This window comes from Lycium barbarum, chromosome 1 (assembly GCF_019175385.1).
Source record: "Lycium barbarum isolate Lr01 chromosome 1, ASM1917538v2, whole genome shotgun sequence".
Classification (NCBI taxonomy): Eukaryota; Viridiplantae; Streptophyta; class Magnoliopsida; order Solanales; family Solanaceae; genus Lycium; species Lycium barbarum.
The window spans coordinates 102857780-102929868 of record NC_083337.1 but is presented as its reverse complement, the minus strand read 5'-3'; the positions used below and the strand labels follow the sequence as shown (position 1 = coordinate 102929868).

The window sequence follows — 72089 nt, the reverse complement described above, 5'->3', positions numbered from 1 at the left end:
TACTAAAAAAGCCTTTTAAAGGCTTTTAACAATGCATAATAGACATCATTTCTTTCTTATTGGCTTGATGGAACCTTTCCAACAAGCTTATAAGATGGAATCATATATAAGGAGGCTTGGGCTTGAAACTGTTATTGCTAATGTGTCTGGCAAGATTTGGGCTTTTGTGGATGAAGAGTATGAAACTACAATACTTATTATTGACAATGTGCAACAGCTTACTTTGAAGCTATTTAACTGGGATCTTGATATAGAGTTGGTGGTTACTTTAGTTTATGCTAAATGTGACAGAACTGAGAGAATAGAACTGTGGGATTCCTTGTCTTATTTGGCCTCAGATATAACAACACCTTGGCTTTTTGGAGGTGATTTTAATGTTATTGTTGATGAGGAAGAGAAATATGGTGAGTTGCCTGTATCAATAGCTGAGGTTGAAGACTTTAGACATTGTATTCAGATATGCAATTTGACAGATTTGGGGTACAAAGGAAGTATTTATACATGGTGGAATGGGAGAGGTGGGGATGATTGTGTGTTCAAAAGACTTGACAGGTGTCTAGGTTTTTTTGAATGGCAAGAGTTGTATCCAGGACTAGAGGTGAGTCATTTGATAAAAAATGGATCGGATCATTCTCACATGTTGCTTGCTTTCAAAAAAGAAGTGCAACAGTACAAGAAGTCATTTAAGTTTCTGAATTTCTGGACCAAACATGAATCTTTCATGGATGTGGTTAAGGAAAATTGGAACACAGAAGTTGAAGGCATTTCTTTCTGGAGATTCAATCTGAAAATGAAGAATATGAGGAAAATGTTGTCAACTTGGAGTAGATCCACTTATAGAGGCTTTTTTCAGAAAGTAACAAACATGGAGGAGGTTATCAGGGCTCAAGAGGCTATGTTTGAAGAAAATCCTTCATTTGTGAACAAAGAAAAACTCAATAAAGTTAATACCGAATATACACCAGTATTAGCTATTGAGGAAGAATATTGGAAGCAAAAGGCTGGGATGTCTTGGTTCCAAGATGGGACAAGAACTCCAAATTCTTTCATGCTCAAGTCAATGGTAGAAGGAAGTTCTTGCAACTTAGAAGAATTCAAAGCAGTGGTGGTGTATAGTTGGAGATTGATCAGGAAATTGCTGAAGAGGCAGTTAGATTCTACCTGGATCAATTTCATGAAACTGCTATTCCTACTGAGTTTGATATACTTCAGCATGTTGATCCTAGCATAAATGCAAAACAAGACCAGATGCTGGTGGCTATGCCTATCATACAAGAGGTGAAAGATGTTGTTTTTGGCCTAAATCCTACAAGTGCTGGTGGACCTGATGGATATACAGGTTTGTTTTCAAACTTATTGGGAGGTGGTTGGAAATGATATTTTCAGGATGGTACTTTCTTTCTTTCAAGGCAAAGAACTTCCAAGGTATGTGACTCATACCAACCTTGTTCTATTGCCAAAGAAAAAGGATGTACAAACTTTTAGTGACATGAGGCCAATCAACCTTAGTAATTTCATCAACAAGGTATTCTCAAGGGTGATTCATAACAAACTGGCAACTTTATTACCTGACTTGATCTCTCCAAACCAAGCAGGATTTATAAAGGGGAGGAGTATAGTTGAGAATATATTGTTGACATAAGAGATTATTACAGACATGAGGCTAAGAACAAAAAGAAGTAATAAACAGTTTGTTCCTAATGTAGTCATGAAGTTGGATATGACTAAAGCTTATGATAAGCTGTCATGGGGATTCTTGACTAGTGTTCTGAGGAAAATAGGATTTGGAGAGAATTTCATTGTCCATATATGGGAGTTAGTAGCTAATAACTGGTATTCAGTGTTGATCAATGGTCAACCACATGGTTTTTTTCACTCCACTAGAGGTGTTAAACAAGGTGATCCACTGTTACCTACCTTGTTTATAATAGTTGCAGAAGTTCTTTCAAGAGCACTGAATTCATTGCATCAAAATCAAGGATTCTGTGGATTTGGTATGCCAAAATGGAGTCCAAGAATCAATCATTTATGTTATGCTGATGATACCATTATTTTTGCATCAGCTTGTGAGATATCTTTGAAAATGATCATGGAGGTACTTGCAGACTATGAAAAGGCTTCAGGTCAGCTGATTAATAAGGCAAAAAGTGCAGTGTACTTGCATGATAGAGTTGATGAGATTGAGTTTCAGAGGGTTGAAAGGATAACAAGTATTGGAAGGCAGGCCTTTCCTATAATATATATAGGTTGTCCTATTTATTACAGCAGGGCCAAGATGGCATTCTACTCAGCATTGATCACAAGAATAAGAGGCAAGTTGCAAGGTTGGAAAGGGAAGTTACTTTCATTTGGTGTTAGAGCAGTATTGTTTAAGCATGTTCGGCAAACTATGCCCATGCATTTGTTGTCTGCAATATATACTCCATCCTTTGTGGTTAAAAAACTACACAAGATTTTTGCTTAGTTCTTTTGGAGCAACTCTAATGGAGAATGGAGAAGACATTGGACTAGATGGCACACAGTATGCTTACCTCAATAGGAAAATGGTCTTGGATTCAGATCTTTGAATGACATGTCCTTGGCTTTATTTGCCAAGCTCTGGTGGAACTTCAGGACCAAGCCTTCCTTATGGAATGCATTTATGGGAAATAAGTACCTCAAGAAGAATAACTCAATTCTGGTTCCTTGGAAACAAGGATCATTGGTTTAGAGGAAAATGTTGGAGGCTAGAGATCATATTGATCATCATATATGGTGGCAGTTGAGGATGGGATCTTCTTTGTTTTGGTTTGACAATTGTATTGGTGTTGGTCCCTTATATTTCATAACTCCTCCTGACTTTAATTGCAATGAGGGTATTCAGAATGTAAGTGATGTTGTAACACAAGGAAGATGGAATGAAGTTGCTTTGAGAAATAATTTGCCTGCAGAACTGGCAGATTTCATCATCAATGAGATCAAACCTCCTGCAAGAGAAGGTGAAATAGATAAACCATGGTGGATGCTTGAGCCTAGTGGGGAATTCACAGTGAAGTCAGGATGGGATCTGGCTAGAAGTAGGGGTGAAAAGCTGGAGGTGTACAACAAGATTTGGGTTAAAGGACTTCCATTCAAAACAACATTCACTATGTGGAGAGTTTGACATTTTAAAGTACCTTTGGATAATGTAGTGAAGAGTTGGGGTTGTAATCTTCCATCAAAATGTTTATGGTGTCCTGCTGAGCCTAAAGAGGAGACTGTTCCACATATCTTCTTAAGGTGTGAGGTTGCACAAAGAACTTGGGCTTACTTTTCTTCTTATGCAGGACTGAATATTGCAGGAATGCACTTACATCAAGTCATCATGACCTGGTGGACTGCTGATGTTATGCCAAGAGTGAAGCAACTATTTTATGCAGTACCTTCTATCATTATATGGCAGCTATGGAAGAAACGAAATGGAGATATGCACACCAATAAGGTATCAAATGCAAGGGTATTATATCAAGCCTCCACTAACATACATCAGCTAGTGAAGATTAGGAAACCTGGCATCAAGAATGTACCACATAAGTGGCCTGATACTCTTAAAATCTTGGAGCAATTTAAGCCAAAACTCCAAGTGACTCAAGTCTGGTGGAAACCGCCTCCTGAAGATTGGTGGAATTGCAATACTGATGGTGCCACTAGGGGAAATCCTGGTAGGAGTAGTTATGCATTTTGTGTAAGAGATAATAATGGTGATTTAGTGCATGCAAGAGCTAAGGAAATGGTAGAAGCTACAAATACAGAATCAGAAGCTATGGCACTGTTGGAAGCTGCTAAATACTGTTTGTCCAAGTATATGTATTCATTTATCCTGGAAACAGATTCAATGATGATGAAGAAGATTCTAGATAGAGAATGGAGACCACCATGGAATATTTCATATATTGCAGAAGAATTGCTTGAGATAGTACACAATACTGATGTTCAAGTTCTGCATATTTTAAGGGAAGGCAATCAACTTACAGATCATCCAGCCAATGTTGCTCTTGATGTTAGAGAGGTGATGGCTAATAACTTAGCAGACCTGGACTCAACGAGGAAAAGGATTCTTAATAGTGACAAGCTTCTATGTCCTTATTTCAGAATCAAGACAAAAAGAAGATATTGAAGGTGGATGCTGATATGGTGATGGGGATCAGCATGTCTCATCTTGCTCAAGTCCTTTTAGAGGAGAGTAAGAGGGGAATTTTTACTACTAATATGGTTTTCTTTTTTGCAGGTTACAGTCTCATAAAGGATGGAACATGTATAAAGGAAAAAACCAGGAGCACTAGCAATTTGAACTTAGTTGCATACAACTGTGTCACTGGTCTTGTTCATCATGGAAATGATATGACTCAAATGAGATGCAGAAAAGTTTGTAACAATGCCTCTTTGATCCTTGCACAGGATATGATAAGTAAGCATCCAATTCAGTGCAACACAAGGATAATGGATAGATTTCAACACTAGACATCAAGTATGCTATTTTGGAAGGACAAGAATTGGCACTGGCTTTTTTTGGAAGTTGCTGCATTAGGAGTACATTGAATCTACAAGGGTACAATCATGTCAAAATCCTTATGGAGGATGGCATGAGGGTATCAGAAAACTCAGGGTTCTCTTGTGCAGGAATTCAAAAAATTCAGTGTTTTCACATGTTTAGAGCAGGAACTGTAGGAGATCATCAACGTTTCATTAATCCTAATAATATTGGACATGATGTGATACACACCTACTTGGATACAGTTGTTTCTTCTCATGGATTCATTTATCAATTTCTAGTGACTGGGAGCACAGGTATACTTGGATATGGCAAAAGATCAAACATGATTTGTATAATGGTAAGTTCTTATGTAGTGATATTAGCACTTTATGCTCAATCTACAAAGAAATTGTTAGTACATGGACCATGTTTTGATCAGGTAGAGGACCTAAGCACCAATTATACAGAGGCATGGACAGGAAGGTTGATTCAATGGTGCATCAAGGGTTCAAACTTGGGACACTACTTGAATTTAGCAATGTCTGCTGATTCTGCTCATGTAATAGACAAACACAAGATATACTGCAATATACTCTCTGTATATTGTGGTATATCACCTGTATATTACATAGGTATTCAGATATTTTTCATTCTTAGGTCGGTTTTCAACAACACACATGGGAGTTTAGAGGCTGATATAAATGACACCACTAATATACAACATCCAGTTGAGTATACTGGGCAATTTCTCAGAATTGTACAAAGCTTCAAGATGCCATTGGTGTTGCTGTGTTTTCAAGGACATGGTGCATGGATTATGCAGGGCTACATGGATTATAGTCAAGCAACTTTGGCAGTAGTTATTTTTTTGCAATTATTAGTCTTGTTTTAGTTCTAGTTTTGGCTTTATGTAGTATCAATTTGGGATAGCCTTGTCCTAGGTTGATCATTAGTTTATTTTTTTGAATCTCTATTAGCCATCTTGGGCACAATTGTAAAGACTATGTGTTTGTGTTTTGAGGAAAATCTATAAAATCAGCCCTAGGCCTCCAAAAGCCTAGTGGAATTGCCTTATAAATTTTTTTTAAAGAAATGATATATATATATATATATATATATATATATATATATATATATATATATATATATATATATATATATATATATATATATTTATACGTTCTTTGCTTTCCAAGTACAATTAAAAGTAGGCTTACTTATAATTACATTAAATCAACCTTTTTTGTAATAATGATATGATATGTTTTTAATATGTTTATATCTAATTAAACAATTACTCTTAAGAATCAATTAACTAAAGTTAAAATGTAATTCACTTAATCATGATTTAAGTGTTAAAAAGTGTATATGCAAGGCATATCTTTTATATTTATTTGCTTGGTGTAAAAATCAGATACGAGTAAGTTCTTTTGATATCTAATGAAACATATGTTTACAAATGAATTTTCATGATGACAATTAGAAAGAGATTGAAGATTTGATGATGACGAACAAATAACAAATACAGTAATATCAGGAACTTTTTCGTAACTAAATTCATGAGATAATTATTCATCTGATTACAACGTATTCTTATTTGCTTTGAACTTTGCTATATATTTCCAGGTTGTTTGTATCCTAAACTATATAATTATGATATTTTAGTTTCATCCTAAAATTATCTAATGACTTTAAAATTTGTTTCCTTTAATTTCATAGAATTTTGGTTATTTGGTATATTATATTAAAAAACCAAAATAATAATTAAATATTTATTAAAGCAATATGATCTAATATGTTGAAACAAGCCAGATTAAATATGTATTTACGCATTGATGAGGTTTATTCATTATGCAAGTTTTTATGTTTATAATTAACATTAAGTAATTATTCCTGTAGTTAGATTATAAAATATTTCTGTTTTATCTCTAGTCTACTAGTTATAATTAACACTTTAGAATATTTCTGAACTGGCAGATGCCAATTTCACACCTTCTTCGTCTAAAAAGTTGAATTTAAATCTATTTTCAAGAAATAAATATAGCTAAATCTTGCAAGTTGAGTTTGCTGATAAAAGAGATGATAAGCTAGCGTCTCAACTCTAAGGATCAAATACTTATGTTTTTGTTGATCAATCATTGGATAGTTAAGTAGTGGATAGTCTTTCAACTACTTTATATGTATGCGAGAACATGCTTATATTTAAGGTAATATTAAATAATTATCTGAGTCACTAAACTAGTCATTGAAACGAGGTTAATTCTTTGTTAAATCTTACTTATATTTGTTTCTATATGTCCAAGCTTTGAATTTTTCATGTATTATCAACAATTAAAATTAAAGCTCAAAATTTGGTGGACTGGAAAGAGAAGAGAAGAAAATTTAATTGCTTATGTAAAATAGTGCTAAATAGTAATTATTAGATTTATAAATAGATCTTACGACAGAGTAATAAGAGAAATTTTCTATTTATACTTTGGACGAATTCAAAATAAGGATTAATATATATATGATATTATGATATTATTTTGATTAACCGAAAGATACTAAATGGAAAAAAATAGTTAAAATATCATAGTTTAAAAAACTGAATGAAAAAGGGTTAGAGATATGTATAAATATTTATATGTTGAAGTAAATTTAAAGATTAACTCAAATTATATTAAAAAGATTTAATTTGTTTCCTATTAATTCACGGAAATATCGTTAATTTGAGGATATTATATTGAAAAATTAGATGATACTTGATATTTTGCTAAAACAATTTGATAATGTACTAAAACAAACGACATCACAATTGACCAGATTAGTGTCTTTTAATATCGTCCGCGCATCGCGCGGATACTAATACTAATAATAACAATGATAAATAGAATATTGCATAGGTTATTAAAATAACTCTCAGAGAATCTACTAACAACCCAGCAAATCATGAAACCTGAAAACTGAATGCCAAACCTTAACTACCTTTGAAGTTATTTCATTTAGTCCAATTTTGAAATAGCAATAATATACAAGACAGACTAGTCAACCATGATAAATATGCGAGACATTCTTTAAAAAATTAAGAGAAGTCCTTAGATTTTTACATCAACAAGTTGGACAAGTCTTTGACAAATACTATTATAATACAATAAATATATTTTCTATAAAATAGTAAATATTATATCAAATTACAGTTTCAACATTTAAATGAAAAGTCAAGCGCAAACCCATTTCAAATCACCATTAGCTTATGTGATCAAAACTAGAGTACAATTTATATTGAAAACATGATTTAAATAAAATTACACATACCATTTCAAAATGGATTAAATAATTGAAATCAATTTCGACAATTTAGGCCGACGAATGCTCTAAGAATAAGAAAAGTAATAACAACGGGGGGTCTGGATGCAGGGTGATGGCAGCCAAAATACGGATGTTGATTATTATGGTGTATTCCAAGAGATTTTAGAAATGCAGTATACATTCTGATTGGCCACATAAAAAATTGGTACTTTTTTCGATGCAAGTGGTTTTATAAAATTGGTACTTTTTTCGATGCAAGTGGTTTTATCCAACACCAAAAAAGAGGTACAAGGAAGACAAACAATATAACATCATTGAAGTTAAGCACCCGAGGGAGTATGAAAGCTGTCACGATCCAACCCCGTAGGCCGTGACTAGTGCCCGAATTGAACACTCACACACACCTGTTATCTATAATCATCTACAGCTAGCATAGCAAGAACTTATTTATATATAAAAGCAAGACGTTATTCTAAAGTTGTCGTATATATGCATATCAAAGCCACCTGTCTCCTGAGGAGATACAACTTTCAACAGTTTATATCGCACATAAGCCGACAAGGCTGTCATATATAGGGGAACGTCCCAGTAATATATAAGCCGACAAGGCTACCATTATACACAACTCCCACAGCAAATATATGTATCTACGCAAGCCGACAAGGCTGCCGCTACACACAACATCCCAAACATATATATACGCAAGCCGACAAGGCTGCCACTACAAATGGGTACGCCCCAAACATAAGTCATGTCCACACAACGAAACAGCAACTATATACAGACCCACACATATGTCTACAGACCTCTAAGAGTAACGATTATATCATATGACGGGACAGGGCCCCGCCGTACCCTAAACAAACATACATCTACAACAAAAAGGATCTATACCACAAAGCTAGACTCCGGAACAAAGGAGTACTCCAAAATAGCTGAATAGATACCCTAGGCTGGCGGATCTCCGAAACGAGCGTCTGTACCTGCGGGCATGAAACGCAGCCCCCCGAAGAAAAGGGGTCAGTACGAAATATGTACTGAGCATGTAAGCATGAAGTACAGTAAAAATCATATCTGAAATGAGAAGTGTAGGACCCAGTGCAACAACCAGAAAACTATAAGACTTACCTTTGAACATAAATCATATGTGTCATCATCATACCCATATCATTATAAAATTTAATAATCATAGCTAGATAATCATACTGTATATAAACATATATAACGTGTCCCGACCCTCTAGTGAGGGGCTCGGTGAATAAAATCATCACATATATGTACATATAACGTGTCCCGGCCCTCTAGTGAGGGACTCGGTGAATAATGATCATATGCCATCCCGGCCACCATCCCCATATCATCATGTCATCATATATATATATATATATATATATATATATATATATATATATATATATATATATATATATATATAACGTGTCCCGGCCCTCTAGTGAGGGACTTGGTGAGTAATGCAGTAAATATACGCACGAAAACGTGTCCTGGCCCGGGACTCAGTGAAGGATGTAACGGTAAGCACGAGCAGAGTAACAAGCAACCACATACATACAAATCATCTTTTGAGACTCAATAGATAAGTAAACTAATCAGCTCTCAAGTATCAGGATAATAATCATATTAAGTTCTTTCCAAATGTCATTACAAACTATAACAAGGGACGTTTCAGGATTCATATACATGTATCAAATTAATATAAGATAGCTTGTGAAAGTCAAGCACACCTCTAATTATGGAATTCTTTAAGAGTAGGAACTTTTAGACATCATATATTAGCCAATCATATACTAGGCTCGAGACAATAGCTCGACTATCCTAAAAGTTCTAACATCAAGGAGACGAATAAAAATCATAAGTCATGCTTGGAACTAGAGAGTAGAATTACCCCAAGGCTCATATTATATCTTACCTACATCTAGGACATGCCAAAAGAAAGAAGGGATAGGCTTTACATACTTTTAGTGTTTAGTCGCAGGACAACCCGTATATGCTGCTCAATAGTACTTTATCCTATATTAAGATATTAAGAACTACGATTAGGCTTATGAGAGAATTCAATACGTATTCTTACGTTAATAATCCCTTTCCAAACAATTAGACGCCGTTCCGTTCGTATTCAAACCAACTACTACCGCTAAGCCAATATCACTAGCCATGCATTCAAGTATCAACCCAGGACTATTTAAACATGACTCGAGGGAACTCCAGACAGCCCGTACAACATTCAAAACAACCCAATCAATATACCAAACAACTCGCAATCTTCACACTTGACAAGAACAACAACACATTCTTTCTTCCAATTCACAAATCCTACCAACAATCACATGTTTAACAATATAATTTATACAATTATAAGAAACCATATTAACATGATATTAGCTTCTACAACAGCCCACAAACAATTACAACTTCAAATTGAACTATTAAACTTCATCTTCACCATAACGTCCATAACAACAACAACTAAAACATCAAACAATTCAACCCACCAATTTCTCCTAAATCAGCCCCTACACGGCCTCAACAACATCACACATAACTTCATGAATTTCATTCGTTTGTACACACTACAACACGTTCAAATCATCCTCAATACATGTACAAGAAAGTTAAATCTTACCTCGAATACTTGGCTTTTCAACTTGGCTCCAATTTGCCGAATTTAATGGCTTCAATTAACAACCACCCTTGCTGCCCTCGAGGACCAATTCACATTACCATAGACCTTCAATTGATTTAAAACACCATGGAAAATTAATTTGAATCAAGCTTGTTGAACCTGATTTTTTTCCACCATAGACGTGAGCACTTCCCTCTCTATCTCTATGGTTTGTTGTTGTGGAGAAGATGAAATGGATTATGACTATGTAATTAGTCATCCATTATACTTATCTACGCTGCCTTATAGAGTGACACATGTCCCACTTATGGCATGGGCCAATCAAATTTGGCCATGCCATGAGTGGGGTCCACGGCCATTAGCACTTAATTCATGACTAATTAAACTTTTAATCTCATTTAATAATCTAGTCATGGTAAATTAATCCCAAATTTTCATTAATATTTCCACACCAAATAAAATTTATAGGCAACTTGTGCGTTGAAACAAAATCGGGAGTTAAAAGTCTCTACCTCGTACCCTAAAATAGTCTTGTCTTTAACTTGTCGCGTTTAGCTTAAAATATCCCAATGTATAAAAATACGGGATATAACATTCTTCCCCCCTTTAGAACATTCGTCCTCGAATGTTAAATTTATCCCGTCGGGTTCTATAAGAGTCTTGGGAAAGGTTCTCCTTATCGCCAACATATAGATTTATCAGACAATTAACACAACTAAGCAAGGGGGTTTAGGTTACCTGTAGGCGTAGGAAACAAGTGAGGATATTTCTTCCTCATCTCCTCTTCAGCTTCCCAAGTCATCTCCTCCCTATTATTGTTTTGCCACAATACTTTAACCGAAGCCATGTCTTTGGTTCGCAACCTCCTGATCTGTCGGTCAAGTATAGCTATAGGCTGCTCTTCGTAGGATAACTCCTCTGTTACCTGGATATCATCTGCAGGAAACACCCTGGAAGGATCGCCTATATACTTCCGAAGCATTGACACATGGAAAACCGGATGTACTGCTTCCAAATCAGCCGGTAGGTCCAACTCGTAGGCAACTTGGCCTACCTTACGAATAATCTGATAAGGCCCAATGTATCTCGGGCTCAACTTCCCTTTCTTGCCGAATCTCATAACACCCTTCATGGGTGACACCTTTAAGAATACCCAGTCACCAACTTGAAATTCCAAGTGTCGACATCGATTATCTGCATATGAATTCTGTCGACTTTGGGCTGTCAGTAATCTCTCCTGAATAAGCTTCACCTTATCGACAGCCTGCTGAATCATATCTGGGCCTATCAACTTAGTCTCACCCACATCAAACCAGCCTATAGGTGATCTGCACTTCTTTCCATATAAAGGCTCGTACGATGCCATCTGGATGCTAGAATGGTAGCTGTTATTATAAGCAAACTCAATAAGCGGCAAGTGATCATCCCAGCTACCTCTGAAATCAATAACACAGGCCCGTAACATATCTTGTAATGTATGGATGGTACGCTCGGCCTGTCCGTCAGTCTGAGGATGAAATGCTGTGCTGAGACTCACCTGTGTCCCCAATCCCTCCTGGAAGGATCTCCAGAAGTTAGCTGTAAATTGGGCTCCCCTATCAGAGATGATAGCTGTGGGAACCCCATGAAGTCTCACTATCTCCTTAAGATATAATCTGGCATAATCCTCAGCTGAATATGTAGTCCTGACTGGAAGGAAGTGGGCTGATTTCGTCAATCTATCAACGATGACCCAGACAGAGTCATATTTCCGTGGAGTGCGAGGTAGACCCGTGACGAAGTCCATATTGATTACCTCCCATTTCCAGGTCGGAATTTCCATCTCCTGTAATAGTCCCCCAGGTTTCTGGTGCTCGATCTTCACCTGTTGGCAATTCGGACATTGGGCAACGAACTCTGCTATGTCCTTTTTCATACCATCCCACCAATACAAACATCTAAGGTCATGATACATCTTTGTTGATCCTGGATGAACGGAATAACGAGCATAGTGTGCCTCCCCCATAACTTGTTGTCGTAACCCTGCAACCTCAAGTACACATAATCTGCCTCTGTATCGTAGTACTCCGTCAGATGCAATCTCGAATGGGGTCTCATCCTTCTGAAGTGCTGCATCTCTATAATGTACAAGAATAGGATGCTCATATTGGTGTCTCTTTACCTCTTTTACAATAGATGACTCAGCAACACCTCGCACAAAAATTCTACCATTATCAGAATCAGTCAAACGAACTCCCAGACTAGCTAACTGACAAACCTCATGGACTATATCTTTCTGCCCTGGTGGTACATCTGCCAAACTACCCATAGATTTACGGCTGAGTGCGTCTGCTACCACATTGGCCTTTCCTGGGTGATATAGAATATCAACATCATAATCTTTCAGCAACTCTAGATATCTCCTTTGCCGCAAATTCAGCTCCTTCTGCTTAAAGATATACTGGAGACTCTTATGATCTGTATAAATATCAACATGTACGCCATATAGATAATGTCTCCATATCTTCAAAGCATGAATTACCGCTGCCAACTCCAGATCATGGGTAGGATAATTTCTTTCGTGCTTCCTGAGTTGTCGGGAGGCATAGGCTATAACTCTGCCATGCTGCATCAGTACCCAACCTAACCCAACACCAGAAGCATCACAATAAATAACATAGCCATCTGGCCCCTCAGGAAGAGTTAGAACTGGAGCTGTAGTCAACTTGTCCTTCAATAATTGGAAGCTTCGTTCACAAGCATCGGTCCACTGGAACTTAGTTGCCTTCTGAGTCAGCCTTGTTAAAGGCGCTGAAATCGAAGCAAACTTCTCCACAAATCTCCTGTAGTATCCTGCTAGCCCCAGAAAACTATGTACCTCAGTAGGTGTCGTAGGTCTAGGCCAAGTCTTTACGGCCTCAATCTTCTGTGAGTCTACCCGAATACCGTCAGCTCCAACAATATGCCCCAGAAATGCTACTGAAGTCAACCAAAATTCACATTTAGAGAACTTAGCATATAATTTCTGATGCTGGAGGACTCTAAGTACCGTCCTCAAGTGATCTGCATGCTCTTCTTCTGATCGTGAATAGACCAGAATATCATCAATAAATACAATCACAAACAGATCAAGGAATGTCTTGAATACTCGGTTCATTAGATCCATGAACACTGCTGGAGCATTGGTCAGCCCAAAAGACATCACCCTAAACTCATAATGCCCGTACCGGGTCCTGAACGCAGTCTTTGGAATATCCGCCTCTCTTACCCGCACCTGGTGATAGCCTGACCGTAGGTCTATTTTCGAGAACCACTTAGCACCCTGTAACTGGTCAAATAAATCATCAATCCTGGGGAGAGGGTACCTGTTCTTTACTGTCACTTTATTCAGCTGCCTATAATCAATACACATCCGCAGCAACCCATTTTTCTTTCTGACAAATAATACCGGTGCTCCCCAAGGTGATGTACTGGGCCTGATGAAGCCCTTCTCTATTAAATCTCTCAGTTGCTCCTTCAATTCTTTCAGTTCTGCAGGTGCCATTCTGTAAGGAGGAATAGATATGGGCTGAGTGTCTGGCAATACGTCTATAGTGAACTCTATCTCACGCTCAGGAGGAAGGCCTAGAAGTTCATCTGGAAATTCATTAACCACCGGGACTGACTGAAGAGTCGGTACTTCTGCTTTCAAGTCATGCACACGGACCAGATGACAAATATAGCCCTTTCTAACCATCTTCCTTGCCTTGAGGTATGAAATAAACTTACCTCTTGGCGATGCTGTATTTCCCTTCCATTCTATAATTGGCTCCCCTGGGAACTGAAACCGAACTACCTTGCCTCTGCAATCAACGTTAGCATAACAGGAAGCTAACCAATCCATCCCCATAATAACATCGAACTCAATCATATCTAGCTCTATCGAATCTGCCTTGGTACAACGATTATATATGACCACCGAACAATTTCTATACACTTGTTTTGCTATAACAGAATCCCCTACTGGTGTAGCTACCTCGAATGGTTCTATAAATTCAGATTCTATCCCAATTTTACTAGCAACAAAGGGAGAAATATATGATAATGTGGAGCCTGGGTCTATCAATGCATATACATCTCGGGAGAAAATCGATAGTATACCTGTTACCACATTTGGCGAGGCCTCCTGATCCTGTCTGCTAGCTAAAGCATATATGCGGTTCGAAGGACCGCTAGAACTGGAAACTCCACCACGGCCTCTGCCACGGCCTGCTGGTGTCGGAATACCTTGCCCTATAGGGCGCATAGCTACCGAAGAGGATGAACCCGCAACTGATCCAGTAGGCTGAGCTGCGCCACCTGCACCACCCCCAAATCGACACTCCCTCATAGTATGGCCTTGACGGCCACAAGAGAAACAAACACCAGTAATGCGACGGCAGTCCCCCGGATGGCGCCTGCCACATCGAGGGCACTGAGGTATAGATGGCCTCATCTGGCCTGAATCCCTGTGCATCTGGAAACCTGAAGTCATGGAGCTTTGACCAGCTCCTGAATATCCCGTGCTATCAAACCTCCTACCAGTGAATCGTGGAGGTGCACTCCGTGCCGGCTGAGAAGGATATCTGTTATGCTGCTGCTGGGGTTGCCCGCCTCGAAACTCACCAGAATACCTAGCTGATCTAACTCTCTTATGCTGACCCCTGTCATGCTCTCTATCAGGTCGACGCCCTCTACGTCGGTCCTCAACTCCCTGCGCATATGCCTGCACTCGAGCGATGTCCATACCGGGCTGAGAAGCCATTGCCGTATTAACTATCAATCAAGTAATGATCCAGCCCCATCACGTAACGATGCACCCTATCAGCCATGTCAGCTACAATAGTGGGCGCGTACCTAGCCAGCGAATCAAATTCGAGACTATAATCTCGAACACTTCTGTCATCCTGTCTCAGGTGTAGAAATCTATCCACTATGGCCCGCCTCATCTCCGGAGGCAAAAGATGGCCCAGAAAGTATTTTTCAAAATTAAATAAAAAAATAATGCAAAATAATTATTTAACTAATTGTTTAAATTATTAAATATCAAATTGACAAGTATTTTACTCCGTTAATTCAAGAAAATTGATTAAAATAGAATGATTACATCTCAATTGCATAATTGTATTTGCATGCTTTTAAATTGATTGCATTTAGTTGCATGAATTAAATATGGTTGTAATAGGAATGGTCAATTAATTGCTATTTGCTAATTGTGGCTATATTTAAAATAGGCCAATTGCTTGATTAAAGTCAAATAGGGATATAATTGCAATAATTAGTCACGGCCACGTTTTAAAGAACTAATTGGTTAATTAGTTTGTAATGTGGCCATAATTGAAATGTTCAATTAGTGGATACTTTAATTATGGCTATTTGTTAAAACACTAATTGGTTAATTAGTTTGTAATGTGGCCATAATTGAAATGTTCAATTAGTGGATACTTTAATTATGGCTATTTGTTAAAACATGGCATATCTGGCCCTCCATATATATATATATATATATATATATATATATATATATATATATATATATATATATATATATATATATATATATATATACATGTATATCATGTATATATACTACAGGATGAAGCCCGTGCTCAGCACGGGCCCAACATGTTAGGCATTTGATTTTTTTTTTCTAGTGATTGTAATGCAAGCATTTAATTTTTTCTTTCAATCGTAATGGAATTAGACAGCACCTTGTAATTGAAATAAACATGGATATTGAATAACTATAATCCACACAATTTTCTATATGTGAGTGTCGTATAGGTTCTTTTCTATACAATGTTTGCATAAAAACATAACGATACCCTTCCAACAACCAATCTAGAGCCTTAGTTACTGCATCTTTTTTCCAGCTATTGCTTGTTGTTATTGCAGAACTCTAACACAATTGCTCAAAACTGGTTGTTGTTAAGTTGCCTTTTCCTGAAAGTTGGCATTGCATACCCTGCTTCAATCAGTAGTGTCTGGACCGCTTTCTTTCCTTGACAGAAGACTTGATGGAGCAGCTGCAACATATGATTTAGATAGACATAAAACTTGACAACAAATATTTTCATGTGACTATCCTGTAAAAAAAAAAAAAACGAATGATTCTACATTAATTCAATCCTGATAATTGTAAAACAGATAAGAAACCTTGAAGACCAGTAAGTTTTCTGCAAGCTTCAGAATGCAATCAAACTTTACACAGTATTTGGGATGGAATTACTCTTCTTTCACTTCAGCATATTTTTTTGAAAGGATCCCTAAGAGGAAAAATAACCCTTTCATATCGGCCTTTTCCAATAACAAAAAAAAGGAGTATTTTAGGGAGATAAGGCACAAGTTTAGATGCATCTTTATAATCTTATGCATGTGAGTTTGAAGGGTGACTTTTTGAGGCTTCAATTTCTTCATGTGCACTGGGAGGAAGCATTTACTTAGATGTCGTAGAATGTACTGCACTCTCTCATTTTTAGAACTTTATAAAGAAGTAATGCCTAATCATACACTAATACATTTGTGTACTCTTCACCTTTTTCTTCTGGGAAGTTATCAGTCAATCAAACTCATTGACAACCAAAGTAGCATCCATTCCTTTTATGTACTATAAGCATTGAAATACCAACTAATGAAATATCATGACCACTGATATCAAAACTAAAGTAACCAAAAAAAAAAAAAAAAAACCTTACACTTTACTAAGGAATTAAAAAGTTCATTCTTACATTGCTTATATGAACGACTCATATATCACTATCAAGCAGACCATGCATTTGAATGAGAACAAAACATAATGTTTCCTCGGTACTTCATAAACCGTTGAGCGAGTGAGTTCATCTCCTGCATTAACATATAATGAAACAACTTAGTTTTAGAAAGCAAGGAGTTGAGATACAAAAAATACAACATTTAGCACCATCAGGTTGACAACTACAATTGAAAGACTGTCTGGACACACATTTCTACCGACATATTCAAATAGAAAGAAAAGAAAATCAATTAAATCAATTATCCATACTTAGTGTTAAAATAGACACTAAAGACAAACAAAAAGAAAAATCTTTCTTTTTATAAAATGAATTCGGATAGAGCTATTTTAGTAATTGCAGCACAATTAAATGTAGAGAACGTGTTACACCTCGTAGTTTTGTACGTTGAGATTCGTTAGGTGTTAGCAGTGTAATTGTAGATACTAGAGTACCTTCTAGTGTATATGAGATTATATGCGCCTACCTTATGATTATGAGGGTTTAAGTTTATATAATAAGCAAGGGACGGATTGGAGGGCAAGTGGATTAAGGAAATTAAGTTTATTGGAACTTTGGAGCAAAGATGGGGGACAATTTTGGTCCAAATTGGAGAAAGAATATCTTTTAGTATATGAGGAGTTTTGAAGTAAGAAAAAGCCTAAAATGAAGTTCATGAAGTCTAGTTTCCAACGCAACAAACCGCTCGTTGATATCACATCGGAGTAGAGAGTTGTGGACGTTACAAGTTAGGCCGCTAGAGCAGGGATTAACCCTTCACGAAAGCGACCCAAGGGCCGTGAAAGCGAAGAGGAGGATTGAATAACCCTTCGCGAATGCGACCCAAGGCCGCGAACGCTAAGGACAATTTCTGAGTCGGTGGAAACCGACTTAAACACCCTATATAAGGGTCAAAAACCCTCATTTATTCCCCAAAATATTTTAGAGAGCTCAGGAAACATAGAGGGACATATATGTATCATTAAATTAAGGGTTTGTGAGTGGTTTCAAGTGGTGGAGTATTAAATCGAGGCTCGGGTAACGTGTAGTTGTGATCATAGTATCGTTTTACGGTGGATTTTGGCTTGGATTCAAAGTAAATATTGAAGATCTTGCTGTTCTAGTAAGAAAAAGGTATGAATCTCTCCTTATTGATAATGATTTAGGTTTACTTATGAGGATAGAGTTATTAAATCATCGTATAATTGATTAGTTGGTTGAGAAATCGGATAAACATCGTGTGGGATGTTTTATGAAGTATATTGGTATTGATGATGATTTTGTTGATGTTAGTGTTGTTGTTGTTGTTGGTTGTTGGTTGTTGGTATTATGATTTCGGATTAGGGATATAAACAGCGGAGATGTTTCCCGAATTTCGGCAGATTCTAAAAGGATTTAAATTGAAGGCTTAAGACAAGCATATGATGATGAGTCTAACAAAAGTATGAATAGTTTTATATGTAGATTACTAGACTACGACTGATCTTGCGTAGATTGCGAGACAGGAAGTAGGTTGGAAAGTCGGAAGGTAAGCTTTAGGTATATTAAGGCTGTTCCTTCTTTTCTTGGCATGATTCCATATATGGTAAGAGCGTAATGAACCCTGTGACTAGAGATTTGTCTAAGTAGAGCTTGTCATATTGTTGCCTGACTTCTGAGTGTTTTGTTATTCTTTTTGAGGGGCCATATGCCCTTCCTATGTCCTGGAGTTCATAGAGAGATAGGAGAGACATGTTACAGAGTCGGTATTTTTCAGCACATGCATGATATACATATATTTACATTTTATTTAGCTTGGCCACTTTGTCAGTGAGACAAAATGCCTGTCCTATGGGTCATGGAGTTGTTGCCTGGCCTACGGGCCATGGAGTTGTTGCCTGGCCTACGGGCCATGGAGTTGTTGTTGCCTGGCCTACGGGCCACAGAGTTGTTGCTTGACCGACAGGTCACAGAGTTGCACATACCTAACCTATGGGTCATGGAGTTGATTATACCTGGCCTATGAGCCTTGGAGTTATCTATGCCTGACACTCGGGTCACGGAGTTATATCTATAGAGTTAATTTATCTTGCCTCAGATGAAAGGCAACTCAGGTAGAGTACCTCCAGATGCTTTCTTGAAATATCCAGAGTATAGCTTGTTATTTCATTTCAGTTGTTATCTTGCCTTACATATTCAGTACATTATTCGTACTGATGTACCTTTGTTTGGGGGCGCTGTGTTCATGCCCGCAGGTTCAGGTAGTAGTCGGACAGACGATCCACCTCAGTAGGCCTTCCACTCAGTCGCAGTCAGTGCGCTCCACTCGGTCCGGAACTGCAGTCCCTTTGTGGTATGCTATTTTGACATGTATGGTTATGACGGGGCCATGTCCTGTCCTTTCTACAACTTGTGTTTCCTAAAGGTCTGTGGACAGTTGTACGTTGTTGGGATGTTATGTAGCCTTGTTGGCTCTCATTTTGTTGTACAAGATACATGGCACCCTCGTCGGCTTGCTCAGTTGTGTATTTATATTTTGGGTGTGTATACCCTGTTCAGACGAGATGGTCAGTATATATATATATATATCTCCAGATTATAGCCTCGCCGGCTTGTTGGTATTGTTTGTGTGCAGGTAGGCCTTATTGATTTAAGTTGGGGGTTACTCCTAGAGTTTCAGATTTAGAGTGGTTCGCTCGAGCCTAGGTTGGCATCGAGTGCCGGTCACGCCACTCAAGATTTGGGGCGTGACAAACTTGGTATCAGAGCGGTTCTGTCCTAGGGTTGTCTACAGACCGTGTCCAGTAGAGTCTTGTTTATGGGTGTGAAGTGCGCCACACTTATAAACAAGAGGCTGCAGGGCATTTAGGAATGATTTACCTTTCTTTCTCATCTTAGATCGTGCCTTAGAGCTAAATTATAGGATGTGATGTCCCTGATTCTAACCCTAAATGTTTTGATTATGGATAAGTAGTTGATTATGCCGTTATGAGGTAATTAATGAGAATTGAAGTTGATACTCCGAAAGGTATGTTTGCTGCCTTACACTGATATTGATAGACTTTAATATAAGAACTTGAGCTAGATATTGCGGGTAATTGGGATCGCTCCGTGAGGCATCAGATGTGTTTTCTGGGCTGTGTGCAGGAATGAGGCAGTAAGAAGTATGTAGGAAACTCTGCCAAATTTTTTTACAAATTGAATGGTTTGAATGTCTATGCTATAGAGAAAGAATGAAGGGGAAATGTGACAATCGAATGTTTAGTAAGTCATGATTGAATGAACAATTATGAGATGCTTTCAAGGAAAAGTTTTGGAATGATTTGAATTTAATTTAAGGGAAGAACCTTGGAGGGGGAAAATGATTAGTAATTAAAGGAACTGGAATGAGTTGCATTTGAGATTTCGGAGAATTGAGATTTGTTGAACATATAGGGATAGTTGACATTAAGAACTCAAATGCGGTATTACAATTTATAGATTGGTGAGTAAGAGATAATGAGGAGATATTGATATGGGAAAGGAAGTTAACGAGTAGGGGAAAGTTTTACTCTAGAAGTTTATACATATACATAAGATCAGGACGGGTTGATGGCAGGCACCCAGACTCGTTTTACCAGACTTTCCTATATGATGTGGGTTTACATTGGGATTTAGAAGTCACCAGTCATTCAACTTCAAATGGATTCTGAGTCTTTGATAGTTGGTACTATTCTGAGAATCATTATGGCCAAGTTACTTCGGGTATTAATGACGACCTTGAACTCAAGAATAAGAAATGGTTAGGTAAGTTGGATTGCAATTATGATTGCCTTCTGGATTGCTTATATAACTTCTAAATGTGATGTTGCTTGGCCGACGAAGGAAGTAGAGAGTGTATCGACCTTAGGAATATGTGGAGTGTTTCTAGCTAATCCTTATAAGAAGGCTTCACTTCATATTTTTTTCAGACGGGTGTTGTGAAAGTTAGTTGACGATAGAGAAATTAGGTGCGACGTTTGTTTATGGGTAAGGAGAGAAGAGAGTGGGTGTACAAGTGAAGATAAAATGTCGCAAGGATCTATTCGGTTGCTACAGGAAAGTAAAGGATGTGAGGTTGATTATCTTAGACAAAAAGACAGGTACAAGTACGAGTAAAGATTTTTAAGTAAAGTTATGTCGCCAGGATTTACAGTTAGGACGTAGAAAGATATGCTAGGAAGACCTACAGATTTAGACATACGAAAAAAGAATATGAGAAACCAAAATAGCCGAGGGAAATTAGGAGCATATGAGCTTTACAATTAGGATTTCGAAAGTATCGCGAGGTATGAGTATGGCTAGCTGGGCGAAAATAGAGGGGAGATGTATTAAAGCCACAGATTCAGGACAAAATCAAATGGCAATGGGATATCTCGCAAGAAAAGGTGTTGAAAAGTGATAAAAAGATAAGTCACGACTGGCTACATCGAGTATTGGGTATACCCTTATGATTGATGTTACGACATGTTAAAAGTATTGATTGTGCTATATGTCAAAATTGAGGTAGCAAGCGCTACAGAGAGAATCAGGATTGGGTTTTCTCGTGAATTAAAGTCAGATAGCAGTAACGCGACCAAATATTTAAGCACAAGCATTAGGAAAAAGAAGGTTATGATGTCATGAAGGGGAGAGAAACTTGGACAAGGAAAACATATACCATTGAGGGTCAGGTAATATATATTTGAGGAAACGGTTAGGATGAAAGCAGGAAAGCAAACGATAGGATCAAATTTAAATAAATCAACAGGAGATAGAGTAATGTTGTATGTGACAAAGGATGAACGTGAGCACCTCGGAACCAACCTATACGTCTTCATAATCAGAACCAAGAAGGTTGGAAATAATGGACAAAGATGCATCCTTGAGAAGAAATAAACAGGTCTTATGAGAGCGACGAAGAAATTTTAAACTCTTGAGATTTAACCAAGAGAATGGATGTGAACCCATGATTGCTACGTCTATTTAAGGGAAGAAAGTACCTTAAGAAGAGATTTCCAGCGTCAAAAGGGATTCACACTTGTAACGAAACACTCCAAAGTTTCCTAACCTACGAGTAAAGGATGACTAATGGAAACAGGCATTTTCCAAGTAAAAGAAACTATGAGGACTAAAGGAAGGAGAAGGTTAATGAGTCCGTAGACTTGCCCAAGGGAAAATAAATTGAAATTATAAGACAATGGTTGTGTGAAAGATGCAAAGATGAGATCATGAAGAAAACCGAGAAAATTCGAGATATATATATATATATATATATATATATATATATATATATATATATATATATATATATATATATATATGTATGTATATATATATATGTATGTATGTATGTGTACAAGTTGTAGTATCATAAAGGAAGATGGAGACTCGATGAAAGAAGAAAGGAAAGGGTGTACTTTGTGAGGATTTCATGATAAGAACAAGAATCGACAGAACGCTAGAAGGACTATGATGCATAGCTGGGATGCAAACAAGTAGTTAAGAAGAACTACTGGACAAAATGAGCTAAGCTAATGAAAGGACGAGTCGTGGGAATGGATGGTGTGGAATATCAACTTTTAATGGTATAGTATAGACATAAATCAGAATTGGGAACCTAGAGCAAGGAGAATTTCAAGGATATTAAGAAGATAGTCGTGGAGAAAGGCTAGGGCTAAAGGAGCGTGGTATAGTCGAACACTCCATAAAAGGCCTAATGAATTCCGATGTCCCTATTAATTCATTAGCCTAGAGAACTACTGGTCATGAAAGGTAGAAGTGAAAAGATAATAAAGAAGGCATCTAAAATGTATCCGATATGTATAAGCATTTTGATTTGATACAAGAACTCAACTAGTAAAAAGGAAAATAAGTTAAACCATGCGATGAAAAGAACTTTGGCATTATATGTAATAGAGGAGTTGAAGGATCGTTAAGGTCGGCCAGATGACTATCAAGACGGTTACTACTCGAAGGTTACCGGTATATGAGAACATCCTTTAAAGGGGGGAAGAACAAATTCAGTTCTAAGATGAACTACAATATTCTCAAGTTCAAAAGAGGGAAATGTACTGGCTTGGAGGAGCCAAAATTGGAGATGAACCAATATATCAAGAATGTGCTAAATAAAAGTGAGAATGGAATAAATGCAAGTATATTATGAGACAAATGTGAAAAAGGAGGCATGACAAGATGATGAAGGTTTAGCGAATCAAAGAGAATAAGATTTGTCAACGCGATACGTTGTATTCCAGACTATGATTCGAATCGCTCGTGCCGAAGAAATTTTAAGTACATTTAGATATGCAGTAAAGTACTCCAAGGGGTAACAGAAGGAGTAAGAAAGGCAGCATGTGACCAGGGAGAAGTATAGGGGACAATCTGGCATAAAATAATCACTGAGAATAATAAGTCACTAGCAAGGAAATGCTATTGCAAATCATCTGGGCGCTACCATAGGTGGAACTATGATGATATTGTAAGGAATTAAAGAGTCCGATCAAGGAATTAAAAGGAGATGTTATGTTATGTATATAAGGTCGACTAGTATAAAAAGGGATGATCACTGGCCTCTTATTGAGTTTGCATACAATAATAGTTACCACTCCAGTATTCAGATGACCCCGTATGAAGCTTTATATGGACGAAAGTGTAGATCGCCAATTGGATGGTTTGAAGTGGGAGAGATGGAGTTAGTAGGGCCAGATCTAATCTGGCAAGCAGTGGAGAAAGTTAAGTTTATTCGGGATCGATTATCAATGGCCCAAAGTCGATAAAAGTCGTATGCGGATAATCACTGATGAGACTTGGAGTTCCAAGTTAATGATTGGGTATTCCTGAAGGTGTCGCCGATTAAAAGAGTTATGAGATTTGGTAAAAAGGGTAAGCTTAGTCCTCGATACATTGGACCCTACAAGATTGTGCGCAAAGTGGGCCAAGTAGCCTATGAGTTAGACCTACCCTCGAAATTGAAGACAGTCCATCCGGTCTTTCATGTGTCAATGCTTTGTAAGTGTGTTGGAGATCCTTCTAGAGTTGTACCTGTAAATGATGTCCAGATCACGGAACAATTATTCTATGAAGAAGTTCCTATTACAATCCTGGATAGACAAGTTCGGAGGCTGAGAACCAAAGATGTAGCCTCAGTTAAAGTCATTTGGAGAAAGAATAATAGGGAATAAATGACTTAGGAAGCTAAGGCAGATATAAAGTCTAGATATACACATTTGTTTCCACTCCCAGAAGAAGTTAAGATAGAGACATCATTGTCTTTAGGTATGTGATGCTTCTTTGAATGATTTCTTGGTCGTGTGTGGCCAATGTAGGTATTGATGTTGTAGCCCTGTGAAACACTGTATATTTTGGGTTGTTGTGACAGGATGGTAGTGGTATAGTTACAGGGAAAACTCTGGCGAAAGTCTCGTAGAATTCTTAAAGAGTTTTAACATTCGAGGACGAATGTTTCTAAGGGGGGAGGAATGTTACACCTTGTAGTTTTGTATGTTGAGATTCGTTAGGTTTTAGAAGTGTAATTGTTGATACTGGAGTACCTTCTAAGGTATATGAGATTATATGCGCCTACCTTATGATTATGAGGGTTTAAGTTCATATAATAAGCTAGGGAAGGATTAGAGGGCAAGTGGATTAAGGAAATTAAGTTTGTTGGAACTTTGGAGAAAAGATGAGGGACAATATTGGTCCAACTTTAGTATATGAGGAGTTTTGAAGTAAAACAAAAGCCTAAATAGAAGTTCATGAAGTCTAGTTTTCAACGCAACAAACCGCTCGTCGATATCACATCGGAGTAGAGAGTTGTGGACGTTACAAGTTAGGCCGCCAGAGCAGGGATTAACCCTTCGCAAACGCGACCTAAGGGCTGAGAACCTGAAGAGGAGGACTAAATAACCCTTTGCGAATGCGACCCTAAGCTGTAAACGCGAAGGACAATTTCTGAGTCGGTGGAAACCGACTTAACACCCTATAAAGGGTAAAAACCCCTCATTTATTCCCCAAAATATTCTAGAGAGCTCAGGAAACATAGAGGGACATATATGTATCATTAAATTGAGGGTTTGTGAGTGGTTTCAAGTGGCGGAGTATTAAATCGAGGCTCGGGTAACGTGTAGTTGTGATCATAGTATCGTTTTACGGTGGATTTTTGGCTTGGATTCAAAGTAAATATTGAAGATCTTGTTGTTCTAGTAAGAACAAGGTATGAATCTCTCCTTATTGATATTGATTTGGGTTTACTTACAAGGATAGAATTATTAAATCATCGTATAATGAATTAGTTGGTTGAGAAATTGGATAAACATCGTGTGGGATGTTTTATGAAGTATATTGGTATTGATGATGATTTCGTTGATGTTAGTGTTGTTGTTGTTGGTTGTTGGTATTATGATTTCGGATTAGGGATATAAACAGCGGAGATGTTTCCCGAATTTCGGCAGATTCTAAAAGGATTTAAATTGAAGGCTTAAGACAAGCATATGATGATGAGTCTAACAAAAGTATGAATAGTTTTATATGTAGATTACTAGACTACGACTGATCTTGCGTAGATTGCGAGACAGGAAGTAGGTTGGAAAGTCGGAAGGTAAGCTTCAGGTATGTTAAGGCTGTTCCTTCTTTTCTTGGCATGATTCCATATATGGTAAGAGCGTAATGAACCCTGTGACTAGAGATTTGTCTAAGTAGAGCTTGTCATATTGTTGCCTGACTTCTGAATGTTCTGTTATTCTTTCTGAGGGGCCATATCCCTTTCCTATGTCTTGGAGTTCATAGAGAGATAGGAGAGACATGTTACAGAGTCGGTATTTTTCAGCACATGCATGATATACATATATTTACATTTTATTCTGGCAACTTGGTCAGTGAGACAGTTTGCGTGGCCTACGGGTTATGGATTTGTTGCCTGGCCTACGGGCCATAGAGTTGTTGCCTGGCTTTCGGACCATGGAGTTGTTGCCTGGCCTCCTGGTCATGAAGTTGTCGCCGGACCGACAGGTCATGGAGTTGCGCATACCTGACCTACGGGTCATGGAGTTGATTATACCTATCCTATGCGCCATGGAATTATCTATGCATGACCCTCGGGTCACAGAGTTATATCTATAGAGTTATGTTATCTTGCCTCAGATGAAAGGCAATCCAGGTAGAGTACCTCCAGATGCTTTTTTGAAATATCAGAGCATAGCTTGTTATTTCATTTCGGTTGTTTTCTTGCCTTACATATTCAGTACATTATTCGTACTGACATCCCTTTGTCTGGGGGCGCTGCGTTCATGCCCGCAGGTTCAGGTAGTCGGACAAACGATCTATCTCAGTAGGCCTTCCACTCAGCCGCAGTCAGTGCGCTCCACTTGGTCCGGAGCTGCAGTCCCTTTGTGGTATGCTATTTTGACATGTATGGGTAATGTATGACGGGGCCATGTCCTGTCCTTTCTATAGCTCATGTTTCCTAGAGGTCTATGGATAGTTGTACGTTGTTGGGGATGTTATATAGCCTTGTCGGCTCTCATTTTGTTGTACAACATACATGACACCCTCGTCGGCTTGCTCAGTTGTGTATTTATATTTTGGGTGTGTATGCCCAATTCAGACGAGATGATCAGTATATATATATATCCAGATTATAGCCTCGCCGGCTTGTTAGTATTGTTTGTGTGCAGGTAGGCCTTATTGGTTTAAGTTGGGGGTTACTCCCAGAGTTTTAGATTTAAAGTGGTTCGCTCAGGCCTAGGTTGGCATCGAGTGCCTGTCACGCCACTCCAGATTTGGTGCGTGACAGAATGATGAAAGAATTATGCATATTAATTCTCTTTTCTAAAAGAGCAAATTCAATATGTTCTATATTATCGAATTTCATGGGAACCAGCAAAGAATAATTTACCTTGCTTAAAGGATGTAGGAATCACAACATACAATATTTCCATGCCTAGTTGCTCTAACGACGTATGCATTAGGAACTTGCTATAAGAATTTTCTTAAGGAAGCATGTTGTTTCCACAAGTATTTTCATTTTGGAATTTGGCTAATAATCCTTCTCATCCACAATCCTTCTGCATCAAATGATATACTTCTACAAGCTTTCAATTTGTTTCTTAATTATGGTTTAGATGTGTTAGTTATTGTTAGTTCACATGAATGATGGTACTGTAGGAAAAGTCAACAACTTCCACAGATATATAATGTTCTGGACTACAGTATAACTTGCAAGATGTAAGCATTAAGACCAGAGTAAACAAAATTTGAAAGTTTAGAATCAGCTAAATTAGTCTAAAAATCACACATAGACACAAACCCCCACACACACATAAAGTAGAAAAGAGCTTTATATCACGAATGCCAGAGAACTAACGAATTCTTTTACCTAAATGCCAGGATTACTAATGTCAAATTCTATGACAATTAACTACAACAACAGATAGAAAGCATATTACTAATTTGCTAATGCTTGTTTTCAACTCGATCCAGTTTTAATAACATCAAAATATCTTCTATTAAGTAAAAGAATTTCTAATCATTGGTTCTGTGAAAATAACGGTGACTCAATCATACTTGGGAAAGGAGAAATTTGAGATTCACACGGTATAACGACCCGTTCCGTCGTTACTGTGAAATTCCAAATAGCCAAAAAACTGTGCCTTCCTAGACCTTCCGTTCCCTAATAAATTCTGGCGGACACCTAGCCTAATGGGAACCATTGTATGGAGGAGAATCAAGCATCAAAATCCGGGCCAAGGACCCAACTAGACTGCTGCAGTGATCATCTGAGCGCTACAGCTATGGCGCTCTAGCGTCAATCGCGCCGCTGAGGCGATCGGTTGTAGTAGCACTAGGCCGCTACAACAGCCTTGTGAGTGCTGCAGCGCTACTGCCGAAGCGATAAGACAACCGCTGAAGTGGTGAGCGCAATTAAAATTCCCTATTAAAGAAATCATTTCGGGAATTGTCCCACTTTTCAATACCCTAATTTCCAACCGCCCAGTTCGGGGAAAACCAAAAATAACCAAATCTTTGGTCTTGATAGACCCTTCTAATACCTTCAAATTCACATTCCACCTAGTAGATTACTCCTAAACCACTTAATTTTTTGTTTCCTAGAGAATTATCAAGTGAGTGTATCAAGTAACCTAGAGTTGGAGAGATGATGGGTTAACAACATTTCCCCATAGCTCCCTTTAAACAATCTCCCATGTTCTTCATCTAGAATAGGTTAATAACCTAGATATTCACAATTCTCCACCTTAAAAATAAGTTCTTCCATGGATTTGGAAATGGGCCTTTCTCAAATAATCTTAAAATTGGAAAATCACCTAGCCTTGTTGTGGATGGAATCTAGAAGTGGGTTGAGATCCAAAACCTTCCTTCGTAAATCCAAAATCTCTTATGAAGGTTATAATTGGTATTTCTATTCTTGGGCCTCACGGTTGTCTCCAAGATCTTTCGGGCGAATTTTGAAATGGCGATTTAATTGAAGAATCAAAGGATGTTCGTGGCACCCGCTCAGCCGTTATGGCTTCCTTTTTCGGTAGACTCCGATTAGTTTTATATATTCATGTATTAGAAGGAACGGAGAATGCATGTGTAGGATTTGGAGATTTGGGATGGAACCTTAGGATGGTATTGATGTGCGATTTGCGTGTTTGGGCTTGTGGCCTGTAGACTCCTTAGGTTGTTTGGTTTGGTTCCTTGAATATTGGTGGATTTATGTGACTTGGGAGTAGTGGATGGCACGTAATTTATTTATGCCTAATGATAGGTAATTCCATTATAGGTGGTTAATTGTGTTATACCATTAATGGAAAACCAAGTTGATAAATGGAAGGGTAAAATGTAGTAAAGATTGTGACTAAATGCTAGACTGAGTTGTGAGGATTGATGATGAGTAGGAGGCGAATTTACTTGTTCTAAGTTATCAGGCTGCGTTAAAAGGAGTGGTAAAATATGTATTGATAGTTTAACTTGGTGTGTGTTGGGGCCAACCACCCCGTTATGTGTGATTTGGTTATTATATTGTGCTGGTTTGATGCCATGAGTTGTTGTTAGATGTTGAATTATGGGTTATCATCTAGACTATATGATATAGTTGGCATACCCACCGTTGGTATTTGTACTCAGTTATATTATTGGCCTACCCACTGTTGGAACTTGTGATTCGGTTATATTATTGGCATACCCACTGTCGGTATTTGTGATTCGGATATATTGATGGCGTACCCACTGTTGGTATTTATGATATTGAGCATAATTATTGATGTGATTCATGCATTGCACGCACTCTCATTTTCATGATACATTGTTGAGATATTTGATAATGATTGATGAAACACTTGATGAGCTAAGCTCAGTTTTACTTGAGTGACGTGAGTCCGATGTTCATCCCGGAATCGTTGATTGAGTGAAATTGATATTTGAGAGAACTCTTTTAGTTGAGTGACGTGAGAGTCCGATGTCCGATGTTCATCCCGGAATCGTGGATTGCATGGCCGATATCCGACGTTAATTCCGGAATCGTTGTTAGTGCATGGACTTCGCCGGTCCCCAGGGTGGTGCTGGTGAGAACCCCCCATGGGCAAAGATCCGGGGTCTCGTCTGTCTGTTGGGCAAAGATCCGGGATGGGTGACACTTAGACTTCGCGAGTCATGCTGGGTTGTACTACCGAGACGTCGATATTTGCGTCCGGAGTATATGTGTACACCGCATTTGCATGGCATTGCATTGCATTCATACATCATTGCATTGCATCGCATTAGTGACATGAATTTGAGATTGGTGTTATGCTTGTGATGTTGGATGTGGGTTGAACGTATTCAGATTTGACATGTTTGAGGATTAGATGCTTCACTTAAGCGATGATGTGTATCTGAGTTTGATTACGTTTGATTTATACTTGTTGATTTGTGCCTGTTGAATTATCCCGGGGCACCCCCCCCCCCCCCCCCCCCCAAATGAAACTAGGTATTTGATTTATTTCTAAGTAATGTAGGATAAAATGCGTTATAACAATGAGTTGACTCCTAGTCTAAAATGAACGATCTGAGGATTTATGTATTGGGAAATGGCACTAGTGATATTTGACTCGTAGTTATTAGAGAGTAGTTGTGTTCTAAGCCTATTGATGCTATGATTTGCGGTAGATAGACGTATGACTTGAATTAGTGGTTATCATGGTTGTTTGTGAATTATTTTACCAACATGTGTTACTAACCATCGTCGGCCTATGATACTTACTCAGTTGGTTTGTACTGATACTGCACCTGCTACACTCTTTTTTTGGGTGTAGATTGTTTCCGGTATATGATTCGATACGAGGCGAAAATGTGCGGAGCCTATCTGGAAGGCCTCCTCCCACTTCATTCCGGGATGGAGGTTGAGTTTTAGAATGTAGTAGAATTCTGAAGTCCCTAGTCGCTCTTGTACTAGTCTAGACCAAGTCATGGGAATTTGTATCGAGTCAGTAATCATGTATTGTTGTAATCATATAAACATTTGAGTTTATCGAATATATTATGGAATTCCGCTATATTTTTAATTATCCAATGCTTTAAATGATTTGTTGCTAATTGATGTGTTATTAGATGAGACGGTTCGCCTATCAAGGTGGGAAAGGTAGGTGCCCGCACGGTCCCAAATTGGGTCGTGACACATGGACCAAAAGAAAATGTGATGTCATTCCAACAATATATATAATAGTAACTCAAGCAATTTATCAATTTGTGCACTACACAATTTAATAAACCAATTCAGAACACATGACTCCCTTCTAAAGTCGCAGTAGTAGCAACTGTTCTTACTAAGTTTCAGGTAACATGGCTAAGTCTCTTATAAGATCTCCTTTCTCTTTTCTACTACTCCTTAGTTAGCCTGAATCAACAAAGCTCCACCTAATAACACCTATTCATCCGCGTGTTCTCTCATATATATATCTGCAATATCACCGAATTACATATTTCACAGTAATCTCCACTGCCACCAAAAAGTACAATTGAGACACCATATATAGAGAAAGTAAGATAAATATAAATGTGCGCATTGATACATTACACTCACATGGACATGAACAAAGAGATCCATCGAAGGTTACATCGGAAAATAAGCTCTGAAAACTCAACTTCTATATAACCATCATCTCATGAACTTTAATTTTCATGTGAAGATTTCATTATATATTTGCTTCACAAATTTCATAAAATTTAAAATAGTGTATAATCTGTTGCAATTTTCATTATTGGAGCGGAAAGATACTTTTGATTACCAAAAAATTAAGTTGGCATCTAGTTCGAAACCTATGCTATGTACAAATTGATACTATCTCCGACAAGCATGTCTAAATGAAATGCTGTAACATTTGAAACTCAAAAAGCATACACTTCCCGTGTGGGGACACATGTTTACATTATTCAGTTGCAATAGATATAGTTTTTTTCCCACATCTATCCATCACTACTAGCTTAATCATCAATTATCATCTTCCTGAACTAAGAGATAGCTTTCTTTAGATCCTTTCAAAAGTAATTATAACTCTGTTTTGTTAGATACAAATGAATTTGCAAACACACCCCCAGTATAGAATACACTGCATTTTTCTGTCGTTATACAGAAAGTTGTATAAAAATCTTTCAAATGTCCTATATTTGTGCTATCAAAAATTCAGGGGTTGCAAAATAATAGTAGATGTTTTTGTTAAAAATCACCTGTGGGAAAAAATAGAATAGAAAATTATTCAGTACTTCCAGGCATATCAGCAAACACTTTGGCTGCATCAAAGTTCTCTCTTTTTCATCACAATTTTTCTTTCAGATGGTGATTCCATGCGGTTAATGTTGTTGTCGTTTGTGCAGCCGAGTAGAAAATTTTCATAGAATCCTTTAAACAAATATGCTTATGCGGAGTCCACCAGAAAACATTGAAAAATAAAGTACAAATGCAAAAAGATCTTTATAGGCAAATAAGTTGCTAAATCAGTAGACAAAAAAAGAATGAAAGTTACATACCAAGAAAGAATAGGGAAAATTTATGACACTTAAAAATAATCTCTTCCTCTGTTTTCAGATTTTTGATTGTATCTGGCCGATCGGGATGCATGTGCATTTTTAAAAGTACACCGCAGATGTTCTTCTAGTACTACACAACAAACTCGAAGGATAATTAAACACCACACAAAGGAACAAAGTTGAATACCAGAGAGAAAAAAAAAGATACCAAAAGGAAAAAAAGAAAGATAAAGGAAAACACCAAAGACAAAGTACTTACAAAATATTATAAACTGGATGGAGAAGATCACTGATTGTCTAAAACAAAATGGAAGAGACCACTGAAGACTTAAGCAGATAAAGTTAGAAGCACACTATTTGACTATGGAAAGATAAAGGTATGAGGAAAATGAAGGGACTGTTGTTAAATGACTCGTATAACTCCCAACATAAGTAGATTTAATCTAAAGAAGACACGTCTCCATAAAATTATGATTTCAATTATTTTACTCCCCAAAGAGATAATAAAATTACAAACTACCCCTGTTTGTCCCAATTTTACAGTACAATTTAAGGTGCTCCTTGTACCAATGTTTATGCCGTGTTCGTCCCATCAATTCCCATTTATATATAGTAGAAATATAAATGATGATAAATTGGGCCCCCTTTCTTTTCTTCCAAATGATCGAGCCCAGTCCAAAATGGACCGGACCCAGCCCCGATCACGCATATATGCATACACACGCGGAGGGGGGGGGGGGGGGGGGGGGGGGGTCATTTTCCTCTTTTGAGGAAAGGGTTATAGGAAACCCTAGCCGCCTCAAAAGCCTCTCTCTCTCCTCGTCATCCTTGCCAAAAATGGAAAAAATGCAGAGGTTAAATCATTAAAATTTGGGGTAAAGTAATTAATGCTTTACCCTCTCTCCGCCGTTGAACCATCGAGAATAGGTAAAAACCCTCACCTCTCTTCTTTTGCTTTTTCTGTCTAGCAAGGACGAATTCTTAATGGGTTTTGTCCATTCTCAATTTTCATTGGCTTACAACGATTTACAAGGATTCAAAGCGAAGTCCTTTAAAATCTACAAGTCCCACATCGGTTGTGGACTGATTTTCTAGAGTTTTGGGGTTCTATGTAAAGAATCCTACTCTTCAACACAAGACACACATAATATCAGATATATTCACACAAAAACTCAATACTAGTGGGCGAACCGACACATAAGTCATTTATCCATTCAAGTCCATTTTTATGTTAACCAATTCAATCAATTATTACTCATTCAAGCACAACACAATCAAAATAAGTCATGCCATAAACAATGAAGTAATTGCGGAAGTCCTAACTATCACAAAACCCCAAAATCCGGAAGTCACCGTACAAGGACTCTAATCTAAAACATGTCTAAGGAATGTAATCTGTCTAAATAAACAGCCAACAATGTCCGGAATAGAAATAGACATCATAAAAGAAGACCATCGGGCGGCTTGGCATGGATAGAAGCTCACCCTAAATCTGTCAGCAACGGCCTCAACGCTAGATATGAGGACGGGTAGCAGTCTCCGGATCACAATCTGCACTCAAAAGAATGCAGCAAGGTAGTATCAGTACAAACACTATGTATCGGTAGATATCATAGGCCGACTAAGATTAGCATCATGCATACATCATAAAATCAATAGAATAAACAAGCCAGCCAACAACATGAAATCAATAACCCAACAACAAGTCAACCAAGGATATTACAGATCAAGTCACCCAGAGATATCAAGAATCAAATCAAAAGAAACAACAAACGGGAACAAGTCTACCAACCATAACCATAACCTCGCTGTACACACATGCTAATTGATGTCATTGCTCAGTAGTCATGACCTGCAGGGGACCCATGGTGCCCATGTACCACTCGTTCCGGATACTCATAAGACCCGAGCCATAAATCCTCCGCTCCAAAAAAAAAAACCTCGGACGCGGCCCACATCATGTACAACTCATTTTCGGAACGAACATCGGGCCACAAGCCCATAATCTAGGTCACATCTTCATTTCGGTCAAATGGGTCTTTACATATATCTATACATAATAGTATTTCTTGCCCTCTTATTATCAATGCTCAAACCATCATTTTGTATCACAATTCCACCGAGAAGATCATGTTAACTTCTCATCACAACAATATCAAACTGTAGATTCAACACAATGAATAGTGGCATGAAGCCCACACAGTCACTCATCCATTGCAAATAGGAGTTCAACTACACACACATCATGTTTGAAGACTAAACATGCTTTCTCCTATTGAAATCACAACCAATACAATCAACTAATCAAAGTCTAACTCAAGTAGACCGTAACCTACCTCAAACGTAGAGCTGGAACAACGCGAATCACTCCCCTACAGGTTTTCCCTTCTGTAAAGCCTCAGAATGCTCAAAGTCTAGAATTTAGAATGATCAATGAGTCATACTTACTCTAGTCACAAAATCAATACAAGAACACCCTTCCCTTTAGCCCCATTCCTATGGGTGAATGATTTCTAGGTGTAAAACAACCTAATAAGGGCCTTAGTAACCACTAATCATTCATCTATAACAATATTTAATCACCACATCAATTACAAGCTGTTTCCATTGTCAAGCTACCATTTTTATGAAACCCTAAGTCTCAATTCACTTAGTTCATGGCTTTAATGGTTCAATTCTTGATTAAAAGGAGTTAACCCATGCCATTAGATGATAAATAAATGATAACAATCACAACCCATTAATTATAGAAGGTCCATTAGGTTCTAGGGTTACTATTACTAATTCACTATTGAAGACCCATGAAAGGGATGGGTGAGACTTACCTCTCAAGAATATTCTAGCCTTAGCTTGGAAATTCGTCCTAGGTGCTTGTGGGGAACTTCTTTGAAGTTTTATGAATAAAAAATTCGGAACTAAGTGTTAAAAACTCAGAATTTTGCTCATGTCGACCGCTGTGGTGGTCAAATCACCGCTGCAGCGATCTCGCTATAGCGGCCAAGTGCCCGCTATAGCGGACCAAAAGAAAAAATCCCCTCCGCCATGGCGGGCTTGACCCCGCCATAACAGTTTCTTGCCTGCCATAGCGGTCACTGGACACTGACTGACCGCTTGGGCGGGAGGCTCACCGCTATAGCGGTTCCGCCGTACCGGTACCTACCCCGCCGCAGCGCTACCTTTGAGGCAATAAGCTCACAATTTTTCCCTATTTTTCACTTCGCCCCACCCAACATTTCATCCGAGGCCTCACAAACACAAATAAAACATGCACATAGACATAAAAACACCATAGGAATCCACCCGTGGCCTCAGAATTCACAACGGAGTTCTAATTTCCTACGTCACCCCCCGATGGACTCAACACAAACAAAAAACAATCACAAATAAGTTAAATTTTCAGTTCTTAGACTTATACAATCAAGTTTCTATTAGCTCGTTCTACCCTTGGGAAGGTTCTATTTGGTGGGGCGATCCTATATTTTTCATAATAACCAGGAGAGTCGTTACACCAGATACCAATTAAAACACCGTTCGTCCTCGAACAGACAAGGATAAGGAATCTAGGAAAAGTTACCTGACTCAGCGAAAAGTTGAGGATACTTGCTACGCATATCATATTCTGTTTCCCAAGTAGCTTCTTCCACCGGGCGATTCTTCCACTGAACTTTCACGGAGGCTATTTCCTTGGACCTCAACTTGTGAACAACCCTATCTAAGATAGCAACAGGCTCTTCCTCATATGTCAAGTTCTCATCTAGCAAAACCGAATCCCAATGGATTATGTACGAACCATCGTCGTGGTACCTCTTCAACATCGAAACGTGAAATATCGGATGAACGCTTGATAGACCCGGAGGTAATGCCAACTCATAAGCTACCTCCCCCACACGCTTGAGAATCTTAAACGGCCCAATGTACCTCGGGCTAAGCTTGGCTTTCTTTCCAAACCTCATCACACCCTTCATGGGCGAGACCTTCAACAATACTCCCTCTCCAAACTCAAGATCTCGGACCTTACGGTCCGCATACTCCTTTTTTCTACTCTGTGCTGCCAGAAGCTTAGCTTGAATCACCTTCAATTTCTCTAAGGACTCTCTTAGAAGATCAATACTCCAAGGTCTCACCTTAAATGCATCAAACCACCTAATAGGATACCTACAACTCCTCCCATACAACGCCTCAAACGGAGCCATATCTATACTCGAGTGGTAGCTATTATTATATCTAAATTCGTCCAATGACAAGAACTAATCCCAATGACCACCAAAGTCTATCACACAAGCACGAAGCATATCTTCAAGAACTTGAATAGTCCGCTCAGAGTGCCCGACAGTCTGAGGGTGGAAAGTTGTACTAAGGTCCAGCCTAGTACCCAATTCCGCATGCAAATGCTCCCAAAATCTAGATGTGAACGTTGTACCCCGATCGGACACAATGGAGATAGGAACCCCATGAAGCCTAACCACCTTACGAATGTAGATCTTCGCTAATTTCTCCGCATCATAAGTTATATGCACTGGAATAAAGTGGGCAGACTTAGTCAGCCTGTCAACAATAACCCAGATAGAATCAAACTTTCCCAACATCTTCGGGAGACCAACCACGAAGTCCATTGCTATCCTTTCCCACTTCCACTCAGGAATGGGCATCCTCTGAAGTGTACCCCCAGGTTTCTGATGTTCATACTTTACCTGTTGGCAATTCAGACACTAAGCAACAAACTCCACTATATCACGCTTCATCCTAGTCCACCAGTAGTGATATCTCAAATCACGATACATCTTAGTAGCGCCAGGATGAATATAATACCTCGAACTATAAGCCACTGTCAGAATGGTCTTGATCAAATTGCCCACACGTGGCATGTAAACTCGCCCTTTAATATGCAGCACCCCCTCTTCATCAATCACGGCCTCACTATGCAATACCTTGTCACGAATCTTACACAATTTAGCATCCTCAAACTGCTTAGCCTTAATCTGCTCCAGAAATGATGACCGAGCCTCAACATAAGCTAACACCCTGCCCATGTTAGAAATATCCAGCCTCATAAAACTGTTAGCGAGAGTCTGAACCTCTCTAGCTAATGGACGCTCTGAAGAAATCAAACGAGCCAGACTTCCCATACTAGCTGACTTCCTGCTCAACGCGTCAGCCACTACATTTGGTTTACCAGGATTATACAAGATAGTGATGTCATAATCTTTCAGCAGTTCCATCCATCTCTGCTGTCTAAAGTTCAGATCCCTCTGAATGAACACATGCTGCAAGCTACGGTGGTCAGTGTACACCTCACAGTGGACACCATACAAGTAGTGCCTCCAGATTTTCAATGCGAACACCACCGCTGCCAATTCTAGGTCATGAGTAAGATAGTTCTTCTCATGCACTTTCAACTGCCGAGAAGCATAGGCAATCACCTTGTTTTCCTGCATCAAAATAACACCCAAACCAGAATGTGAAGCATCACAATAAATGATAAAATCTTCTCCCTCCGCGAGCAATGCTAGAATAGGTGCTGTAGTTAACAATGTCTTTGTTAGAACCCGTATTTTTGTACAGTGGAATAATCCGGATTTAATTATGATAAGTTAAGGACAAAAAAATTATTTCGGGATACAAAGTCGGGATTCTTGACCTTCGATTTTATTTTGAGATATATGTGGTGCATGAATTTATTGGTATGGAACAATTAGGAAAATTTGGGACCAAAAGTGATAAAAATTGGAAGATAAAAATTATCCACAATTTCCATGGTTGGCCCACACAAATGGTGTTCAATTTTAATTGGTCCACCACATTGTGTGGGCCACAAACAATAAGAGATATTATGGGGACTTAAAAAGATGACCTTAAGTCATCTCCTCACCATTCTATACTTAGCAAAAAAACAAAAAAACAAAACAAAAGTGGAAGAACCAAGGGGGAGCTCACGGCTAGGAGCAAGAAAACCAACCCCCATTTCTTTGCCTTCAAAAATTAATTTCTTGGTGTTAACCCACTATATTGAAGTCCCTAAGTAGCGTGGAAGAGTTGTTTGGGTCATCTAACCATTCATTGTATCCAATTGCAAACCCTAGGCTATTGTAAGGTTGAAGAAGAAAAGGTAAGATTTGATTTTGTTTTTGCGTTATGAAGGTTATATCCATGTTGTAGTATGTTATAATGGAGGAAAATCATGAAATATGAAATGTTGGAGGTGAGTTGTGTATGTGGAGCTTGAGCCGTGTAAATGGGTGTTGTTGTGTTGTGATTGAAATTATGAATTAATGCCTAGTTAGTTGATTATGATCATTGTAAGGTGAAGAACAATTGAGAATCATCCATATATGTATATGTGTAGTGTTAGCCGAAAATGGGTCACCTTATGTGCCAAGAATTGAATTAGTATCGCTTATTGTTTAGCCGTCGTCGCCATGAATTCTATGTTGGAAATGAAAGTTTATTGACTCAAATTGATGTTGTAAATATTGCGGACTGATTTGGAAGTTGTTGTACATTTAATGTAAATTGTGTATTGATGAAAATAGCATTGTTAGAATGTAAATTGTAGATACGAACCATGATTTGGAAATGAAGAAAAAGTTAGGGGGGCTGTCTCGGTTAGGGGCTGTTTCGGGTAGCTTGGGAAAATTTATGGATTGTTGGAAAAATTGTATAAATTGCTTAGAATGTCCTGAAATGTTTTTGGTATGGGCTCGGGTTAGTATGTGAGCGTATAAGCGTCGATTTTGGCTTAAAGGTAAGTCGTCGAATTGAATTTATGAAAGTTGATGAATGATGGAAAAGAGAGCTATTATTGTTGTATTACCTTTCGGATTGATTATTAATGTTGTTAGGTTGGTTGTTGTTGTTGTTGATTGATACGGCCGAGTTAAATTCTCGGGGTAGCCTATTTACAGGGGAAATGCTGCCCAAATTTCTGTAGAATTAAGGGCGAAATTGGAATTTAATGCCCAAAAAGTCTTTAGCTAATGTTTGGCATTTTATGGCTTGTTTATAGATCGTGGGCAGCCCGAATCATAGGTTGGATTTAGCTTGAGTTTGGATCGTATTGGAGAGCGTTTGAGGTATGTAAAGTAATCTTCCTTCTTCGGCATGCCTTAGTTAAAATAGGCTATGATATAAGCCTCGAGGAAACTCTATTCTCACAATCCGAGCATGTTTATGAATCGCATTTGTTCTTTGGCATCCTTGCCTTGTCATGGCAAAACATTGATCCTTATGTTCTTGGAATCCATAACTTGTAAAGATTACATGAAAGCTGATTTTTGTTTTAAAGTTCATTCTTTAGCGATTCCAAAACTTCAAACGCTCAAAATTTCCTCGGAAAAGCTCGGATTGCTTTGAAATTTTCGTAGGAGTTTGTATGATATAAAATGAGTGTGTATTTCATAGGCGGGCTCAGTTCGGGCCTATACTCGTCCGTGGGTCCCGCGACGCCCTTTTGGTAATTTCGGTAACTTTGGGAAAAAAATGTTGTAATTATTGTTCCAATTTCAAATATGACTATTTTACTTATCTTTTGGATTTATGATGATGATTTTATGCATATGATTCCTCACTACTCCGCTCGTGCCCTATGATATCGTTCGCCGGTTCCCGGGCCGGTTCTGTTGTCGTGCGCTTTGTGATACATTCCGGTGTTATGCTGTGATTATGGTTCACCGTGCTCCTCGCTCGAGGGCCGGGTTCCACTTATGTTTGGCGTTATGCTGTGTTGTGATGTGTGACGGGGATTCGGAGATTTGAAACTTTCTGGTGTTATGCTGTGTTGTGGCGCCATCGACAGGCGGGCGACCACATTTTCCTGTGCCCTATGCATAATTTATACTTTGGAAATAAACATTTTGATATTTTTTTTATATGTATTATTTTCTATATATCTGATTCGATTATTGTTCAGATTTATTTCTGTACCTTCTGCTTTGCATACTCAGTACATATTTCGTACTGACCCCCTTCTCCGGGGGCTGCGTTTCATGCCCGCAGGTACGGACGCACAGCCTGGTGATCCACCTGTTTAGGACACCCTTTCTGCTATTCGGAGTGCTCCTCTCTTTCCGGAGCTTATACTTTTGGTATATATATTTTTATTAGTGCATTTGTATATATTCGTTCATGGGTACGGCGGGGCCCTGTCCTGTCATATGATTCTGTCGGTCTGTTTAGAGGTCTGTGGACATGTTTGTGGGTTAGGGTCTTTCTATATGGATGTATGTACATGTCGTTTGGGCGATCCCATACGCCGAGGAGGCCGGTCCGCATATGTTGTTTGGGCGATCCTATACGCCGAGGCGGCCGGTCCGCATATGTTTATATATTGCTTGGTTAGCCATGTGTGGCTTTTGTTGGTATTTTCTGCGTGCAGGGTATATTGGATAGTCCGTAAAACAAAGGAAACTCTGCCGAAATTTTTCTGGAAATTAGCTAAATTTGAAATAAAGCCTTGTCGGCTTCCGCCATATACTAGAATAAGTTGATAGAATTTGAGATAATATTTGATAGATGGGTTCGGGTGCCCAGATCGGGTACTAGTCACGGCCTACGGGGTTGGGTCGTGACAGAAGTGGTATCAGAGCGGTTTGTCCTCGGAGTGTCCACAGATCGTGTCTAGTAGAGTCTTGTTTATCGGTGTATTGTGCACCACATCTATAAACAGGAGGCTACAGGACATTTAGGATGTTGTCTTTTCTTCTGATCTTAGATCGTGCGATAGAACTGTGCTATTAGGATGATTCTGTTTTGATATGTTGTTGTTTTTCTTTCAGTGATGCCTCCGAAAAAGGCGACGGCCGCCCAGAAGAAAAAGGGCGTAGTAGGAGAGACCAGCCGGGCTCAGAAGGGTACTCGGACCCTTGCTCAGATGATGCGTGATATTACGTCCCGGCCAGCCGACTTTGCTACGTCTTCATCGTCAGAGGAGTCTGGAGCAGCTTCACCATTAGCTCCAGGGGCTCCAGCTCCCGCGCCTCTAGCTCCTCAGCCAGGGGCGGAGGACAGGACACTGAGAGAGGCTGTGCAGTTATTGACCACTCTGGTAGCGGGACAGGCTTGCAGACGCGGGCGGAGAGATGATGATGATGACGATAGACGTGACAGCCTGAGGGTTCGAGAGTTTCTATTATGTTGCCCTCCAGAGTTTTACGGTTCTAAGCCCGACGAGGACCCCCATGAGTTTATTCGGGGGATGCGGCGCTCATTAGATTTGGTCAGGGCTTCAGAGACTGAGTCTGTTGAGTTGGCTTCGCATAGACTACGGGATGTCGCTACTCACTGGTATGAGTCCTGGGAGCTATCTAGGGGTGAGGGTGCTTCCCCAGCTACTTGGGACGAGTTCGTGGCTGCTTTTACCCGCCACTTTTTGCCCCCAGAGTTACGGCGGGCGCGGGTTGACCGATTTTTACATCTGCAGTAGAGGGGTCAGAGTGTTCGTGAGTATAATATGGAGTTTGATTCTCTGGCCCGGTACGCACCTGCCATAGTAGCAGATATGGCCGATCGGATGCACAGATACGTGATGGGGTTAGACCGCTACTTGATTGATGGCTGTATGGCGGTGGCATTGCAGACAGACATGGATATTGCCCGACTACAGGCTTATGCTCTGGGTATGGAGGACCGACATAGAGCTGATTATTCCAGCAGAGATCGGGACAGGAGGCCGCCCAAGAGGGCCAGATCCGCAGGCTATTCTGGAGATTTCCGAGGCAGACAGCCTCAGCAGCAGCAGCAGAGCAGATATCCTTCTCAGTCATCACGGGGTACACCCCCACAGTTTACCGGCAGGATATCTGAGGGTGCCGGATATTCAGGGGCAGGCCCGAGCTCCAGGGCTTCAGGTTCACATTTGGACAGAGGTTCCAGCAGTCAGATAAGGCCACCCAGACCTTTGTGTTCCTACTGTGGGAGACAGCACCCGGGAGAGTGTTTCCAAGCTACGGGTGCATGCTTTGTTTGCGGCCGTCAGGGCCATCAGATGAGAGACTGTCTGGCTAGAAGTGGTACAGGCAGTTCAGCTCAGTCTACCGGGTCAGCCGGTGGCGATGCGCCCTGCGGGGCGAGGTACTCCAGCACCAGCAGGCCGCGGCAGGGGTCGTGGCAGAGCTTCGGGTTCTAGCGGTCCTTCGAACCGCATTTATGCCTTAGCCAGCAGACAGGACCAGGAGGCTTCGCCTAATGTCGTCACAGGTATATTACTGGTTTTCTCTCGTGATGTGTATGCATTGATTGATCCTGGTTCTACATTATCATTTATATCTCCACTCGTTGCTGATAAAATTAGGATAGAATCCGAACCGATAGAGCCTTTTGAGGTAGCTACACCAGTAGGGGATTCTGTTATAGCCAGTCAGATTTATAGAGATTGTTCCGTGATTATCTGTGGCCGCTGCACTAAGGCAGATTTGGTAGAGTTAGATATGATCGAGTTTGACGTGATTATGGGTATGGATTGGCTAGCTTCTTGCTATGCTAATGTGGATTGTCAAAAGAAGATAGTCCGATTCCAATTCCCAGGGGAGCCAGTTATAGAGTGGGCAGGTAATACAGTATCGCCGAGGGGTAAGTTTGTTTCATACCTCAAGGCTGAGAAAATGATCAGAAAGGGGTATATTTATCATCTGGTCCGTGTTCATGATTTAGAGGCAGAGGCACCGACTCTTCAGTCAATCCCAGTGGTTAATGAATTTGTAGATGTATTCCCAGATGAGCTTTCGGGTCTTCCTCCCGAACGGGAGATAGAGTTTGCTATTGATCTGTTGCCAGACACTCAGCCTATCTCTATTCCTCCGTACAGAATGGCACCTGCAGAATTGAAAGAATTGAAAGAGCAGCTGAGAGATTTATTGGAGAAGGGTTTCATTCGGCCTAGTGCGTCACCCTGGGGAGCTCCGGTATTATTTGTGAGGAAGAAAGACGGCTCGCTGCGGATGTGCATTGATTATCGGCAGTTGAATAAGGTAACCATCAAGAATAAATATCCCCTCCCCAGGATTGATGATTTGTTTGATCAGCTGCAGGGTGCCAGGTACTTCTCGAAGATAGACCTGCGATCGGGTTACCATCAGGTACGGGTACGAGAGGCTGATATTCCCAAGACAGCATTCAGGACCCGATATGGGCACTATGAGTTCAGAGTTATGTCTTTTGGGCTGACAAATGCCCCAGCAGTATTTATGGACCTGATGAATCGGGTATTCAGACCGTTCTTGGATATGTTTGTGATCGTATTTATCGATGATATTCTGGTTTATTCTCGGTCAGAGGCAAAGCATGCGGACCATTTGAGGACGATACTTGGCACACTTCGGCACCAGGAATTATATGCTAAATTTTCTAAGTGTGAATTCTGGTTATCTTCAGTGGCATTTCTGGGACATATTATTGGGGCTGATGGCGTCCGGGTGGATACCCAGAAGATCGAGGTCGTAAAGAATTGGCCTAGACCTACGACGCCGACAGAGGTGCGTATCTTTCTGGGATTGGCTGGTTATTATCGGAGATTCGTGGAGAAGTTTGCTTCCATTTCAGCGCCTTTGACAAGGCTGACTCGGAAGGGAGCTAAGTTTCAGTGGTCAGATGCTTGCGAGCGTAGCTTCCAGTTGCTGAAAGAGAAGTGGACTACGGCTCCAGTCCTGACTCTTCCGGAGGGTCCAGATGGGTATGTGATTTATTGTGATGCCTCTGGTATTGGTTTGGGATGTGTGTTGATGCAGCACGGCAGGGTGATAGCTTATGCTTCCCGGCAGCTCAGAAAACATGAAAAGAATTATCCTACTCATGATTTGGAGCTGGCCGCGATCATTCATGCTTTGAAGATGTGGAGACATTATTTATATGGGGTTCACGTTGACATTTATACAGATCATAAGAGCCTTCAGTACATCTTTAGGCAAAAGGAGCTGAACTTGCGGCAGCGGAGGTGGTTAGAGTTGCTGAAAGATTATGATGTTGACATTCTCTACCATCTTGGGAAAGCTAATGTTGTGGCGGATGCACTCAGCCGCAAGTCTATGGGCAGCCTAGCAGATGTGCCATCAGAGAGTAAAGAAATGGTTCACGATATTCATCAGTTGGCTAGTCTTGGAGTTCGCTTGGCTGATTCTGGAGATGTTGGAGTTTCTGTTCGAGGTATGGCTGAGTCCTCTATTACAGAAGATATTAAGCGGCATCAGTATGAGGATCCTATTCTGGCACAGTACAGAGACGCAGCTCTGGCACAGGAGAAGACTCCGTTTGAGATTTCACCTGATGGAGTGTTATTTCACAGAGGCAGATTGTGTGTACCTGACGTTGCAGGGTTGCGGCGATAGGTTATGGGCGAGGCACATTACGCCCGATATTCTGTTCACCCAGGGTCGACGAAGATGTACCATGATATCAGATGCCTATATTAGTGGGACGGTATGAAAAGAGATATAGCAGAGTTCGTTGCTCAGTGTCCAAATTGCCAGCAGGTTAAGATTGAGCACCAGAAGCCCAGTGGGCTATTGCAGGAGATGGAGATACCGACGTGGAAGTGGGAGATCATTAATATGGACTTTATTACAGGTCTACCTCGCACTCCACGGAGGTATGATTCTATTTGGGTTATTGTTGATCGGCTGACGAAATCAGCCCATTTTCTTCTGGTTCGGACCACCTATTCAGCTGAGGATTATGCTAGGCTTTATGTCAGGGAGATTGTACGACTTCATGGAGTTCCTGTGTCTGTTATTTCCGATAGAGGTGCCCCGTTTACAGCTAAGTTCTGGAGATCGTTTCAGGAGGGATTGGGGACCCAGGTGAGCCTGAGTACAGCCTTCCATCCCCAGTCCGACGGACAGGCCGAGCGCACTATTCAGACATTGGAAGATATGTTGCGTACCTGTGTTATTGATTTCAGGGGTAGCTGGGACGACCATTTACCGCTTGTTGAGTTTGCGTATAATAACAGCTACCACTCTAGTATTCAGATGGCACCATATGAGGCTTTGTATGGCAGGAAGTGTAGATCACCGATCGGTTGGTTTGATGTTGGGGAGACTGAGTTGATTGGCCCAGATGTGGTCCAGCAGGCCGTGGATAAGGTGAAACTTATTCGAGAAAGATTGTTGGCAGCCCAGAGCCGACAGAAATCTTATGCCGATAAGCGACATCGACCGTTAGAGTTTCAGATTGGCGATTGGGTGTTCCTGAAAGTGTCACCGATGAAAGGTGTTATGCGATTTGGCAAGAAAGGAAAGCTCAGTCCGAGATATATTGGGCCCTATCTGATTATTCGCAAAATAGGAAAGGTGGCCTACGAATTGGATTTGCCAGCTGACTTGGGAGCGGTACACCCGGTGTTTCATGTTTCTATGCTTCGTAAGTGTATTGGTGACCCTTCCAGAGTCTTTCCTGTAGATGACATTCAGGTCACAGAGGAGCTATCTTATGAGGAGCAGCCTATAGCCATATTGGATCGCCAGGTAAAAAGGTTGTGGAACAAAGATATGGCTTCTGTTAAAGTGCTGTGGCGGAACAATAACCGAGAGGAAATGACCTGGGAAGCTGAGGAGCATATGAAGAAGAAGTATCCTCATTTATTTTCAGAGCCTACAGGTAATCCAATTCTCTATTTGACTATGTTGTTTGATAAATGAATCCTTGATCAATGATTGTATTGTTGTGATACTTAGTAAGGAAACTCCCCCAAATTGTTGTATGACCGGTAAGGTTAATCTGACATTCGAGGACGAATGTTCTAAAGAGGGGGAGGATGTTAGAACCCGTATTTTTGTACAGTGGAATAATCCGGATTTAATTATGATAAGTTAAGGACAAAAAAATTATTTCGGGATACAAAGTCGGGATTCTTGACCTTCGATTTTATTTTGAGATATATGTGGTGCATGAATTTATTGGTATGGAACAATTAGGAAAATTTGGGACCAAAAGTGATAAAAATTGGAAGATAAAAATTATCCACAATTTGCATGGTTGGCCCACACAAATGGTGTTCAATTTTAATTGGTCCACCACATTGTGTGGGCCACAAACAATAAGAGATATTATGGGGACTTAAAAAGATGACCTTAATTCATCTCCTCACCATTCTATACTTAGCAAAAAAACAAAAAAACAAAACAAAAGTGGAAGAACCAAGGGGGAGCTCACGGCTAGGAGCAAGAAAACCAACCCCCATTTCTTTGCCTTCAAAAATTAATTTCTTGGTGTTAACCCACTATATTGAAGTCCCTAAGTAGCGTGGAAGAGTTGTTTGGGTCATCTAACCATTCATTGTATCCAATTGCAAACCCTAGGCTATTGTAAGGTTGAAGAAGAAAAGGTAAGATTTGATTTTGTTTTTGCGTTATGAAGGTTATATCCATGTTGTAGTATGTTATAATGGAGGAAAATCATGAAATATGAAATGTTGGAGGTGAGTTGTGTATGTGGAGCTTGAGCCGTGTAAATGGGTGTTGTTGTGTTGTGATTGAACTTATGAATTAATGCCTAGTTAGTTGATTATGATCATTGTAAGGTGAAGAACAATTGAGAATCATCCATATATGTATATGTGTAGTGTTAGCCGAAAATGGGTCACCTTATGTGCCAAGAATTGAATTAGTATCGCTTATTGTTTAGCCGTCGTCGCCATGAATTCTATGTTGGAAATGAAAGTTTATTGACTCAAATTGATGTTGTAAATATTGCGGACTGATTTGGAAGTTGTTGTACATTTAATGTAAATTGTGTATTGATGAAAATAGCATTGTTAGAATGTAAATTGTAGATACGAACCATGATTTGGAAATGAAGAAAAAGTTAGGGGGGCTGTCTCGGTTAGGGGCTGTTTCGGGTAGCTTGGGAAAATTTATGGATTGTTGGAAAAATTGTATAAATTGCTTAGAATGTCCTGAAATGTTTTTGGTATGGGCTCGGGTTAGTATGTGAGCGTATAAGCGTCGATTTTGGCTTAAAGGTAAGTCGTCGAATTGAATTTATGAAAGTTGATGAATGATGGAAAAGAGAGCTATTATTGTTGTATTACCTTTCGGATTGATTATTAATGTTGTTAGGTTGGTTGTTGTTGTTATTGATTGATACGGCCGAGTTAAATTCTCGGGGTAGCCTATTTACAGGGGAAATGCTGCCCAAATTTCTGTAGAATTAAGGGCGAAATTGGAATTTAATGCCCAAAAAGTCTTTAGCTAATGTTTGGCATTTTATGGCTTGTTTATAGATCGTGGGCAGCCCGAATCATAGGTTGGATTTAGCTTGAGTTTGGATCGTATTGGAGAGCGTTTGAGGTATGTAAAGTAATCTTCCTTCTTCGGCATGCCTTAGTTAAAATAGGCTATGATATAAGCCTCGAGGAAACTCTATTCTCACAATCCGAGCATGTTTATGAATCGCATTTGTTCTTTGGCATCCTTGCCTTGTCATGGCAAAACATTGATCCTTATGTTCTTGGAATCCATAACTTGTAAAGATTACATGAAAGCTGATTTTTGTTTTAAAGTTCATTCTTTAGCGATTCCAAAACTTCAAACGCTCAAAATTTCCTCGGAAAAGCTCGGATTGCTTTGAAATTTTCGTAGGAGTTTGTATGATATAAAATGACTATGTATTTCATAGGCGGGCTCAGTTCGGGCCTATACTCGTCCGTGGGTCCCGCGACGCCCTTTTGGTAATTTCGGTAACTTTGGGAAAAAAAATGTTGTAATTATTGTTCCAATTTCAAATATGACTATTTTACTTATCTTTTGGATTTATGATGATGATTTTATGCATATGATTCCTTACTACTCCGCTCGTGCCCTATGATATCGTTCGCCGGTTCCCGGGCCGGTTCTGTTGTCGGGCGCTTTGTGATACATTCCGGTGTTATGCTGTGATTATGGTTCACCGTGCTCCTCGCTCGAGGGCCGGGTTCCACTTATGTTTGGCGTTATGCTGTGTTGTGATGTGTGACGGGGATTCGGAGATTTGAAACTTTCTGGTGTTATGCTGTGTTGTGGCGCCATCGACAGGCGGGCGACCACATTTTCCTGTGCCCTATGCATAATTTATACTTTGGAAATAAACATTTTGATATTTTTTTTATATGTATTATTTTCTATATATCTGATTCGATTATTGTTCAGATTTATTTCTGTACCTTCTGCTTTGCATACTCAGTACATATTTCGTACTGACCCCCTTCTCCGGGGGCTGCGTTTCATGCCCGCAGGTACGGACGCACAGCCTGGTGATCCACCTGTTTAGGACACCCTTTCTGCTATTCGGAGTGCTCCTCTCTTTCCGGAGCTTATACTTTTGGTATATATATTTTTATTAGTGCATTTGTATATATTCGTTCATGGGTACGGCGGGGCCCTGTCCTGTCATATGATTCTGTCGGTCTGTTTAGAGGTCTGTGGATATGTTTGTGGGTTAGGGTCTTTCTGTATGGATGTATGTACATGTCGTTTGGGCGATCCCATACGCCGAGGCGGCTGGTCCGCATATGTTGTTTGGGCAATCCTATACGCCGAGGCGGCCGGTCCGCATATGTTTATATATTGCTTGGTTAGCCCTGTGTGGATTTTGTTGGTATTTTCTGCGTGCAGGGTATATTGGATAGTCCGTAAAACAAAGGAAACTCTGCCGAAACTTTTCTGGAAATTAGCTAAATTTGAAATAAAGCCTTGTCGGCTTCCGCCATATACTAGAATGAGTTGATAGAATTTGAGATAATATTTGATAGATGGGTTCGGGTGCCCAGATCGGGTACTAGTCACGGCCTACGGGGTTGGGTCGTGACAGTCTTGAGCTTTTGGAAGCTCTCCTCACACTCATCGGACCACTGAAATGGTACATCTTTCCGAGTCAAGTGAGTCAAATGAGAAGCAATAGAGGCAAACCCTTTCACAAACCAACGATAATAGCTTGCCAGACCCACGAAACTACAAATCTCGGTCACCGATGTGGGCCTAGCCCATTCCCTGACTGCCTGAATTTTCTGCGGATCCACCATGATACCCTCCTTCGAAATTACATGCCCCAAATAGGACACAGAAGACAACCAAAATTCACACTTGGAGAATTTAGCATACTGCTCCTTCTCTCGTAATACCCCAAGAGCAATCCTCAAATATTTCTCATGCTCCTCGTTACTTCTAGAATACAACAGGATATCATCAATGAACCCTATCACAAAAGCGTCTAGAAAGGGCTTAAACACACTATTCATCAAATTCATGAATGCAGCTGGGGCATTAGTAAGCTCGAAAGACATAGCCAAGAACTCATAGTGTCCATACCTGGTCCTGAAGGCTGTCTTAGGAACATCCTCTGCCCGAATCTTCAACTGGTGATACCCTGACCTTAAGTCAATTTAAAGAACACAGAAGCTCCTTGTAACTGATCAAAAGTCATCAATACAGGGGATGGGATACTTGTTTCTGATAGTCACCTTGTTTAGTTGATGGTAATCAATACACATAGGCATAGACCCATCTTTTTTCTTAACAAAAAACATAGGAGCACCCTAAGAAGAGGCACTCGGGCGAATAAACCTGTCACGACCCCATTAGTGGGCCATGACGGGTACCCAGAGCTGACTACTGAGCACCACTCATCATGCTATCTATCATACTCACCCTGGGCATACATCCTGCTCAATACAAGGCTTATCATGAACAGTCTCCGAATATCTCCCAAAGTATGTATATGTACATAAGCCCACGAGGCTACCAAGAATGATGTACATAATATACAATGAAGAAGTCACATAGCACCTACAACCCACACATGAGTATCTACAAGCCTCTAACTAGAGTACTGGAATCATAAGGATGGGACAATACCCCGCCATGCCACAAATATGTACACAAAATAATATACCAATAGGTTGCACCTCCGGAGTAGTGGAGTGCTCCTGTACAACTGTTGATCAGGCTCCTAGGTATCCGGTCTGTCTCCTTGTCTACCTGCGAGCATGAACACAGAGTCCATAAAAGAAAAAAACGTCAGTACGAACGATGTACTGAGTATTAAAGGCATGTAAGTCAACATAATAAAGAAATAAGAGAACATGAGATGAAGAGATAACTTGTAACTGATTGCCCCTTAAGGCGGAATCAGGCATGCTAACCTTCATAATAAACAACACCATATCATGTATACATATATAAACTGCCCGTCCATATAGCTACAGTGTGGTCATCATTAGCCCGCGTCCGGGGTAAACATGTCAAGCCGCCCACTAGTGGTGCTGCCCGTGCCATATGGGCACGATGTAATCATCCATAAGCCGCTCACTACGCTTACTGTAGTGGTGCTGCCCGGCCATATAGGTGCGGTGTAATCTTACATATGCATAAGCTAAAGCATGCATGGGAGCTCAAATAAAAGCTATTACTCTATCGGAGTGATGTAAGGTCGGGAACTTCCGATTATGTTATGGAATAATCCTCATCACTATGTATCACCTTGAAAGAATTAATATCATGAGGTGAGATAACAAAGAGAAGTAACATCAACGAAGTCATAAAGGTAAGAATCAAGCTCATCATAGCATCATCATTATCATGGAACATATCTCATATCTATCTCATAAGAAGCTTTTAATACTCTTTAGCTTTCATCTTTTGGGATGTAAGACGGTCATAGTATAGAAGTCATGCGTTTGAAAGAAGGGGACTAGCCTTACATACCTTTGCGTCTCTTTACTCTATCGACTAAACTTTCTCCTTCCAAGCTCACAACTCTACATTCAAGAGAATTCATACTATATTAGATCATTACAACCACACTTAAGTCTATTTTAAAGCGATTAAAAGGCTAACGAAAATTAGGTAGCATTTCCTTTGTTTCGACAACTTATCCATACAATTTAACAACTCCCAAACATCAATAACAACACTAATCATATCATGATCAATATATTCCTCAAGTTAAATATTATTCACTTCTCATATTCTCTTTCAAACCATTCATAACTATGAGCACCATGCAACACCATGCTCGTTCTTCATACAATACTTCCTCAACGTTACTAACATAATTCATAATGATATTATACTCATCTCATTCTAAGAGTTATGACTCAAGTCAATTTACTACTTAAAATACCATTTTCTCCATATTTGAGCCCATTTTCTTTATTCTTCTCTAATCAAAGTCTTTCAACCACTCAATACTCTTAATAACATGAGATGAATGTAAAACTCACCTTTTATTATGTAGGAATGGTCTTTGGATGAAGATACTCCACTTGAGAAAACCCCAACTTCAATTCCAAAGGGAATCTTGGCTTCCACAAACCCTAGTGATCTTCTCTACACTTGATTCTCTTGATTTTTGATGATAAACCTTTGATTTCTCTAGGATATGTGTTAATATAATGGAGAGAATATTCTAGAGGTTTCAAGAGTTGAAGGGAAAGTGAAATCTGAAAATTATGAACAAGGGCCATTTATTTATAGCTAGAACCAGAAAATTCCAGAGAGGCGGTTTTACGGCCTGGTCGACAGTCCGTCGACTTGTCCCGTCTATTTGCGCTTACAAATTTCAGTTTGCAGAAACATGTTGACGGTGCACAGTGACGGTCCGTCGACATGTCGACGGCCCGTTGGCAGTGACTGATGTCTGCAGAATTTCCTGAATCCGTTCTGATTGCGTCAATTTGAATCGTTCAGCTTATAACCCCATAAATTACCAGGAATGCCTGCTGGTACATTGGTACACGGGGTAAGACACTTTCTACCTTAACTTTGTCCAACGAGCTTTCTTCTCTCGCCTAAAATGTCTTTGGAATCTTAATTTGAATCATTGAGTATCCCTTTTTACTTGTTGGGGCACCATAGACACCTTAACTTGCATTACTCTATTCACCGTATAAGAACCCAAAATTTCGAGATGTAACAAAACCCTTTACTCAAAAGATCTTGCAACTGTTCTTTCAATTCCGTGAGTTCTGCTGGCGCCATCCTATAAGGTAGGATAGCGATAGGACGAGACCCTGGGTCTAAATCTGTTACACCTCGAAATTTTTTCCGTTGATGCACAAGTGAATAGACTAGTGAAGAGCACGAGTATACATTATTTCAATAAGTAAGAAACGATATTCGATAACCCTAGTTAAGATTTCAAGGATGTTTGAGATAGGGGAAGGAAGTTGCCAAGAGAAGGCAAGGCATACGATAGGTAACAGAAAGGGATTACGAGTAACGAGTTAACGAGGATTTAATGATGTCTTGGAGAAGAGTGATAATGTTACTTAGATTGGTATTGAGGTGTCAAGCAAGTGCTAAGAAGGTTCCATAAGGATTGGAGATCAAACGAGTCGACGAAAACGGACTTCGGAACACTGGGAATTATACGGCCAAACATACTGGCCGTATAAATTATACGGTCCGTATGTTAGGACCGTATAATCAGCCCAGGATGGTACATTTCTCTGGACCAAATATACGGCCAAACATACGGCCCGTATGTTGGTCTGTATATCTGATCGGGGACAGGTTTGGTTTATTAAATGAGGGATACAAGTTCATTTCATTTCATTTCCATATCACACCACTTCTCTCTAAAACATCTCTCTACATTTATTCCACAAGAATTCAAGAGGTATTAGTGATCAACAACATAAGCTAAGTGAATCAAGTGCAAGAAAACCCATTAAAGATCATTCAAGTGAAGAAATCTCATTAGAGGTGAACTAGGGTTTTTCCTCAAGTGAAGTTTTACCAACCAAGGGTTGTTCCTACAACATCTAAGGTAATATTTATGGTATTTCTGTGTTGTTTAAGGTATTTGAGAGTTGAAATACTTGGATTGTAGAAGGGTATAGAAAAATGGGTCATGAATGTGGAATAGTGCCATTTTGAGTAATAGTTTGAATTGAGTCATGATTCTTAATGTGTTGTGATATAAATATGTTACAAATGATGTTGAGGACATGGGATAGGCTATGTATGTGAATGAACGTAGTCGTGTGTTATGACCATGGAGATGGGTGATTGAAAGTGAATTGAGAAATGTGGATAATGTGGATGAATAAAGACTATTGTTATGATATTGTGAATGTACTATTGACGTTTGGGAGTTGATATACGATATGCAGGAATGTCGTATAAATAAAGAAGATGCTGTCTGATTTTCTCTAGTTTTAGTCGTGTATGCTAGCTATCGATTCTAATGATAGTATTACTTTAATGAAGGTAGAAACGTGAGCTTCAGAGGAGATCGTGGAAGTGGTAAATAGTTGAATGGAAAGGTATGTAAGGCTAACCCTTCTTTCATAAGGCATGGTTCTTTGGCCAATCATCTAAAGCTTCTACAAGTCTATGGTGTCCTTCAAATGATTCGATCTTCCGAGCTATTAGGCTCACGATTCTTGATATGCTACGATTGTACTAAGTTCCACCTATGACGAGTAAGCCTATAAAAATAGATGTAATGAATGACGATAAGAGTGATGATGATATTGAGGACGACTATAATGGTAATAGCGATGACGATGATGATAGTGATGATAATAGTAAAGATGCTTATGAGCTATTATGTATATGTATCTATGTATGACTATTATGGAACCCCGAGCTTATAAGGCCGGGTAGAATACATATGTATGTTTATGTAATGCGCGCGCACCACTGCAGTTGGGTACGGACAATACTGTGCCTTGGTAGGGCCAGGTATGTGTAACACTGAGCCATGGTAGGGCCAGGTATGTGTAACACTGAGCCTTGGTTGGCCAGGTATGTATGATCACCGAGCCTAGCTATGGTCGGGTACGTGAAATACCGAACCTTCGTTGTCGGGTATGCTATGTAAATGATATGTATATGCTATGGGTAGGTATATGATATAGATATGAGTATGAATACGAATATGATACGATTACGAATAAGAATATGTACATGATATGAATGTGAATAAGAATATGTAAATGAGTACGAATATGAATATGGATATGAAAACAGATATATTTACACAATCACGCACTCGAAATGGAAAGTTCCTATGTAAGGCAGGTAAGTGCTTATGACGATGACTCCACTATCTTCCATCTTATGCTATTTCTCATGTTGCTTATTATGCTTCTATATTGATATTGATCATGCTTTACGTATTCAGTACATTCTTCGTATTGATGTCCTTTTATTTGTGGACACTGCGTCATGCCCGCAGGTGCCCAGGGAGACAGACTTGATCCATAGCTACATTCTCAGAGACTTCATAGCAGAGCTCCACTTCATTCGGAGCTATATCTTTTGGGTAATTATTCTTTTGTGTGAATAATTAGGGGCATAGCGGGGTCCTGTGCCGCTTTTATATTATGACATACTCTCCTTAGAGGCTCGTAGACATGTGTATATGGTTAGATATGATTGGCCTTGTTGGCCTATATTTTGGATCTCATTTTGTTAGCCTCGTTGGCTTATGTACATTGATATGGCCATAGATGTCAATGATGATATAAAGGTATTGTTATCCAATGAGAATAGTATGATTGGTGAATAGAAATGTATGTTTAAATATATGGCTCACCTAGATGTAAGTGTAAAGGTACGCTAAGGGGTGCCCGGGTGGGCTAGCACCGGGTGCTCGTCGCGGCCCCTAGTTGGGTCGTGACAAAAGTGGTATCACAGTAGTTCTTTCCCAGGGTGTGTCTACGAGCCGTGTCCAGTAGAGTCTTGCTTATGGGTGTGTTGCGCGCCACACTTATAAACAAGAAGCTGCAGGCATTTTTGGAATAAATGACCTTCTTTCTTCATAAGAATCGTGCGATACAGCTATGCTATAAGAACTTCTTGTTCCTTAACCGTGCGTTGTGTATTTCAGAAATGCCTGTAAAGAGAAAGGCTACAGCAGCCTAAAAGGGCAAGACGGTGGTAGAAAAGCGGGCTGAAAGAGCACCACCACCGGTAGTAGAGGAAAGTGAGTCCCAGAGTGTGGCTCAATCTCAGTCCTCCTATTTAGTACCTATATTAGAGGAGCGTGAGGGAGCCTCAGCCCCAGCTCCAGCACCTCCAGCTCCTCCACCGGATGCTTCAGGCCAAGATGTAAAAGAGGCCATTCATTTGCTTACTCAATTGGTTGCTTCTCAGACTCATCGGCAAAGTACAGGGCAAGGTGATAGGGCTGTTAGTGCAAGGGCCCGTGACTTCATTAGCTTAAATCCTCCGGAATTCTTTGGGTCAAAGCTGGATGAGGACCCTCAGGATTTTATCGATGGTATGTTGAGGACGCTTCGATTGATACATGATTCGGACACCGAATCGGTGGAGTTAGCGTCATATAGATTAAGAGATGTCTTGATCCATTGGTACACGGTTTGGATGGCTTCACGGGGAGACAATGCACCTCCCCCGGTATGGAAAGAATTTGTTGATGCTTCCCTCTGATACTATATTCCTCCGAAAGTTCGGCGAGCTAGAGCCGATAAGTTCTTGAATTTGAGGCAAGGTAGCATGAGTGCTTTAGAGTATAGTCTCCGCTTCAATTCTTTGTCTAGGTATGCTTCGACCATGGTAGCAGATATGGGTGACCGGGTGCACCGATTTGTGAAGGGCCTAGGGTCACATTTTATGGATAGGTGCTTGACTGCGTCCCTTCAGGACAATATGGATATTGCACGCATTCAGACCCATGCTCAGAACTTAGAAGAAAGCCTACAACAGCAAAGAAGTAAACGCGAGCATGATAGGGGACATAGCAAGAGGGCCAGATCTTCGGGTCCGATGAGTGAGTTTAGAGGTGGGCACAGGCAGTAGTTTTCTGGGCATTCATGCTATTCTATGACCAGTGCACCTCCACGGTTTTCAGGCCAGAGATTTGATAGATCTACTCGTTCCGGGCCGAGTCAGAGTTTTTCGGGGTCTCAGTTCAGAGGTGATTCGGGTCAGGCAAGGCCACCCATACCGCGATGTTCCCTGTGTGGGAAGTTACATTGGGGTCAGTGCCGATCGGGTTCAGAGGCTTGCTATTCATGTGGCCGGCCAGGCCATATTATGCGTGATTGCCCCTCAATTCATGGTAGAGGTAGGACCCATCCTTTGGGGTCGGTAGCTGGATCTTCATCATCTGTACGCCCTATGGGGCCAGGTTCACATGCGCTAGTCGGCCATGGTAGAGGCAGAGGGAGAGTTCCCAGTTCTAGCGGTCCTCAGCACCGTATTTATGCTTTGGCTGGACGCCAAGATCTTGAGTCTTCTCCTGATGTGGTCACAGGTATATTATTGGTATTCTCTCGTGATATTTATGCTTTGATTGATCCGGGCTCCACATTGTCATATGTTACTCCATATATTGCGAGCCGATTTAGAGTTGAACCGGAGTCGATCAAACCTTTTGAGGTGTCTACACCCGTTGGTGAATCGGTAATAGCTAGCCGGGTATATAGAAACTGTATAGTTGTTATTTGTAACCGTCGTACTATGGTTGACTTGCATGAGCTAAAATTGATAGACTTTGATGTTATTATGGGCATGGATTGGTTGGCTTCTTGCTATGCCAATGTTGATTGTAGAATGAAAATGGTTCGTTTCCAATTTCCGGGAGAACCAGTTCTAGAATGGAAAGGGAATACTGCGTCACCAAAAGGTAGGTTTATTTCCTATCTAAAGGCAAGGAAAATGATCACGAAAGGATGCATTTATCATCTAGTTCGGGTTCAAGATGTAGAAGTTGAATCGCCAACTCTTCCGTCAGTTCCTGTAGTAAATGAATTTCCGGATGTGTTTCCGGAAGAGCTTCCAGGACTTCCTCCCGAACGGGAGATTGATTTTGCTATTGATGTGTTGCCAGACATTAAGCCTATAGCTATTCCTCCTTATAGAATGGCTCCCGCAGAATTGAAAGAGTTGAAGGAGTAATTGAAAGACTTGCTTGAGAAAAGCTTTATTAGGCCTAGTTCATCCCCGTGGGGAGCACCCGTATTGTTTGTCTGAAAGAAAGATGGCTCCTTGAGAATGCGTATCGATTATCGGCAATTTAATAAGGTGACGATTAAGAATAAATATCCTCTCCCGAGGATTGATGACTTGTTTGATCAATTACAAGGAGACTAATGGTTTTTAAAGATAGATTTGAGATCCGGGTATCATCAGGTGAGAGTTAGGGAGAAAGATATCCCTAAGACAGCCTTCAGAACAAGATATGACCATTTCGAGTTCCGAGTGATGTCGTTTAGGCTGACTAATGCACCGGCAATATTTATGGATTTGATGAACAATGTGTTTAGGCCCTTCCTATATCTATTTGTGATTGTATTCATTGACGATATCTTGGTGTATTCTAGATCCGAGGCAGAACATGCGGTTCATTTGCGTACTGTCCTTAGAGTTCTTCAAACTCGAGAGTTGTTTGCAAAATTTTCTAAGTGTGAGTTTTAGTTGAACTCAGTGACATTTCTGGGACACATTGTTGCAGCCGATGGTATTCGAGTGGATAGTCAAAAGATTGAGGCTGTGAAGACTTGGCCAAGGCCCACGACTCCTACGGAGGTTCGTAGCTTTCTGGGCTTAGAAGGTTATTACAGGAGATTTGTTGAAGGTTTTTCTTCTATTTCTGCACCACTCACGAAGTTGACCCAGAAATCAGCAAAGTTTGGGTGATGTACGACTAGAGAAGAGAGAAATGGCTCGTGAGCTCCAGCAGTTAGCTAGCCTAGGAGTTCGAGTAGTGGACTCAGGTGACAGGGGAACTACTATTCAGAATTCAGCAGTCTCGTCACTAGTAGCGGAAGTGAGAGAGCGGCAATACGAAGATTCCATGCTAATGCATTACAGAGACACACTCCCTCAGAACGAGGAGTTATCATTTGAGATTTCAGGAGACGGAGTTCTCCGATGCCTTGGCAGATTATGCGTTCCCGATGTGGCAGGTTTACGCCACCAGATATTGAGAGAAGCTCATTGTTCCCGTTATTCTGTTCATCCCGGTGCGACAAAAATATATCATGTTTTTAAGTCTATATATTGGTGGAATGGGATGAAGAAGGACATAGCGGAATTCGTGGCTCAATGTCCCAACTGTCAACAAGTGAAAATCGAGCACCAAAAGCCGAGCGGATTGTTACAAGCTATAGAAATCCCAACTTGGAAGTGGGAAGTGATTAACATGGACTTAATTACAGGCTTGCCCCGTTCTCGACGTAAGTATGATTCCATATGGGTGATTGTGGATAGACTCACAAAGTCAGCTCATTTCTTGCCAGTCAGAATGACGTATGTGGTAGAAGACTATGCAAAGCTCTATGTTAAAGAGATAGTGCGACTCCATGGTGTCCCAACATCTACTATCTCAGACAGAGGAACCCAGTTTACGGCTAATTTCTGGAAGTCCTACCAAGAGGGTTCGGGGACTCAGGTGAGCCTTAGCACGACATTTCACCCGCAGACTGATGGACAAGCTGAGAGTACCATTCAGACTCTTGAAGATATGTTATGGGCATGTATGATACATTTTGGAGGTAATTGGGATGATCACTTGCCACTCATTGAGTTTGCTTATAACAATAGTTATCATTCTAGCATTCAAATGACACTGTATGAAGCGTTATATGGGCGAAAGTGTAGATCACCAATTGGGTGGTTTGAAACAGGAGAGGCTAAATTGATAGGGCCAGACTTGGTCCAGCAAGCCAGAGAGAAGGTTAAGCTCATACAAGATCGGTTGTTAGCAGCCCAAAGTCGTCAAAAGTCCTATGCGGATAATCGTCGAAGAGACTTAGAGTTCCAAGTTAAAGATTGGGTATTCTTGAAAGTGTCGCCAATGAAGTGCGTTATGAGATTTGGCAAAAAGGGGAAGCTTAGTCCTCGATACATTGGGCTTTATGAAATTGTGCGCAAGGTAGGAAAAGTGGCTTACGAATTAGATCTACCTCCGGATTTGGAATTAGTTCATCCAGTTTTCCATGTCTCGATGCTTCGCAAATATGTTGTAGATCCTACTAGGATCGTGCCAGTAAATGATGTTCAAGTGACGAAAAATCTGACTTATGAAGAGGTACCCATTGGCATACTAGATCGGCAAGTACGACGACTTAGAAACAAAGAAGTGACCTCAGTTAAGGTTTCATGGAAAAGCAGTAAGCGAGAAGAAATGACATGGGAAGCGGAAGAAATTATGCGATCCAAGTACCCGTACTAATTTCATCCCCCAGAAGAGGGCCAAGATGAGACATCAAAATCATAAGGTATGTATGTTTTCCTTTTTATGCATTTGTGTGGCCAAATTCCATTGCTATTATGTTGTGGCCCTGTGAGGCATTGTTATTATGGGTTGTTGTGACAGGATGGTAGATCCATATTATAGGGGAAACTCTGGCGAAATTTCAGTAGAATCCCCGAGTGCTCTTAAGGGGGGAAGAATGTTACACCTCAAAAAATTTTCCGTTGATGCACAAGTTAATAGACTAGTGAAGAGCACGAGTATACGTTATTTCAATAAGTAAGAAACGACATTCGATGACCCCAGTTAAGATTTCAAAGATGTTTGAGATAGGGGAAGGAAGTTGCCAAGAGAAGGCAAGGCATATGATAGGTAACGGAAAGGGATTACGAGTAACGAGTTAACGAGGATTTAATGATGTCTTGGAGAAGAGTGATAACATCCCTTAGATTGGTATTGGGGTGTCAAGCAAGTGCTAAGAAGGTTCCATAAGGATTGGAGATCAAACGAGTCGACGAAAACGGATTTCGGAACACTGGGAATTATACGGCCAAACATACTGGCCGTATAAATTATACGGTCCGTATGTTAGGACCGTATAATTAGCCCAGGATGGCACATTTCTATGGACCAAATATACGTCCCGTATAAAATGTACGGACCGTATGTTGGTCCGTATATCTGATCGGGACAGGTTTGGTTTATTAAATGAGGGATACAAGTTCATTTCATTTCATTTCCATATCACACCCCTTCTCTCTAAAACATCTCTCTACATTTATTCCACAATAATTCAAGAGGTATTAGTGATCAACAACATAATCTAAGTGAATTAAGTGCAAGAAAACCCATTAAAGATCATTCAAGTCAAGAAATCTCATTGGAGATGAACTAGGGTTTTTGTTCAAGTGAAGTATTACCCACCAAGGCTTGTTCCTACAACATCTAAGGTAAGATTTATGGTATTTCTATGTTGTTTAAGGTATTGGTGAGTTGAAATACTTGGATTGTAGAAGGGTATAGAAAAATGGGTCAAGAATGTGGAATAGTGCCATTTTGAGTAATAGTTTGAATTGAGTCATGATTCTTAATGTGTTATGATATAAATATGTTACAAATGATGTTGAGGACATGGGATAGGCTATGTATGTGAATGAACGTAGTCGTGCGTTATGACCATGGATATGAGTGATTGAAAGTGAATTTAGAAATGTGGATAATGTGGATGAATAAAGACTATTGTTGTGATATTGTGAATGTATTGTTGACGTTTGGGAGTTAATATACGGTATGGAGGAATGTCGTATAAATAAAGGAGATGCTGTATGATTTTCTCTAGTTTTAGTCGTGTATGCTAGCCATCGATTCTAATGATAGTATGACTTTAATAAAGGTAGAAACGTGAGCTTCGGAGGAGAACGTGGAAGTGATAAATAGTTGAACGGAAAGGTATGTAAGGCTAACCCTTCTTTCATAAGGCATGGTTCTTCGGCCAATCATCTAAAGCTTCTACAAGTCTATGGTGTCCTTCAAATGATTCGATCTTCCGAGCTATTAAGCTCACGATTCTTGATATGCTACGATTGTACTAAGTTCCACCTATGACGAGTAAGCCTATAAAGATAGATGTAATGAATGACGATAAAAGTGATGATGATATTGATGACGACTATAATGGTAATAGCGGTGATGATAACGATGACGATGATGATAGTGATGATAATAGTAAATATGCTTATGAGCTATTATGTATATGTATCTATGTATGGCTATTATGGAACCCCAAGCTTATAAGGCCGGGTAGAATATGTATGTATGTTTATGTAACGCGCGCGCACCACTGCAGTTGGGTACGGACAACACTGAGCCTTGGTAGGGCCAGGTATGTGTAACATTGAGCCTTGGTAGGGCCAGGTATGTGTAACACTGAGCCTTGGTTGGCCAGGTATGTATGATCACCGAGCCTAGATATGGTCGGGTACGTGAAACACCGAACCTTCGTGGTCGTGTATGCTATGTAAATGATATGTATGTGCTATGGGTAGGTATATGATATAGATATAAGTATGAATAAGAATATGATACAATTACGAATAAGAATATGTGCATGATATGAATGTGAATAAGAATATGTAAATGAGTACGGATATGAATATGGATATGGAAACGGATGTATGTACACAATCATGCACTCGAAATGGAAAGTTCCTATGTAAGGCAGGTAAGTGCTTATGACGATGATTCCACTATCTCCCATCTTATGCTATTTCTCATGTTGCTTATTATGCTTCTATATTGATATTGATCATGATTTACATACTCAGTACATTCTTCGTACTGACGTCCTTTTGTTTGTGGACGCTGCGTCATGCTCGCAGGTGCCCAGGGAGACAGACTTGATCCATAGCTACATTCTCAGAGACTACATAGCAGAGCTCCACTTCATTCGGAGCCATAAATTTTGGGTACTTATTCTTTTGTGTACATAATTAGGGGAATAGCGGGGTCCTGTCCCGCCTATATGTTATGACATACTCTCCATAGAGGCTCGTAGACATGTGTACATGGTTAGATATGATTGGCCTTGTCGGCCTATATTTTGGATCTCATTTTGTTAGCCTCATCGGCTAATGTACACTGGTATGGCCATAAATGTCAATGATGATATAAAGGTATTGTTGTCCAATGAGACTAGTATGATTGGTGAATAGAAATGTATGTTTAAATATGTGGCTCACCTAGATGTAAGTGTAAAGGTACGCTAAGGGGTGCCCGGGTGGGCTAGCACCGGGTGTTCGTCGCGGCCCCTAGTCGGGTCGTGACAAAATCAATCCAAAAGTCAATGTCACGGTCAGGTGGCATACCTAACAAGTCTGTAGGGAACACATCCGCAAACTCGCGTACCACTGGAACTGAATCAATAGATGGAGTATCTGCACTGGTGTCACGGATATGTGCGAAATAAGCTAGACAACCCTTCTCCACTAGCTTCCTTGCACGAATGAAGGATATGACTTTCTTAGGGAGGGGACTAAGGTTACGCTTCTACTCAAGTCTAGGTTCCCCGGGCATAGCTAAGGTAACAATATTTGAGTGACAATCAAGAATGGCATAATGCGGGGACGACCAACTCATGGCCAAAATGACATCGAAATCTACCATATCTAGGATCATCAAATCCTCCCAAGTACTATATCCCATAAATGTAATCGCGCCAGAAGGGTAGACTCTATCTACCACCGCCGAATCCCAAACCGGAGTAGATACATAAATAGGGGCATCAAGAGTATCACATATCATATCCAAACCCACAGCAAAATATGAAAATATATATGAAAAAGTAGAACCCGAATCAAATAAAACTGAAGCCATCCGGTCATAAACTGAGATAGTACCTGTGATGACAGCATCAGAGGTCGCACCCTCGGGTCTACCTGGAAAAGCGTACAAATGATCGCGCCCTCCTGTAGCCTAAGAACCACCGCGATTACCCTGTCCAGTTTGAGCCCTGCCCCTGTCGGGCTGCTGTCCGCCTCTGCCTACCTGAGGACAGCCTCGGTCAGGCTGAGCACCACCCCTACCCACGGTGTGGCCGCTTCGTCCTGTCAGTGCACGATCTTTACCTTCTGTATCTGGTGCAAATGGAGCTCGGGGAGCCTGATACTGAGTCCCTTGTCCACCCTATCTGAGTTTGGGGAAATACCTCTTAATATGCCCTACCTCATCGCACTCGTAGCATGCACGGTCCAGCGTAGGTCACTGAACAGAAGCTGATGAAGCAGTATAATCCCCATGCTGACCTGAATACTGATAATTTGCTCCTGATGGGCCCCCAGCAGACACCTGCATAGCGGACTGAACTGGACATCTTGAATACATCTGTGAACTCTGACACCTCGAGAAGGAGTTGCTGAAATTCCCACTCCTTCGGGCTTTCTTCTCTATCTGCTTTACATGACTCTCCTGTCTAATCCCCTCAATAACACGAACGTGCTCCACTACCTCCTTGAATGAAACCCCAATGGCTACAAGCTGAAGAGCTGATAGCTGAAGTCCAGTGTTCAACCCTTTCACGAAACACTTGATCCTCTCCTTCTTAGTAGGCAGCAACTGAAGAGCATATTAGGACAAGAAATGGAAACGGGACTCGTACACAGCAACAAACGAGTTTCCCTGATCAATATTAGCAAACTCATCCTTCCTTCGGTCCCTCAAAGTACGCGGGACATACTTATCTAAGAACACTGAATAGAACTGAACCCAAGTCAACGGAGGTGACCCAACTGGCCTGCACTCCACATATTCCCTCCACCATAACTTGGCATCACCCAAGAACTGGAAGGTCACAAACTCCACACCGTATTTGTCCATAGCCCTTATCTTATGGAGCCTCTCGTAAAAGTCTATGATGAACTCGTACGCATACTCTAACTCAGTACCATAGAAAATCGGAGGCTTCATTTTAGTGAACCTCCAAAACAAATCATGCTCTTCGCCAGTCATTACCTGCCCTGCAACTGGCCTCGGAAAGGCCTCAAAACTCGAAACTTCATCCAAGCGAGGTGCCACTACTGCGTCATGCTGAACTCCCGGAGCCTGAACTCTATCCGGATAGCAGCCCCTACCTGCTGGAACGGCTAGTATATCCCCGGCCTGTGCTAATCCATTTAACAAATTCAGCACCTGCGCTATAGCATTTGATATACCCGAAGCAGCTGCAGCTCCTGGCAGAACTGGTACTGCCGTTGGCTGGGCTGGTGCGGCTGCATCTCCTGCGGCCTCATTAGGAGCCACTGGAGGCACGGGATCAACTACTGGGACTCCGCCCCCAGCCGGTGTCGCCCCTCTACCAGCTCCTCTGCTTCCACCTCAGCCTCTGGCTACTGCCGCGCTTGTTCTCGCCATCTGCGAGAGAATGAAGGATAGTCAGATACCAATTTGAATCATCCAGATACCAATTGGAATCAAGTAGCACGAAGGAAAGAAGAAAAGGGAATTTTCCTTGTGTCCGGTAGCCTCTCGAAGATAAGTACAGACGTCTCTGTACCGATCCGCAAGACTCTACTAGATACGTCCTTATATGACGAGATCGATGAACCTAAAGCTCTGATACCAACTCTGTCACGACCCAACTCGCCATGACCGGTACCCACACTAACTCCTAGTGGGCGAACCGACACATAAGTCATTTATCTATTCAAGTCCATTTTTATGTTAACCAATTCAATCAGTTATTACTCATTCAAGCACAAGATAATCAAATTAAGTCATGCCATAAACAATGAAGTAATTGTGGAAGTCTTAACTATTATAAAACCCTAAAATCTGAAAGTCATCGTACAAGGACTCTAATCTAAAACATGTCTAAGGAATGTAATCAGTCTAAATAAACAACCAATAATGTCTGGAATAGAAATAGACATCATAAAAGAAGATCTTCGGGCGGCCTGGCATGGCTAGAAGCTCACCCTAAATCTGTTAGTAACGGCCTCAACGTTAGATATGAGGATGGGTAGCAGTCTCTGGATCACAATCTGCACTCAAAAGAATGCAACAAAGTAGTATCAGTACAAACAATATGTACTGGTAGATATCATAGGCCGACTAAGATTAGTATCATGCATAAATCATAAAATCAATAGAATAAACAAGCCAACCAACAACATGAAATCAATAACCCAACAACAAGTCAACCAAGGATATTACAGATCAAGTCACCCAGAGATATCAAGAATCAAATCAACAGAAACAACAAACGGTAACAAGTCTACCAACCATAACCATAACCTCGTTGTACACACATGCAAACTGATGTAATTGCTCAGTAGTCATGACCTGTAGGGGACCCATGGTTCCCATGTACCACTCATTTCGGATACTCATAAGACCCGAGCCATAAATCCTCCGCTCCAAAAAAAAAACCTCGGACGCGGCCCACATCATGTACAACTCATTTTCGGAACGAACCTCGGGCCACAAGCCCATAATCTAGGTCACATCTTCATTTCGGTCAAATGGGTCTTTACATATATCTATACATAATAGTATTTGTTGCCCTCTTATTATCAATGCTTAAATCATCATTTTGTATCACAATTCCACCGAGAAGATCATGTTAAATTCTTATCACAACAACATCAAATTGTAGATTCAACACAATGAATAGTGGCATGAAGCCCACACAGTCACTCATCAATTGTAAATAGGAGTTCAACTACACACACATCATGTTTGAAGACTAAACATGCTTTCTCCTATCGAAATCACAACACATACAATCAACTAATCAAAGTCTAACTCAAGTAGACCGTAACCTACCTCAAACGTAGAGCTAAAACAAAGCGAATCACTGTGCAACAACTTTTCCCTTCCATAAAGCCTCGAAACGCTCAAAGTTTAGAATTTAGAATGATCAATGAGTCATACTTACTCTAGTCACAAAATCAATTCAAGAACACGCTTCCCTTTATCCCCATTCCCATGGGTGAATGATTTATAGGTGTAAAACATCCTAACAAGGGCCTTAGTAACCATTAATCATTCATCTATAACAATATTTAATCAACACATCAATTACATGCAGTTTCCATGGTCAAACTACCATTTTTATGAAACCCTATGTCTCAATTCACTTAGTTCATGGCTCTAATGGTTCAATTCTTGATTAAAAGGAGTTAACCCATGCCATTAGATGATAAATAAATGATAACAATCACAACCCATCAATTATAGAAGGTCTATTAGGTTCTAGGGTTACTACTACTAATTCACCATTGAAGTCCTATGAAAGGGATGATAATCATGAAGATGATAAAGTAATGATTGAAAGGGATGGGTGAGACTTACCTCTCAAGAATATTCTTGCCCTAGCTTGGAAATTTACCCTAGGTGCTTGTGGGGAACTGTTTTAGAGTTTTATGAATAAAGAATTCGGAACTAAGTGTTAAAAACCCGAAATTCTGCTCCCGTCAACCGCTGCGGCGGTCAAATCACCGTGCAGCGGCCTCGCTGCAGCGACCAAGTGCCCGCTATAGTGAACTAAAAGGAAAACTCACCTCCGCCATGGCGGGTCTGACCCCGCTATAGAGGCAACGCTATAGCGGTTCCTTGCCCGCCATAGTGGTCACTGGACACCGACTGATCGTTTGTGGCAGGAGGCTCACCGCTATAACGGTTCCGCCGTAACGGTACCTACCCCGCCACAGCGCTACCTTACCTACCCTGCCACAGTGCTATCTTTGAGGCAGTAAGCTCGTAATGTTTCCCAATTTTTCACTCCCCCCACCTAAAATTTCATCCGAGGCCTCACAAACACAAACAAAACATGCACATAGACATAAAAACACCATACGAATCCACCCGTGGCCTCGAAATTTGCAACAGAGTTCTAATTTCCTAGGTCACCCCCGATGGACTCAACACAAACAAACAACAATCACAAACAAGTTAAGTTTTCAGTACTTAGACTTATACAATCGAGTTTCTATTAGCTCGTTCTACCCTTGGGAATGTTCTATTTGGTTGGGCGACCCTATATTTTCCATAACGACCGGGAGGGTCATTACACTTAGCTTTAGTTATTATATAGGATTAATTTCGTCTTCAGCCTGTTGTAATCTCTCAATATGATTAATTGATTAACATACTTGCAACTTAGCTTAAATCACTTTCTAGCCTTGTCATTATGCATATTTATAGCCTGATCTAATCCAGTTCATGGTCAAGGATGTGTTTGTTTAAAGTGGCTTAAGTATTCTTAAGTTTTGTTTAATTCTTGTTAACTATAGTTAAACAGTACTATTTGAGGTCATTAATAGGTGTAGATCTATTCCTTATGCTTTATTTTAGGTTCAATGGTCACTGATTAGGGCAATACTCATTTTCTATGCTTGTTTAGTATAACTACAATTGAGTGGTGTTTGTTGTTTGCCAAAGGGTTATCAATCATAATGAATGCCATGTTTGTTTTTGGGTTTGGTTTGTGATAACGTTCAAATCCACTCCTTAAAGAGAAAGTGTACATTATTGTCGCAATATAATTTACCCAACTATGAGTTGGGGTCGAATGCACATGGAACACTATAAAGGCGATTAAGAAAGTTAAGGATTTATTACCAACTAAGCTAAGACAAACACTTTTTCAATAGTTGGTTTTTGATTCAAAAACTAACAAAAACAAAACTAACCTAGAAGCATGGATACAAGGGAATTTACACTCAAGTAACGATTCAATGTATTTCACGATTTTACAACTAAGAGCAAGTTCACGTTAATAGATAATGATTTCTAAAATCTCATTGAAAGTCTTCCGACCAAATCAATGAATTTTGCTCCAACTTTTCCAAGCCTTAAGAGTGTAATATTACGCGCAATCAATCGAATCTCAAGTTAACTTTTCTATTCCTAGCTCAAGTTATTAGATGGGGTTTAAAGCCCCAAATCCTTATTAATTAATATTTCCCAACTTCAATTTTCCTCTTTCGATCTTAAATTGAAGTAAATGGGCGAGTCCTAGGGTTAACTAATCCATTAAGAAACATTAAAAAATAAGATTAATTAAAAAAAAACAAAGACCCACTTCATTAGAAATAAAAATCATTCAATACATAAGCAAAACAAGAGTCATAATCCAAACTTTAATCATGAATATTCCCATAAACAAGATTCAAGTGAATAATAAATACTACACACTTAGATGTTCAATACAAAATAAAAAATTAAAGAAATGAAGTAAAGGTTCAAGAAAGTGCTCAACCAAATCTTCAAATCTTCAACCCCAAAGTGTGGTGTAAAAACCTTAGCTTCCAAACTTGAGTAAAAATGGCCAAAGATGAGAATAATGTCTCCATGTCTTGCTTTTGTAGTTCCCCCAATTTTCTCACTAAAAATGACAAAAACAGTCTCCACATTTTCCAGATTTTTGAATTTGCATTTCTGGCCATTTTTTGCATTTTTAGCCACTTTTTTTTTCATTTTCTTCAATTTGGTCTCTTTTTGATTTGTTTTTCACTTGGTTTCTTCCAAAGCTCTTCTCAACCATATAAACCAATAAAATTGAAGCAAACCATAGTAAATACACTATTTTTTCAATCAAAAATAATAAAAATCTAAGCATAAAGAAGAGATAAGTTGGTAAAAATATCAACTTATCAGTTTGATACAGTTTGATTAATACATCAGTATGTATTTAAAACTTCTGAATACCTGATTAGTTTGAAATATTGCACTAGTTCATCATTGAATAATTCCTGAATAGTTTAAGTCCTAAATAAATGGTAAAAGTGAGAGTTCAAGCTGATTATTGGAGTCCTTATATGTAAACTAAACTTGAAGTAGCATTGAAAAGCTTTAACATGATTATTTGAATATGTTTCCATTAAACTTGGCATAGAAACTGTTTTGAACTGCTTTGTATAGAGTCAACATATTTTAGTCTATCACGACCCAATTTCACTAAGTCGTGCGGGCACCTACCTTTCCCACCTCGGTAGGAAAACCCTTAACCCAACATTCACAAATAATAGAAATTAGCAGAAGAAGGTAAAATAACGTAAGTCTCACAATATAATATAAATAAGTGAGAAAGTAAATGAAATCCATCCCAGTGTCTGGTCTGGTCATACAAGAGCATCTAACTAAATACTACAAGTCCGAATAATAATAATAATAATAATAATAATAATAATAATAATAATAATAATAATAATAATAATAATAATAATAATAATAATAATAATACATCAATAGTTTCAAAATCATGTCTTAGAATGGAAAGCAAGACATAATAAAAGGAAGAGTCTTCGGGTAGCGAACGACCTCATGCTCACCCTGAAGAGACTCGAATCAGCAATCCTTGAATATCAGCCACAAGGGGTAGAAGTGGATCCCACCTGGTACTCTGCATTCATAAAATAATACAACTAGTGTAAGTCAGTACAAACAATAAGTACTGGTAGGTATCAGAGGCCGAGTAAGACTAGCTAACGTATATAAAGACAACAAAGTACAAGTCAACACGAATCCATATTCATGGTACAAATAATCACCTATGTTATAGAATCTAAATCCAACTGTGCCAAGTCTTAGTATAATTAGTCTGAACCAGTACATCACAATCTTATCACCACAAGTCATCACCCAGGTTGTAGCATCTAAACCTAACTGTTCCAAGTCTCAATATAATCATTCTGAACCAGTATATCACAATTGTACAATTGTATCACAATATATCACAGGAAACCAAAAGGTACAATGCAATACAATAATGTATGTATGATGAATGCAATGCATATGCATCATACACATGTACTCCAACAATGGAACATCACATCTCGGCAGCATAACCCATGAGGACCCGCGAAGTCCATGTACCACTCGCTCCGAAACTGACCTCGAATCACGAGCACCCTCTCAATCCCGACAAGAGACCTCGAGCATCGAGCACTCATTCTTTCTCGACAAGAAACCTCCAGCAACGTATACTCATTCCGCTCTGGTAAATGACCTCGGATCATGGACTCTTATCTTTCTTTTACGCTCTCCGACAAAGACCTCGGAGGCTACACTCTCTCACTTATCATTATCAGTACCATAACCATGCAATATCAATGTATCATGAAAATGCGTGTAAATACGATGCAATGTAACATCAACAATCAATTCAATCCCAAACAGTACCACACATAGGACACAAGTAATATCAATAATATGGCTAAACAATAAGCCACAATGAATCACAATTCTCATCTCAATATCAATCAAGTAAAGTACCGTAATATCATAGTCATGATATATCACTAGTCACAGATACCCAATGTCTTAACGTGGCAACGAGCCAATAAGTAAATAGATCAAGAGAAGTTAACAACACAACGGGGCTGCTAGACCCCAAATCATACAAAAAGGCCCAACCTAAGACAATATCTAACTCAACTTCATACCCGAAGATTTACATGCATTCTCCGACAATATCATCTAAACATACGCTTTGCTAATCGAAGTCTCACCATAAGGTAAACTATAACCTACCTGGAGAGCCGAACAACAAAGTCTCTAATGGTCAAACATTAGTCTTTCCCTTCCTTTGAGCCTCGAGATAATAAAAGTCTAACATATCCCAATCATGAAATTAGAATCAAGAAGAAATATCGTTCAAACCTTACTTCTATCAAGACCCAAATCCCAACCTGTGGAATGGGGTTTATGAACTAGAAAGATGGAATAAGGAATCTATAGGTCTCGACATGAAATTAAAGCTCTAGGCGATCAATTTCCATCAATAATAAGCTAGGAGAACTAACAAATCACTTGAATTCTGGTTCTAGGCAAAACCACCAAATTTGGGTATAAACCTTAACTTTCAGTTCCATAAATTAGCCACTAATTAGGAAGGAATCATGCAATAATAGATTCTAATCATCAATTCCATGCTTAATGAAGCTAACCCAATCAATAACTCAAGATTTAATAGCCTATCATGAAGAACCTATAAAACCCTCTTTCAATCCACCATTTCTTAAGAAAACTAGCATGTTAATGGATTCCTAAGGTGATTAATGAAATTTGGAATTGCAATGAAGATGGAAGGACTTACCACAATGATTTTCCCCTAAGAAATGCCTTGAAATGCTCCTAATAGCTATACTTTCAGAGTAGTAATGAACGAAGAACTTAGGGTTTTTAACACTCATTTAATGAATCTAACGGCCCGTCATCCGCTTCTGTGCTCATATTAGCGCTTCAGCGGTTCCGCTTCTACAGTCCCGTGACCGCTTCAGCAGTCCTGCCCAAATTACACAAGACTGTTACAGCGGCAGGAGCGGTACCACTGCCAGGGTCCTGGTGCCGCCATAGCGGGCACCAGACACTAGAATTTCTAAGTTTCACAATCTCAACCCGAAATCTCGACGACAACCCCAGGTCATATGCACACGCTATGAACGTACTTGTGGCCTCAGAATTCCCAACGGAGGTATCGTTGACTGAGTCAACCTCCATACCTCGAAATCAACTCCCCTACCCAAGTCCCAAAATGCACCCAAGTGCATTGGGAACCAAACCGAATATGCACACAAGTTCTAAAAGACCATCTGGATCTCTCCGAATTGACAGATTCCCAAAAAAGGTTCATTTACTCAAAAGTCAGCTTTGAGTTAACTCTATTTCATTTTAAGCCCAAATTTCCATAAAAGTCACCCAAATCATATCCAAAGACCTCGAGAAGCGTGTCAATGGTCCCCTCCGATCAAATGTGAGCTAAACAAGCTCGGGAAAGGGTTAAAAGTATCGAAAAGACTATAACAATAAAACGGGTCGTTACATAGTCTTTCAGTGAACACTCTTTATCTGCCTTCATAGTTAATATGAAGTTCGGTCTAACGTTGATAGGGTCTTAATCTCAAATGGCCATAATTTTGTCTTACAAGCATCTGTATACCTATCTGAGTTATTTATGTGGTCCTTGATGCATTAGTAAAGGTTTAGGCCTTTTAGATTGTTCACATGTGTTGTTTGATAAAAGGGTAAGGACTATTAAGGCATAAAAGAGTAAGTTTTCACCTAACTTGGACTGAGTACTGTCTGTTTAAATGACGTGTGGCCTGTTTGATCACTTAAGAGATAATTTAAAGAGGGGAAACTCTAGGTAAGTTTGCTTTTTTTTTTTGTTTTCTAAACTTCCACATGCTAACCTGCTTTTGTTGAAAATTATGAACCTAAGGAGTTATGTAAAACCTGCCCTTTTCTCTAAAGGACCTAGACTGTGTTAATGAAAACCATGTATCAATGTAAAAGCACATGTTTCTCAGTA

At 39.9% G+C, this 72089-nt stretch overlaps 1 protein-coding gene and 3 long non-coding RNA genes across 5 annotated transcripts; 3 read left to right on the top strand and 1 right to left on the bottom strand.

Moving 5' to 3' along the window:
* The first annotated feature begins 94 nt into the window (after positions 1 to 94).
* On the top strand, positions 95 to 2710 carry LOC132613164 (uncharacterized). Its single transcript, XM_060327214.1, has 4 exons — positions 95 to 1063; positions 1117 to 1339; positions 1707 to 2434; positions 2540 to 2710. Exons 1-4 carry the CDS (start codon positions 95 to 97, stop codon positions 2708 to 2710), a joined length of 2091 nt encoding a protein of 696 aa, XP_060183197.1.
* Positions 2711 to 16092: 13382 nt separating this feature from the next.
* Positions 16093 to 32719, bottom strand: LOC132636684 (uncharacterized). Of its 2 annotated transcripts, XR_009581395.1 has the most exons (3): positions 32409 to 32663; positions 17150 to 17264; positions 16093 to 16507 (listed from the first exon to the last, which is right to left on the bottom strand). It is a non-coding gene; the product is annotated as an uncharacterized LOC132636684 (long non-coding RNA). The 2 variants fall into 2 exon arrangements; XR_009581394.1 differs by lacking the exons at positions 16093 to 16507; positions 17150 to 17264 and adding an exon at positions 30820 to 32279 and having other exon boundaries at positions 32409 to 32719.
* Positions 32720 to 37710: 4991 nt separating this feature from the next.
* Positions 37711 to 40374, top strand: LOC132643512 (uncharacterized). The gene is made up of 3 exons (XR_009583645.1): positions 37711 to 38255; positions 39153 to 39219; positions 40142 to 40374. It is a non-coding gene; the product is annotated as an uncharacterized LOC132643512 (long non-coding RNA).
* Positions 40375 to 45924: 5550 nt separating this feature from the next.
* Positions 45925 to 48713, top strand: LOC132643419 (uncharacterized). Its single transcript, XR_009583621.1, has 3 exons — positions 45925 to 46460; positions 47358 to 47424; positions 48348 to 48713. It is a non-coding gene; the product is annotated as an uncharacterized LOC132643419 (long non-coding RNA).
* Positions 48714 to 72089: the final 23376 nt, after the last annotated feature.

Bases quoted from the DNA above. Each gene is read 5' to 3' on its own strand.
- LOC132613164 (XM_060327214.1), top strand. From the start codon at position 95: ATGGAATCATATATAAGGAGGCTTGGGCTTGAAACTGTTATTGCTAAT. The intron at 1,064-1,116 runs GTAGAAGGAAGT...GGTGGTGTATAG, and splicing joins CTTTCATGCTCAAGTCAATG to TTGGAGATTGATCAGGAAAT. The intron at 2,435-2,539 runs GTTAAAAAACTA...TTACCTCAATAG, and splicing joins TATATACTCCATCCTTTGTG to GAAAATGGTCTTGGATTCAG.